Consider the following 72,089-nt stretch of genomic DNA (forward strand, 5'->3'; position numbering starts at 1 on the left):
ACCCCAGAACCACAAATAGATGATATATAAGACAAGTAGAACATAGAAACAGCAAAAGGCCACAAATTTCACCAGATGTAAGGGACAATCTCCCACTAAAGGACATGCATTTACAGCTGTAGATTTTTTTAGTTTTTCATTCCTCAATTTTATTTATTTTATACAATGAAAAAGTGGGAATAGGGTGTACCATTTTTTTGTAGTATGTCATCAGAGTAGTCTCACTCTATAATGCTACATTCCACTCACTTTTTCTTTCTGTCTGTGTCCGAGAATGAGAAAGAACGTAATTTTTGGCTCAACATTATGGTATTATCTTTTCAATCTATCATTATGAAATCACATTCTTTTTATTTATTTGATGGAATGGTTCAGATGAGAACATGCATTCATTCTGTTGTGTTTCATTTTCATAGTCATAGTGCTATGCTAGCATGTAGCGACTAAATGACGAGGCACAGTCGCTTACATGACACCTTATTTCCCACGCTCACTTGTCTTGTCATTTTGTCCATTTTTGGTATAAATTGAAACTCCATATCTCACCCCTCACGCCTTTTAAAATATCGTTTAAGACTTCATAAACTGAATTTTGTGTAAGCGTATCCACATTTGCAGTCAGTAAACCGTTTTTTATAAGTAGGTGACCCGGTTTCTTCCTTTAATGGAGCAGAAGACCCGTATGCTGCAATTTAATCATTAAGCCCCAGAAGCTTGTGTTTTTTGTTTTTTTATCGATCTGAATATTGCTTCTTCTTTTCTTTTTTTTTCTAGAGACCTAAATTTTGCTTGTGTGCATGGACAATTTGGGACATTATAGTACGTTTGTTTTCTATTTTTTAAAAACAGTTTTTCCTCTTTAAAAGTAAAAATAAAATAAAATATATTTGTTAAACATATTTTTTATTTTTATTTTCTTCTTAAAAATATTTTTTTAAATTATTTTAAAATATAATTTTTAAAAATTAAAAATGAAAACAAAAACAAACAAGTTCCGAACTTAGTTTATTCTCATACTAAATGACGACGGCCCAATATGTGTTGCGAAGGATTCTCAGCCCATAATTAATATGCAGTTCGTCGCTTTCTGATCCAAAAGGAAATAAGAAGCAACCCACTTGATTACGATAAAAACAAAAATGTAGAAAAATGAAGAAGATAAAAACCAAAACAAAAATTAAAGTTTGTAAGAAATATATATATATAAAAAACAACAAATTTATTTAAATAATACTATTTATAAAACAAATTCTAGAAATGAGGTTTTCTTAAAACATATTTCCTGTCTAGGGTAATTTTTGGCCAAGTCATTGCTTGTATCATACCTACATGGTCGATAGTAATTTTTTAATAATTTTTTAACAGTCTATCATTTCTGACTGTCTGATACAGCTTTATATACTAACACGTGGAAATTGATGAATAAAATAAAAAATAATAACAAAAAGAGTATCGATCCTATAAATGTGATAGTAGCCACGTGTCATTACAGAATTTGTATCGTCCCAGCAGCGACGATAGTAGTTTGAAATAAATGATTAGGGAGAAAAAGGAACATGTGTTCAAATCGTAACTGTGTCGACTTTAAAATATCGACTGAGCTATCGACTTGTTTGGTGTGACACTACTTGAAGTGTAGACATTTGGCTTCATCGAAACGGGTGTCGTGAAAGGGCTTCTTTTTCTCCGTCCTCTTTCCCTCCCTCCATTAATGCCAGCGTCAAAAAAGATTTTCATTGTTGGTGTGAAATTTTTCTGAACAAATTTTTAATTTTGCAGTATTTTTAAGGAAATTCAAAGGCAAATATAAAATTATGAAATAAATAAGTTTTCTTTTATTTGTAAGAAAAAAATAACAATTTTTACATGTTTTGAAATTTTATACAGGTGCCAGTGCTAAATAGTGCATTTTCATCGGTACTCTGAGGTTAATGAAGAATGAAAATTTTATATACATATATTTTATATTTTATTTAAGTCCTTAAATATTTATTTCGTAATATTATGTAAAAAAAATTGAAATTGTAATATCTTTGAAAATTGGATTTAGAAATAGATAAATGTTGTTGTATGTAAACTGGTAGTTTAGCATTAGATTTGGAATTTTGTTTATATATGTAGATTTAACTGAGTAAATTATGTTTAACATTGTGCTTAATGTCAGTAAAAATAGATGAAATATTTATTGTAATTATTAAATAAAATATATTAACGGTATAGGACTTTTATAAAATAGTAAAATGCATAATTACTTAAAAAAATACATGATAAAACATGAATTATTTATTAAAATTTGAAATAAACCTTATTATTGTTTAAATTAATTAAGAGGGTGATTAAAAGAAAAAAAATTAATGAAAAAATCTTTAAAATGTAGAATAATTTTTATTAAAAATAAACAAAATTTTAGGTAAACATACTTTTAAAAATAGTAACTAGTATATGAAAAAATGTTACAAGTAAATTAGAAATTATTAAATTTTTAATGATAAAAAATTAAAATAAAATTATTTTTATTTTGATATGAAGAAGGAATTTAAATGATAATTAAAATGAAATATATATATATATATATATATATATATATATATATATATTTCAATTGAAATAATCAATATGTAATATTGTATAAAAAAATAATTATTTAAATAATTTATTTTAGGATTCATAAAAATTAATAACTGAATTTTTTAAAAATAAAAACATATTACATTTTAAATATATAAGAATTATTTGGTTGTTGTAGAGTAAAATAACATTTATATTAGTAACTTTAAAAAAAAAAGATTTAATTACGTAAAATTATAATTATACATGTTTTTGAAAAATTTTATAACTTGACTTCTGTAATAATAAAAAATATAGTTAAAATAATTTATAAAATGTTATAGCTTTTTAGATTAATATTAACTTTGGTTAAGAAATAAATTTATGTTACCACATTAAAAAGAAATTATATTCAAGTAAGAACATGGTTAGGTTAGATTAATTAAACGGTAACAATTAATCAAAAAGTTATTAAAATTTATTTACGTAAGTTAATAAATATGTTACCACACATGAAATATTAAACTACTATAACTCTAATAAACTGTAACTCTAATATAAATTATCATAGGAATAATAAGGTTATATTGTGAATACTTAATTTTATCTGGGTTCCTCTCAAAAATAAATTTTAAAATAAAAAATTAAATATAATAATTTTTTTTAAGAGGTTAAGAAAATAGATAAAAAAACTAATTTAAAATTTAAATTTAAATTTTTAATTTTTAAATGTAAAATCAGATTTAGAAATGGTCAAAGTAGTTAGTAGATTTTTAGGAAAATGGATAAAAAAGAAAAAAAAATTGATTACTGGTTATCGAAAAATAAGGGAGCCTTTATTAGGATCTAGGGTTTTAGAAAATGCATATAAATAGGAAGCTTAGGTCTTCAGAGGAGAGGACTTTTAGGTAAACACCTTTTATTTTCTTTATGGAGATACTTTGAGAGCACAGAGAGAAAAAAAAAAAAAAGAGAGAGAATTTAAGAGAGAAAGCTCAGGAAATGAAGAGAAAGAAGAGATTCAAGAGAGAGAGCTCGAGAAACAGAGAAAAGAGCTAAAAAGAAATCAACTGAGAGTTAAAGCATAGTCCTAAAGATCAATTGAAAAGAACAAATCAAAGGAGAGATTCAACCATGCAGGTAAAAAGAAAAACTTTTATCATGTAAGTGTTTTACATTTTATTCTTTGGTTTGTTTCTCATCCTCCCTATCTAATAAAGAATTTCCTCTTTGTTCATTTTCCATCCTCTCTTTTTCTAATAAGAATTTTTCTTCTTTGTTCATTTCTCATCCTCCCTATACATTCTTCTCTTCTTCTTCATAATCTAACATTTTTTTGCAAGTGTAGTAAATAAATAAATATATGAAATGAGAAAATTCAATAAAATTTTCTTTTTATAAATTCTAGTAATTTTTCTAACCCTAAATTACTTCTCCCTCAATCAAACCCCTAAAAATAAAATAAAAATAAAAATCCAAATCCATGAAAATTATTTGTTTTTCTAACTCTGAGTATTACCTTTTTTGCAAACCCTAAAAACAAACTATTTTTTTCTAACTCTAACTTCTTTTTTTTTTTTGCAAACCCTAAAAATAATATTTATTTTTCTAACCAAAATCATTCAATTTTTTTGCAAGGTCTAAAACAAACTATTTTTTCAACCCTAACAATTTTGTAAATTATAAAAATTTATTTTTTTAAATCTTAAAAATTCTTTCTTTTCATAAATTCTAAAACTCCTAATTTCTTTGCATATCCTAACCTAAAGAAAAACTTATTTCCTAAATTGAATAAGAGTTATTTACTCATTATTTTTGTTTGCTCTTGTATTTGTTTATTTATTCTGTATGTCTTTCGTTTGTTTCTTTTTTTTGTGTGCAAAAATCTCATATTTAAAGATATATCAATTTTGCATTATTATAAAAAAATGATTCTTTTGAATCCACGCAACGGCCAAGTAATTTTGATAGAGTGGAGGATCCACCTTCAACGTCACTTGGATCGTAAGGGTTTATTGAGTAGCCGTGTGCTAACTTGAACCCTGTGCAGGAGTAGGTTTACTTAAAAATGATAATAATAAAGAAAACTCAAGTTTTTTTCATAAAAAAAGAAAGAAAATCTTTGAAACTTATTCAAAACATAATTTTCAAAAAAGAACTACGTCGTAGCTTTGATTCCTACGTTACACACGGAGGATATGTAGGAGCGGAAACCTGACCTGTCAAGTCTAATTTTTTTTATTTTTTTTTCAGGTTCAAAATATTTTTAAAATTTTTTTAAACTAAGATTAATTTCTAGCACATTTTTTTTATAAAAATAAAAAAAACAAAAATTTTATTTTATTTTAAAAAATAGAAAATAAAAAATAAAAAATAAAGTGTTAAGATAAGTTTTTTTTACTATATATTTCTTTAATACAAAAAATGAAAAAAAAGAATAATATTTTTACAAATAACTCATTCCTTTAATTCAAATAATTTTTATTGTATTTCCTCATTTTAAAAAAAAAATAAAATCTCTCAAAAAATTTGTAAAAATTAGAAATAAATCTAATAATAATAATAATAAAAAATTTGAAAATATTAAAAAAATATTAATTAGTTTCTTTTAGAGTGAAATAAATGTTTTTAAAGTTAAAATAAAATTTTGCACAATTAATTAGAAGGTAACTGTTTTAACCAACAGACGTCGTAAGGTGCTAATACCTTCCTTACACGTAAATGACTCCCAAGCCCAAATTTGATTTCGAAGATTTTATTTTAATTAAAAGTTTTTTCTAATGTTTTCTTTAATAAACTTTGGTGGCGACTCCTTGTCATCGCCGTCCCGTCGTGACCCCGGTTGCGACATATATTATTATAAATTTAAACAAAAGTGTAATTATATAGCAAAATAAAATATCAGGCATGCATATATATATATATATATATATATATATAAAGTAATGTAAATAAAGTAATATTAGTGTTGTGTATTTAAATAATTGATAGATGAGTCAAACCAATTTATTGGTAATGTTAATAATATACTAACATTTTATTTCAAATTATCAGATGACTTTATCTTTTTCACAAGGTCTAATGATTAATCGTCAGAGGATCCATCATTATTGCATTTTCAAAGTATACATGTGTCTGAACACATTTGAGATGGTCGAGAGCATCCCGTGACGAAGGTTAGGAAGTGTCAATTTATACCAGCTGACCCAGACGTTGTTCCTGTAGAGATTTTACCATATTTGGAGTTGGCTAGTTTTGCTGGAGTGACGCAACTTGCCAACTTTCCATTAGATAGACATTTGACCACCGCATTGGTTGAGAGATGGAGGCCTGAAACACGCACGTTTCATATGCCGCCAAGAGAGTGCACCATACGCTTTAAGATATAACTAGGTCTTCAGGTTGATGGACTTCAGTATTTACAGCTACTGGCGTTAATTGGCCGCAGATAGTTGAGGATAGTTTAGGTGTTAGGCCACCACCAGAAGCTTTTGTGAGGAGCAGCTTAAAGCTTTGTTGGTTAGACCAACATTTCACTGATGTTGCTATGTATAATCAGAACGAGCTTCAACTGACAAGATTTGCTAGAGCGTATATTATGAGACTGGTTGGAGGATTCATGTTAGCAGATCATTCTAGCAATAGAGTTACAGTTTGATACTTGCCTTTACTTGGGGACTTCGCCATCGCAGGGTAATATAATTGGGGAGGAGCAGCTCTTAGTTTCTTATATAGAGAATTGTACATGGCAACAAGCGATGATAGAGTTGCCATCAGTGGTTTGACTCCATTGCTAGTTATGTGGGCCTGGGATGGGTTCCCATGTTTGTCTCCTCCCAGTCCTTCATATTTGCAGCATGATCTTCCATATGGTGCTAGGTAAGTATTTTTATCACTTCTCTACTTATATAAATTATGATATATAATTTAATAATTTGAAATTAATGTTGTTTACTTTGTTATTATTTAGGTAGTTAGTAAATTGGGTGCCCAGAAAAGCAAAAAAAGATGTTACATATTATAAATATAAACTTGATCGTCTTAAACGGGACAAGGTATTTATTAATTTCAAACACTTTAATAATTTTATTCAAAAAATTCTATTTATTTGAATTTAATGAATTTTGTGTTTCAATTATCAGATTGTGTGACAGCCTTATAGTCATGAGTTACTAGAATCATTGCTGCCCATATGCTTACAAGGGATGAACATCATTGGATTAACACATGTATGTGTTCCACCATATCTTGTGATTTTTCACTTGTTATAAAGTTTGCTCAAAGTTGCTCTTACTCTCCAGGGGCATCCACTTGTATGGTTTGGACATTTTACATGCAACTTAATTGATTTTGATTCCACCACAAAATAACTTTGATGTGTTTTCATTACAAAATGTTTAATAGTCATTTTTACCTCATCTTTAGACTCAAACACTTGCCCAACATATACAACATCACCCTCCCTCCATGCTTCATGTACATGAACATCTAAATTTTTCATTTCTTAATCAGCATGTTCTCAATTAATATAAGTATAATGCGGACTTGAATTCCAAAACAGAGTTTCAATCACGCCTGCATTACAACCAAATCCTCAAGTTTATATACTTTATTCATGAAATATATAAATTAAATTATATAATATATAATACATGTCATATTGGTATAATTATATGTTATTATTTCCTTTGAATTGTGTTGGGTATACATAAGTGTATGAATTTTCATATGTCAGAATATATATATATATATATATATATATATATATATATATATATATATATATATATATATATATATATATAAAGATTGTATGTTTGCTGAATTAGAAGCAGTGTGATGATGTTGTTGAATGTAAAGTGCAGTGTGAACTGAAGAATGATTATTAAGTGTGCTGTATGTAGAATAATTTAGAAAATATGGTTAAGACTTAGTATTATTTTTCTCTCGAGAGTAATTTAGAATTTAGGTGCAGCGTATCTTACTCAAGCGAGATCAATCTCACTTAAGCGAGATCAATCTCATTCAAGTGAGAGCAGATAGGGTTGCCTCAATTGTAATAGGTAGCTCTCTTCTCGCTCAAGCGAGAGGTGCTCGTTCAAGCGAGCTGTCGCAGGAGTAATAAGTAGCTCTCTGGATGCAATCTCACCCAAGCGAGAATGTTGTTTGCCTAGGTGAGATATAGCTCGCTCAAGCGAAGTATTGCTTGCTCAAGTGAGAATATAAAAAATTTGAGAGGTTTCACTGTCTAGTTTCCTGGCCCAGGCGAGGGTTGGCTCGCCCAAGCGAGAACACGTGGGCTGGAGGCTGGAGGGGTATTTAAGGGGACTCAATGTCTAGAAACTTCACTTTCTTATCAGACAACTTTTCTCTCTTATTTTTCTCTCTGTTCTTTCTCTTATTACTCTTAGAGAAAACTTTCCTGAAGCCAAATTTCTCTCTGATCAAAGCGAGATCTTCTATCTCATTGACATCTAGGTGAGTTCTTGAAGCTTAATTTTCAATCTTTACTTTGTTTCTTCACTTTCTTTCTTAAGTGACTTATACCCTGTTGTTTTGAGTAGATCTGAACTGTTTGAACCATATTCCATACTCAAATGCTTGATCTATTCCTTCGAGACTTACTAGGAGTTGATTTGAAGAAAATTCATTCTCGGTAAGGGAAACTTACTCTAATTGGCTTGATTTAATCAGCTAATATCGAAAGGTGTAAATATATATATGTATGAAAATGTCTTCGAACCAAAGATAGGTTGATGTATGAGCAAAATCATAGGATAAAACCCAGGGTAAATATGATTGAGATGTTTGATTATTGTTGATGAGTAGGATGAACCAGATGTGTTTGTGATGGAGTTTTCTACAGTATTATTCAGTGGTATAATATTTATAAGGCTGAGAAAATTGTCAAGAAGATGTTGTATATCATGCTGAGATCGATTGACAAATGTTATGGATAATACATTTTAATGTTGATTATGTGATGGTGATAAAATTGTATGGAAAAGTGGTGGATAGATGTACTGAATGGTAGGACAATGTGCTGAGTGGTAGGCAAAGATGCTGAGTAGTAGGTTCTTTCTGGAATCACTTGTGTTGTGATATCGGATGGAATTGAGTTGTTGTTGTTATGATTATTGTGATAGTTTATTAATGTTATTTTCATTGTCGTAATTTGTTGGCACTCAAAAAGTTAATAGAAAGAAGTGGTATTGCTGAGTAAACGTTGAGGAATTGTTGAATGATGAACTACATGGATAATTATATTCATTTATTTTTCTATAATTATGTTTGTTATTATATAAGTTCACCCTTGCTATTTTATGTGTGATGGGTGTGTCTAGCAATGGTCGTATTATGGTACGTGAGTAGATATGACAGGTTCTGTAGCTACTTCTCACGGTGGAAGGTCCGGCTAAGGAAAACATGAAGTCTAGAGTTTTGTGAAAATTGTAAATTTTATTTTATTAGTCTAGGTCTATTTAGAGGCTTTAAATTATTTAGTTACAATCGTTGATGATGTAAATGTAATTATTATTATTCAAAAAGATGTATTTTTAGCTTATCACAGAGCAATCTTTGTATATGTATAGACATATTTATGTAAATTATTGTGTTTTATGAAAATGCCTTGGAGCATTGTTATTCTGTTGAATGAAATATTGAAATGCAAATTAAAAAAAAGTGTAGGTCGTGACATTTTAGTGTTATCGAAGCAATAGTCTAGGCAAACCTTCGGGGTGAGGCTACTAGGCTTCGGATTTGGTATTCTGAATAAGGAGTTTTAGTTGTAAATTATAAGTCAAAGTTTTCTAATCGGCTGATTATGTGAGATAACAAGCTTGATCACCTCTATTCTTTAGCGTATAAACGTAAGAAATTTTGGCATATGAAGCTTGAGTGAGTTGTAGGAAAGTTATGTAATCTGATAATGTGCTAGTGAGTTGAATTGTGATGAAATACTGAATTAGTTGTGTATGTTAGCTATATGGTTAATGGATGTTAGTATTGTGCTGAATAAGTTGAATTGTCATGATATGTGTGAATTTCAGACCCTATTGTGTACTAAAATGGTATATGAGTCATGTTACTATGTATTGAATTATGCTAACTTGTATATATATTCTATGATTGGTAGATCAATTATATAACTGAATGATTGATTTTAAGGTAGAGTTGATTGTTAGCGTTCTAAAATAGTTTTGTTTGTATTAAGATGGCAGGCCCTCTGAGAATGCCTACACAAAATTCCTCCTCCACCTAACGTGAACCAGATGGCTCACGCTATGGAGGCTATAGTGGTAGCCGTAAGACAAAGTTTACATGTTGTTCAACAATAGTAAGCTGCGAATCAAGCAGTCGCTGCAGCTCAGGTAATAGCCCATCCTGCTGAATATCAAGGGTTATCTGAGTTTAGGAAGAGTGACCCTCCATAATTCACTGGAGTCGATGGACCAGATGCAACTGAGTTCTGGATTCGAGAAATAGAGAAGATTTTTCTCACCATGGGCTGTGCTGAGGAGAGTAAAGTTATGTATGTTGCGTATATGCTGATAGGAGATGCAGAAATGTGGTGGAAGGGAGCCGTGATATGCTGGAGTCCCGAGGAGAGGCTATTATATGAACTGTATTTAAGACTAGTTTTTTGAGAAAATTCTTTCTACCTCACGTCTATGTTGCAAAAAAGAGAGAATTTCTTAGTTTGATGCAAGGGAACTCATATGTGTATGAATATACAATTCAATTTGAGCGTTTATACCGATTTTATTCCCACTCAACTTCTGAGGAGTGAAGATGTCAAAGGTTTTTAGATGGACTAGAATAGACATTAAAAGGATCTTGATTCCACTTGGAATCATTGAATTTGCTGACTTGGTGGATCAAGCCACCATTATAGAAGGTCTTAATCAAGAGGATGTTGGTGGGATGGGAAAAGCTCAAAATAATAGGCAGACCAGTGGTTTCGGGGAAAATAAGGGTGTCAGGAGGGGCCCCTATAATAGATCGTATCATCAACAACAACCCCGAGCTTCTCACTTTGGGGGAGCGACGTCAGCTCCTCGGCCATTGAAAATTATCACTTTTACCTTTCAGCCGAGAGGGGTGAGTGCACCAGTTTTTAGACTCCCGACACCTTTGACAGTTAAATGCTTTAAGTGCGGAGGACCACATTTTCTAAGTCAGTGTCCGCAGGCTGAAAGTCAAGTTTGTTATGCATGTCAACAACCAGGACATATTGTTAATGATTGTTTTATTACTTAAGGTAAAGCAGCATCATCTTCAACTAGTGTTCTACATGTTATACGCGCTAGAATGGTCAGGACTTCACAAATGATAAGACCCAGAGGCACGAGTTTTTACTACTTCTGGGACGGAGGCAGCTTAGGCCAAGAACCTTGTTCAAGAAACGAGAGAAGTGGCAGGTACTTTTCTTTTTATACTCTTTGATTCTGGAGCCACGTACTCCTTCATTGTGGACGCATATGTGAAGAAACTAGAATTACCTGTGAATAATTTGAAATATGACTTGGTGGTGTCGACACCCACTCAGAGTTCAGTAATGACTTCGATAGTTTGTGTTGGTTGTCCTATAATGATTGAGGGAAGGGGTTATAAGGTAAATCTCATAAGTATTCCCATGACGGGTTTGGATGTAATTCTAGGCATAGATTGGTTGACTGTCAATCATGTCTTAATTGATTGTGCACAGCGATATTTGATTTTTTTCGAACAACAAAAATTAGCAAAAATGATTTCTACACACCAACTGGAAACCTCTATTGGTGAAGGAGCTTCCTGCTTTATTCTCCTAGCTATTATGGATGTGGAGCAGGAACAAAAACTTCAGCTAATACCAGTTGTACAAGACTTTTTTGAAATCTTTTTAGATGATGTTCTTGGAATACCTCTAGTCAGGGAAATAGAGTTTGGTATAGATTTAGTTTCTGGAGCTGAATTAGTGTCGATAGTACCTTACCGGATGGCGCCAAAGGAATTAATGGAGTTGAAAAATCATATTGAAGATTTGATGCAGAAAAAGATGATTAGGTCGAGTGTATCACCTTGGGGAGCACCAGTCCTTTTAGTGAAAAAGAAAGACGGAAGTTCTAGACTTTGTGTAGATTATCGTCAACTAAATAAGCTGACTATTAAGAATAAATACTTGTTACCGCGAATTAATGATTTAATGGATCAACTGAAAGGTGCTAAGATATTCTCCAAGATTGATTTAAAGTCTGGATATCATAAAATTCGAGTTAAGGATGAGGATATTCCAAAGACAACTTTCTGTACTCGGTATGGGCATTATGAGTATGAGGTGATGCCTTTTGGAGTTACTAATGCACCCGCAATATTTATGGACTACATGAATCGTATCTTTAGACCATTTCTAGATCGATTTGTGGTTGTGTTCATCAATGATATTCTCATTTATTCCAGTTCATGAAAGAGCATGGTGAACACTTAAGGATTATCTTAGGAATTTGAAAGAGAAATAATTGTATGCTAAGTTGTCCAAGTGTGAATTTTGGCTTGAGGAAGTGAAATTCCTTGGTCATGTAATCTCAGCTGAAGGGATTGCAGTTAACCCTTCAAAGATGGAGTCGGTGTTAAAATGGAAAAGGCTGAAGACAGCCACATAGATTCGTAACTTTGTGGGCTTAGCAGGTTACTACCGAAGGTTTATAGAGGGGTTTGCAAAGATTGCTTTACCTTTAACTCAATTAACTCACCGAGAGCAACCCTTCGTTTGGACAGAGGACTGTGAACAAAGCTTTAATGAGCTGAAACAAAGGTTGACATCTTCTTCAGTGTTAATTCTTCCCGATACCAATCGACCTTTTGATGTATATTGTGATGCATCGCATCGAGGTCTGGGATGCGTATTGATGCAAGATAAGAGAGTAGTATCATATGCATCACGCTAGTTAAGAATCCACAGTGGAATTACCCCACTCATGATCTTGAGTTAACTATAGTAGTTTTTGCTCTGAAGATTTGGCGGCACTATCTTTATGGAGCACAGTTTGATGTATTTAGTGATCATAAAAGCCTTAAGTATTTGTTTAATCAAAGAGAACTGAATATGAGGCAAATGCACTAGATGGAATCTCTTAAGGATATCATCTAGGCAAGGCTAATGTAATAACAGATACTTTGAACAGAAGTGTAATTCAGGTTTTTTCACTAAGAGTTAGTGAATCTCTTTTAATGGAGCAATTTCAAAACCTAAACTTACCTAGAAAGATCAGATGTGGCAAAATTATAGTGACCAATGAATTTCTACAAGAAATTAAGGATAAACAGTTGTAGGATCCTAGATTATGTCAAATTGTATTTCTTTTAAGCACAAATAGCAGAGTTGGTTTCAATCAAGGTGTTGATAGTATTTTTTGGTATCGTAATTGAGTCTGTATTCCTAGAAGCGCTGAGTTGAGAAGAAAAATTTTAGAAGAAGAACATAAAGGCAGCTTAAATCTTCATCCTGGAGTGACCGAGCATGAGAGGTGAGATAGCCAGATTGGTCAAGACTTATTTGACTTGTCAAAATACAAAAGTAGAACGCCGTTGTCCACCTGGAGAATTACAAACAATGGAGATTCTTGAATGGAAATGGGACTCTGTGACCATGGACTTTGTGTCCCATTTACTGAAAACTGTTAGGAATCATGATGCTATTTGGGTTGTAGTTGATCGATTGACTAAGTGTGCTCATTTCTTGCCAGTTAATATGACTTATACTATGGAAAAACTTGCTAAGTTGTATATTAGAGAAATGGTTAAGCTGCATGAAGTGCCTTCTAGCATAATCTGTGATAGGGACCCTTACTTTACTTCTCAATTCTGGCAGAGTTTTCAAGAAGCTTTGAGTACCCAGCTGAGGTTGAGTTCAGCATATCACCCCAGAGTGATGGCCAATTGGAGCGGACCATCCAAACTTTAGAGGACTTGCTATGAGCTTGTGTTCTTGATCAGAGGGGCAATTAGGAGAATATGCTTCCTCTGGTAGAATTTACCTATAATAATAGCTATCATTCAAGCATTGGCATGGCGCCTTTCGAAGCTTTATACGGTAGAAGATGTCAAACTCTAGTTTGTTGGTTTCAAGACGGAGTACATTTAATGGTTGGGCAAAAAATGCTTCAAAAAACTAAGGAGCAAGTTGAGCTGGTACACAAAAGATTAAAAGCAACTCAGAGTCGTCAAAAATCATATGCAGATCAGCGTCGAAGACCTTTGGAGTTTGAGGTGGGTGACCATGTGTTCTTGAAAGTATTAAGAACTACGAGTGTAGGACGAGCTTTGAAAGCAAAAAAATTAACACCAAAGTTTATTGGACCGTATCAGATATTATGTCGTAGAGGACCAATAGCATATGAGTTAGCATTACCACCTCAGCTAGCAGAATTACATAATGTCTTTCATGTGTCGGAAGTACATTCCGGATCTAACTCACGTGATAGAACCAGATACAGTGCAGATATGAGATGACTTGTTGATTACACTTTCAGCTGCACATGTTGAAGATAGTAGAATTAAAGAACTAAGGCAAATCAATTCGACTTGTGAAGGTCGTTTGGAATCCTGTTATTGGTAATGCGACGTGGGAGTTGGGGGATGGAATAAGAAAGTAGTACCCTCATCTTTTTCATGATAAGTGAAATTTTTTAGGACAAAAATTTATTTTCAAGGGAGAATTGTCATATTGGTATAATTATATGTTACTATTTCCTTTGAATTGTGTTGCGTATACCTAAGTGTATGAATTTTCATATGTCGAAATGTATATATAAAGGTTGTATGATTGCTAAATTAGAAGCAGTGTGATTATTGTGCTGTGTGATGATATTGTTGAATGCAAAGTGCAGTGTGAACCGAAGAATGATTATTAAGTATGCTGTATGTAGAATAATTTAGAAAAGATGGTTAAGGGTTAGTATTATTTCTCTCAGGAGAGAAATTTAGAATCTAGGAGTAGGGTATCTTGCTCAAGTGAGAGTAGATAGGGTTGTCTCAGCTGTAACCTCGCCCAGGCGAGAAGGAATCTCGCTCAAGTGAGAGGTGCTCGCTCAAGCAAAGTGTCGTAGGAGTAATATGTAGCTCTTTGGACGCAATCTCCTCTAAGTAAGAATGTTGTTTGCCTATGCGAGATATAGCTTGCTCAAGCAAAGTGTTGCTCGCTTAAGTGAGAATATCATAAATTTAAGAGATTTCACTTTCTGGTTTTCTCGCCTAAACAAGGGTTGACTCGCCCAAGCAAGAGTAGAACTCGCTTAAGCGAGAGTGCACGGGCTGGAGGGGTATTTAAGGAGACTCAGCGTCCAAAAACTTCATTTTTTTATCAGACATCTTTTCTCTCTCATTTTTCTCTCTGTTCTCTCTCCTATTACTCTTAGAGTAAACTTTCCTTAAGCCAAATTTCTCTCTGATCAAAGCGAGATCTTCTATCTCATTGAGATCTAAGTGAGTTCTTGAAGCTCAATTTTCAATCTTTACTTTGTTTCTTCTCTTTCTTTCTTAAATGACTTATACCTTGTCGTTTTGAGTAGATCTGAGATGTTTGAACCGTATTCCATACCCAAACGCTTGATCTATCCCTTCGAGACTTACTAGGAGTTGATTTGAAGAAAATTTACTCTAGGTAAGGGGAGCTTACTCTAATTGGCTTGATTTAGTCAGCTAATATCAAAAGGTGTAAATATATATATGTATAAAATGTCTTTGGACCAAAGATAGGTTGATGTATGAGCAAAACCATAAAATAAAACTCAAGGTAAATATAATTGAGATGTTTGATTATTGTTGATGAGTGGGATGAACCAGATGTGTTTGTGATGGAGTTTTCTACTATATTATTCGGTGGTATAATATTTATAAGGTTGAAAAAACTATCAAGAAGATGTTGTATATCATGTTGAGATCGATTGACAAATGTTATGGATAATACGTTTTAATGTTGATTATGTGATGGTGATAAAATTGTATGAAAAAGTGGTGGATAGATGTACTGAGTGGTAGGCCATATGCTGAGTGGTAGGCAAAGGTGCCGAGTAGTAGGTTCCTTCTGGAATCACTAGTGTTGTGATATTAGATGGAACTGAGTTGTTGTTGTTTTGATTATTGTGATGGTTTATTAATATTGTTATTTTCATTGTCGTAATTTGTTGGCACTCAAAAAGTTAATAGAAAGAAGTGGTATTGTTGAGTAAACGTTGAGGAATTGTTAAATGATGAACTACATGGATAATTAGATTCATTTATTTTTCTATAATTATATTTGTTATTATGTAAGCTCACCCTTGCTATTTTATGTGTGTGATGGGTGTGTCTAGCAATGATCGTACTGTAGTACGTGAGCAGATGTGACAGGTTTTGTAGCTACGTCTCACGGTGGAAGGTCCAACTAAGAAAAATATGAAGTCTAGAGTTTTGTGAAAATTGTAAATTTTATTTTATTAGTCTATGTCTGTTTAGAGGCTTTAGACTATTTAGTTACAGTTTTCGATGATGTAAATGTAATTATTATTATTTAAAAATATGTATTTTTAGCTCCTCGCAGAAAAATCTTTGTATATGTATAGACATATTTATGTAAATTATTGTGTTTTATGAAAATGCCGGTATTGAAATGCAAATTAAAAAAAAAAGGTCGTGACAATACGTTCATGTGATGCATTTTCATGACTATTTAATATCAATTAAGATCACCATCCACATTAGTATCTAATGAACTATTTGTTAACAATTTTCATTCATTTTTGTCGTCATCAACATCTTCATCCTGATATTCACTTTCTACATAATCATAAAATTTGCTATCATATAAACATACTTATAACACGTTAAATATCAATTTTTATCAAACGAAAAACATTATCATATATGATCCTAATTCAGACTCATCATTATCATAGATATTGTCACGTAAAAACATGATATTTAATTTCATACCTTCTGCCCGAATATAAGAACTTTCACCAGATGCAATACCTGCATATACTTCAATTACACTCCTCTGATTTTATTATAAAAAAGCACTTAACATACAATCGATATTCTCTTCATCACATATATCTATATTTGTATACTGTCTACCAATTAGATCTACTAAAAATCGTGAAATCAATCTATATATAACTTGATTAGTAGACAATTGCAATTTTTTATGAATCTTTTCTTTTAATATTCCAAAACTTATTTAACGTTCAATTTTAATTATTTTATTATTTCTTTCAAAAGTAACACCCTCGTTACTCGAGAATATTCGACCATTATAATATACTATTATCACAAAATCAGTCATACTGCATCAACAAATTAAATCAGTAAAATTTAAAAATTTTATTTTAACAAATTTGACATTATTTTTTTCACATATACAACATTCTCCTATTTTATATAAAACTAATTTATTTTTTAACTATATTAATTTCTTATTTTACGTAATTAACAATGATTTTTAATAACTACAATTTTTTAACATCATATTAAATTTATAATAAACTATTTTTATTTACAATACTGCATCAATCTATTTTCTTTTTGTTAACAAATTTAACGCAACAAAGTTTATGTTTAAAGTTAATTATCAAGATAAATTATAAAATAGATTTGTACATGCATTATTAAACTGTTTGAATGTCGTATGCATTAAAATTTAACGTAACTGTAACAGTTTATTTTTTTAACACTATATTAATTTATTTAAAAGACAAATACAAAATGTTGATAAATTTTTATAACACATTAATACCTTATATCGTATTTATATAGTTTACTTAAACATTTTATTTTCTATATTGTTAACATATTATTTTCATAATTTATTATGTTTATTAAATTCTTTTACATCATTTTTTAATTTGTTTCCATGAATTTGTAATTTTTAAATTATATCTACTAAATTTTAATGACTTTAACAGATTATTTATATTTTATTTTTATTATTTAAACAAATTTCCATCATATTAATGCAGTTTTATTTTAACAACTAATTAAAAAAAGTCAATTTCATATAAATAACTAACATAAAAAATAATAATTTTTTTTATAAATAAACTACATATAAATAAAATTCATAAAAAATAATTTTAAAACGCAAAACTATAATTTAACCTCATTGTGCAGTTTTCTTCCTTCCAGCTAAAAGAATTTCAACAACAATTGCAAAATTGTATATATATATATATATATATATATATATATAGCTTTTGAAATCGGACAAAAGAGCCAATTTAATGACCAGAAGTTATTGTCACGTGTCATGCCTCCAGATGTCACGCACTCTGCCATTCGACAGCTAAGCCGATGTTTGACCACCAATAATGTTATTATCCTTGACCAACTGATACTCTTTCAGAAGGTGACACGTGTCATTATCCAAATCGTTTCTTCTCTATAGCCCTTGTTTGGGCAATACGCCACCACATGTCAGCATATAAAGCTGTATCGGACGGTCAAAAAAATAGACTACTAAAAAATTATTAAAAAATTGCTATCGACCATGCAAATGCAATAGGGGTGACTTGGCTAAAAATTATCTGAGATAGGGAATATATTTTAAGAAAACTTCATTTCCAGAATTTGTTTTATAAATAGCATTATTTAAATAAATTTGTCATAAAAAACCATTTACCCTTTTTTTTCATTATAGCAGGGAACGTAGAATCCATGCAAAAATGAAATAGTTTTGTGCCGTGATATATGAAAATCTTGAATATGTTTAATAATTTTTCAATTTTCATAACAAATTAAAAAGAAAAGAATTGTAAAAAAAACAAATTACTCAGGACAAAAAAAAATCATACAAGTTAAAAATACACTATTTTTGTAGCGATTCAATATAGCCAATCAGAGCACTAAAAATTGTCCTTATTTTTGGAACAATTGGATTACAGTGTGGAAGTCAAATTCATTTTTGACCCTATCCATAAATTCTATGCGAAGCACTCTGAGTATTGGAGAAACCAGGGCAACGGACATGAGATTTTAAACCTATAACACGTTCATTTATGATCTATGACAACGACCAACATGAAATATAGAGTTACACTCTGCTCAAAATATATAATTTGAAGAAAAAATGAATTCTTCGTTAATATAAAAACATGCGTGCAAATTATCATGTAACTGAGGAGTTATTATGTACGTAAATCGTAATTGTTCCATAACATGATTCCACCAACAAACTATAACATGTGATTTGGAATAGAAACCCCTCAACAGAAAAGTTGAAGTTCAATGAATCCCATTAAAAGAATTCGATCGATAGCACCAAAAGTAGAATGCATGAAACTGAAATATCGAGCAGACACCTTTTCTAGGGGTAGACTCTAGCAGACATTTTATCATGTGTCTTACCTGTCTAAGAGTTAAATTCAACATAAAAAACAAGATCAACAAAATGAAAATGAAAGCTGGAAATCACACAATATTGGTAGAAATTTTATACGATAAATCATAAACGAGTTTGTTAGTGTGGTTTGAGCTTGTCGATCTATGACCCCCTAACCAACAAAAGTTAAATTGAAGCACCGCAGTATCCTCCATATATGGGATAGAATTGGTTCGTGAAGTTTTTATAAATATCTATGAATCCTACTTTTGACACATAAATCCATGATTTAGCTAAGTAATCATCACGAGCACCCATGGAACTTGGGAGACTCTTTCACATGGAGTGGTTGTATGACTTCTCCAATCAACTGTACGTTCAACTTTTAATTATCTTAATTAGCCGGTCCTGTTATTGACCTTAGTCGCTGCAAAATACAGAGACAGGTAATAGGTACAATACAGAAATGTAGTCGTCCTTTGGATGTAACATTAATCTGTTCGAGCTTGTCGCATCCGAACAAGAACCGGTTACCCTATGCTATGCACATCAAATTAAGAGCAAGCAAGCAACTATGCTTTGTTATTCTGCTCATGTGTTGTTTGTGCATAACGTATTAACTAAAAGCTTCTATGTCCACTCACTTCTAAACAGCAATTAATGTAAGCACATTAAGCCGCTAGTGCCTAGTTTATATGTTAATTATTTTTTATGTATTGTTGAAAGCTTTCTTAAATACTGTAGCTCATGTTGCTATAACTAATTCGGGAAAGTTAGTAATGTACTCTGATACATTATTTTTAACATATTTTTAATGATAATTTTTTTAAGATTATAAATGTGTGACAAATAAATATTAAATTAGAAGTGAAATCTATATAATTTTTATAATTTTTAATAAAATTTAATTAATAATTAAGAGTGTATTAAAAAAGTATGTTAAAGAATGTATTTTTAGACTAATTTAGGCCTTTTAATTATTTTTTGATGTACCACTCTATTTAGTTGAAGAGAAAGAAAATGAGAGGCGAGGAAAAAATAATTTATTGTAAAAATCAAATTTTCTTTTAAATAAAAAATATTTATTTTTTATTTTTTTACTCAAGTTTAAACAAAAAGTAAACTTACGGAGGGACACGAATGAATTAATTTGAAGTGGGGTCTGTGTGTTGGGTGGGTGAACGGAGAGAAAAGGAAAGGAAGGACTCCAAATCCGTTTGAAATTCCATCAATGCAGAGTGGCAGTGGTTCTGTACTGAAAGTGAACGTTGCGTTTCATGTCTACAGAAATTCTACACTGAATCATATTCATGCTATTCTATCTGCCTGATTTTGACACAGCACCAGCTCCTCAACTCATCTTCTCTGTGTAATTTTGCTAATCTATTGTACTCTTCTCTTCTGCAACAACTTCAACTTCCAAGTGCCGCACTCCAACTAATGACCACACTATAGGTAAAATTTACAGGCACGAAAAAAGGTTAAGACTGGATCAACTTCTTTCTTATGAATGATTATTTTATAATAAATTATGTCTAATTTATTCAATTCATATATTTTTACTGTGACTGCAAATTTTTAGACTTTTTAAATATATCTGTGAATTTTCGAACCTTTTTAGAGGACTAGGATTCTAAGAAGTTTAAGATAGTTACTTAACAATGATTGAAGAAGTTAATAACCGGTCAAAGCTTCTGATTTTACGTGTATTATAATTATAAATATGATTAGCATGAATTGCTTTTCATTGGGTTATTATTGACTGAATATTTTCCTCAAAAGTGAAGCATTTCGAAAAATCTGATGTATTATTTGTGGTTGTGGAAGTATACTAGAATGGACAAAAAAACGATTTGTTGGTAAGTGAAGTCCTGCTGATTACAGTAACTACAGAGATACACATAAATCAAACGAAGACCATATATTGTCTCAGAAAGAGAGGAACTGTATTCTTAGCTTTAAAATTCAGGCCCATAATTGACTTGGGTGTAATGTGTCATCCAGAGGTCCAAGAGATTCGCTTGTTATAAATTTTGACAGAACTAATATTAAAACAATTAATTTAAAACATGAGATAAAAAATGTGTACTTAGAAAATATATTTTAAAACGAATTAAAATTTTTATTATATTTAAATACTAAATTATAATTATTTTAAAGTAGAAATATAATTACATTTCATTTCTTTTAAAATCAATTATCACACTTTGAGAATAGTAAATCATTCCAATTACAAACACAAAAAAAAAAAAAAAAAGTTTGGACGAAAACTGTCTGTGTGGTATATGTGACATTGATATTATTAAAAATTAATTAAAAAAAATAGTGAGCCCCATACAGCATTTGCGACTTACCCTATTTTAATTAGACATTTCTTTTCAATTTGCATCAATTTGAAAATTTTAGGAATTACTTACACCATTTTTTATAAAATTAAAATATTATTTTTTAAAACTACTTTTTTTTTTTTTTTTTTTTTTGCTAAAGACAACCTTCACGTTTCTCTGTTTTTTTTTTTTTCATCAAATATATACATGAAGGAAATTTAATTATCTGCGAACAGCCGGAATTAATAATGACTAACAAACATATACTCATACAGTTTTCTTCACTTTTCCCCTACTAAGCCATGTTTTCAGTTTCTTGCTTGGTACGTCATTGTCTGACAAACTATGTCGTGCAAGGGTTAATGGGTGTAGAGTGTAGACTGTCCAAATTGTATTTTTCTATTTAGCCACCGCAAAATGCATGAATTTCAATTGGTTGAATATAGTAATTGTAGTGGAAAGTTGGTTCAATTTAATCTTATTTCCTCTTCCGTGATAGTTTTTTGGAAGTGGCCAAAAGTTAAGGAAGGTTTTGTATCATGTTAGCCCACGAATCAAACTAAAACCTCTTTGTTTAGCTAGTAAATCTTGTCCATTGAACTAATCCTTGTTATCTTGGCGCTTTGACATATTGTTTAAAGTAAAAATTATCGATTGTAAATAAATAAATTTAAGAGTAAAATTAAAGTTGAATTTTAGATTTTTTTTAAAAATTTTTTTAAGTGTATTTTTAATGTAACAATTCATATTTATATCGTAAAGCATAAACTTGAGTAGGAATAGTGCAACGATGAAATAGAAATAATATCAAATTGAACATAATTATCAAAATGTGCTAAATAAAATATGTAATTACAGGAACAAAACATAAAATGAACACAAATTAGAAACAAATTGTAGAAAAAAAAATAAACATACAACTTTAGCAATAAACAACAATAATTGTGCCTTTTGATAGCTGGTGTCTGATTCGGTGTAGAATTTCAACTTGTAGAAAGTTTCAGGTGCAGTGTTTAGGTGCAAAAAGTCGTCTCCCAAAATATGAAACTTTCTGGTATTTATAGACAGATGAATTACAATCGCTTCTTTTTTTTGCGGGCACTTCTCGGTAATCGCCTTTTGTGCGTGCTTCTTCTCAACCACTATCGCCTTCATGGTCATACCTTCTCCATGACTGCATGTTGCACACGATCGTTTCTTCGTCCTCACGATCTATGACCTTCAACTAGTGTTAACTGCTGATAGTGGCTTCGGACCTTGTAGTTTTTCGTCATGTTTCCTCCCCTCTTGGACTCCATTTTATATCTTAGCCTTAGAATTATAATTTTGAGGAAACCTGCCAAAAACTCTCATGAACTTAAAATAATTTCTCTGTCATTTTATTTTTGACCGGTTCTGAGGTAAATTTGTGGACTCATTTAGTCTTGTGAACTTAAAATATTTTTCCTGTCAGTTCTTATTCTTTGACTAGTTCTAAAAGGAATATGTGAGCTCATTCTTATCCCATGGACTTAGAATAACTTCTCTTGTCAATTCCTATTTTAACAATTTTTTGGTTATTTCTAGTATGAGATTTGAAAATTCTAAAAAACACTTCGAAAAATTATCTTTTTTTAACTAAGAATGAGCTTTCTCATGACCCTTTAAAACTACTCTAAATATAGTTTTTTTTTTTGTGAAGGATAAGACTCTCTTCGTAATCCTCCAAATCTCCTCAAAAAGTAGTTTCTCTTACAAGATTTTAGGACTTAAATATTTTTTTATAAGTCTATATCTTATCAAAGTGTGAGAACCTAAAGTTCTTTAATTTTAGTCAAAAAATATATTCATGCCGCTAGTCTTCAAAGTGTTTTTTCCTTAAAAAAAAACATAGTCTATTTCTTATTATGAAATTCTAGTAGGGATCTACGAATTACTTTGTCCATGATCATATAAATTTAATCAATTTGAGCTCTAAAGAGATATAAGTTTTTTTTCTAAAGATGCTTTGAATGTATACCTGGATTTAATTTTTTTTTTATCTCTTAAATTTCAATTAATGTTATTTTAATATATTTTTCTTAAATACAAAAGATAAATATCTAAATTTATTTATGAACGTATATCATATTAGTAAAGTAATGTTATAAAATATGAAAAATTAAAGAAAAGACTATAATTTTTAAGTAAATAATACAAATTTAACGATAAATAACTTTAAGACAATATGCAATCTAAATAATTAAGAATGATCTCTAGTTTTAACACAGATAATACAAATTTGACTATTAGTGATATAAAAAAATTAAAAGAAAAAATAGTAATAAGATAAAATATTTTTATTATAAGAGATTTATTCTTAGTTATTAATTTTAAAAAATTCAAGTTAAAATTAAAAAATTGCTCAAATACTTTAAATTTTTACATAATTTATTTTTTCTATTTTTTTTAAGTTTCCGTCATTATTATTTTCCTTGTAAAAGAAAATTATAAATTATTATAGTAAGTTGTGAAATATTATATACATGAACTTTAAAAATTTAAAAATATACTTTGATAATATACAAGACAATAATGTATACACATATTATTATAATAAAAATATTTAAATATGCTTATGAATGTAAGTCAAGTTAATTAAATTATGTTAATTTTTTAATGTTCTATAACAAGTTTAACCTAAATTTTGTTATAAATTTAAATTTAAAGGTGTCACGGATGGGGTTGAGCCAACATTTCAAGAGACGTCATATATCTTCATATCATATTTATAGCAGCTTTTAATTTTGTAAATTGTAAAATTCAGCATAGGAAATTAAATTGAAAAAAAAAATACTATAAAAACACATATTGGGAAGTTTTGTTTCAAATTTGATCATAAATTAAGACAAATTGTGTTAGGGTTAAAAGTATTACGTACCGGAGAAGGGCAGGAAAAACTTAAAGCTAAGCTATATGTTAGGCATAATAAAGAAACTGGAAAAAAAAAAAAAAGTTCATTCCATGATCTCAATAAATACTACAATTAATAGCCAAACTAAAGAATATTTTTAGGTCTACACCCCTAAAAGATTATTATTATTTTTTTAGGAAAAGATTAACAAAACATAATTGTTTTATAAAGTTATTTTTTGTGAAGTCTTTTAGCCATGCGGGCTCCTTCAATTTTTTTGATTGACCTAGCTTTAGGTCCATCAAATTGTTAGTTGATTTGAAACATAAAAATATCTAATAAAATATTTAATAGATTTATTATTTGATTCAAGCCTTTACTTTATTAATTTGAATTAGCTAATCTATTTTAAATCAAACTTGAAACTTGAAAAATCTAGCTGATTTAATCCCCTTGAAATTTTTTTAGAAAATATTTGATTTATACCTCTTAGTATTGTAATAATTCATTTTTATATGAATTTAAGTATTTACTTCTAATTAGAGTAATAACTTTTTAAATCTATTTATTATCTTTCTTAATGTGAAGTATTTTGTTTCATGCATCAATTATTTTATATTTAACTTTTTCTCCTATTAATTACTAATACCTAAATTTTTTAAATCAATTTAAAGTTTTTGAATTTTGTATACGATATTGATTAATAGACAAAAATAGTGTTTCAATCCATTCAATATATTTTCATAATTTTCTATTTTTTTATTTTTATTTAAGAAAATATAATAATCATTATTGATAAAAAAATTATTACATATTTCTAAAAAAATTTTTTTTGCTAATTTGGTGATGTTTTTAGTTCTATTCTTATTGAATAAATCATATAGCATCTTAATAAAAAATATTTTTTTTGAAAACTAGTTTGAAAGATATCTTTCTTTTCATTTTCTAAATCATATTAAGTTAGTAGTTTATGCCTTGAAAATAAAAAAAAAATATTAAAAATAAAATTTAAATTAAATAAAATATTTTAAAGATAATTTCATAAAATAAGTTAAAATTTAGTTATATATTTTTTTAATTTGAGACCAGAGAGAATAAATAATTTTATCGTTATTTGATAATGATGATTTTTTACATATGTTTTTATTTTGATTTATTCTCACGTTGGGTTTAAATTTAGTGATTATTTTAAACATTAACTGAAGTTTTATGAAAGGAGAAATTTGACTAATTGCTATTCTCTTTTTATAATGCTGATAAAAGCATGGTTGAAAACGAAACTGTTACCCACACACTACCGACAATTCATTAAGGTCCACATTATTGGGCGAAGTCATCGTTCGGTTTCGCAGTCCCCAACCTGTTCACAGCACGTGGACCCAATAAACACCCTTAAATCATATAGGAGTGTTATGCTAAAATATAAATAAAAAATAAAGTTATGCATGCATGAATTTAAAACAATATATATCCAATAAAATATAATGCGTATTTTTAGATATTACTTTTTATATTTACGAATATTCCCAGTATGATTTAGTTACTTTTAGACAGAAAAACATCAAATATAATGATACTATATTCGACTTACTACTTTGAATTAGATCTATTTAAATTTAATTTGATCTAATTAAAAGTAATTTATATTAATCTGGATAATCTAATTTTTATATTTTATTTTACATTAAACAAAAAGATGATAAATGATAATCTAATTTTTATAGGTTATTTTACATTAAACTAAAAGATGATAAATAAACTAACTTTATTAAATTCATTTAATAATCATGAAAAACATTAAATATTAACCTGGCTCCTTCTTTGTTACAATTTTTTAAAGATAATTGTTAATAAATATTAAGTGTTAATTATCATTTTTCAGTTAAATTTTTTATTAATTGTAGATTTTAAACTGTTCAATAGGATTTGTAACAGTTATCTTAATAATATTCAATTAGATTTGCTTATTTAATAATTTAATAACGCTCGTTAAGATTCAAATCCCCCACTCATCTCCTTATAAATACTCTTTGCGTCAAATTTTTTTTCTTCCTTAAAACAAGACATGGTTCCCTCTTAAAAAATTTTCACCTACCATAAAAAAATATAGAAACTAATGAAAAACATATAAAAAAACAATAAATAAAAAACTACTAACCTATGAGTGAGGGTTTTGTTACAGTATGTTTTTGTGAAGTAATTTTTTTCTATAAATGTTTTCAATAAGTTGATAAAAAAGAAGAAGTTAAAGATGTATTAAATATAAATAAAAGTAAAAGTAATTTTAGAAATCTAAAGAAAATTAATTAATATATGAAATATTTATTTTCACAGTCATGTTTTATTTAGATAAAATAATGTTTGAAAAGTTTTGAATTCGAATAGCAAGTAGTTTAGTATTGTTTAAGCGTGATTTTAGATTCAAATCTTTATGTATGTAAAAAATGTTTAGTGATAAGCTCACCTAGTATATAATCCGAGTCAGATCCAGATTAAATTCGATGAAAAAAAATATAATATTTAAAAGAATTTATATGAAATTTATTAGTAAACATTGTCATTAATAAGTTTATTTTAACTTATTTGAAGTTTATATTATCAAATTTAAGACAATTTTTTATATATTAATATTATTTTAAATAATGCTTCTTTAAATTGTTAACCAAAATATATTATAAATTGCTGCGGTAGATTTCAAAAATTGTTTTTCAAATAGAGAAATTCTTACACAAATATATCTTACCTAAGTTATTCATATTAAATTAAAAAATATTTAATTTTGTTATTTCTTTTTATTAATATACACGAGAAAATATTATTTATTAAATGACAGAAAGAAAAGGCAGCGATATTACTTTATTAATATAATTTTATTTACTGGAAGTTAAATTATGAATATAAACACTAAGTCTATGTTAATACTATATTATAAACATTGCGGATCCATGTTAATAGCGTGATAAATATAAACAAAATTATTAGCATGCAAAATTGATATGTCTAATATCGGTATATTAAATGTTCATATTGGTATTAGTTTATTAAATATTTGTATAACATATTTTTTTAAAATACAAATTATATCATATCAGTAAAAGTTATTTTAATATCAAACGGTTAATGTACGACATTTTTTAGGGATATAAAATTATATGTCGAGTTGATATCTTAGAATAAAAAAGAAGTCAATTTTAATTATTTAAGAAATACTTTAAATATATTTTAATTCAAACTTATTATAGATAATAGTAATAATAACGGCTAAGAAAAAACGGTCTATGTCGACTCATAACTTATTTGGGACAAGACAAACTTTTTAGGCTTGTAGACCGTGGCCTAGTATTATGTCCTTTCTACGTTGTTGTGGCCCTGCAAAACCTACCCATATCAGAGGAATAGTACTACTACTTGTTCATCATTGCCTACACACCGCCGCAAAATGATTGCACACGTGCTAGCTCTCCGTGCAGCGTTTCTATACAATGATTAGAAAAAAATTAGAGAAAAGAAAAACAAATGAACAAAAAATACAGTAAATTTTCTATATTTAAAATAATTTATTTTCAATAAAAAAGTATTTTCTTCCTATTAAATATCATTAAAAAATTTTAATGAGGTGTTAAATTTTTTTTAAAATTCCAATCCTATCATTAATAAATAATGAATATAAAATTGTTAACTTTGTGTGATTCATTTTTTATTTACACAATAAAAATAATTTAATAAAATTGTTGTACTGTTTAAATATATGTTTTTTTTAATCTTTGTAAAAAAATCTGAAATGATAATAAAAGAGTAGAAAATATCGCTAAAAATATTTATTATTGCACTTAAGTTTTACTGAAGGATGAACATGGCTCAACTATTTGACACAGGCGATTAACCTTAAATCAAACAAGCATTACTAATGTCCAATTAATTTCGTACCAAATCTTGCACCCAAAAGAATTCATAGGTACCTATTTCTCAAGTCGCAAAATTAATACTTAGATTAATGGTGGATTAGACAGTAAAAAGAATTGGAATTTGGGAGAGCCCTACCAGCTGGATACTGTGAAGTAACTGTGGAGTTGTTTTTGTTTTTAAATTTAATTAATTTTTTTTGATATTCTATCAATAAAAAAATTAAATTAATTTTTCTATTATAAATTTAAGTTGTTATTATTAAACGATTGCACTTTTAAAAATTATATTTTTTGTTTTATCATATAACCTTTTTTATGCTAAGGATTTAATTTTACTTTTATTTATAATATTAAATTTACTCATTTTAAATGTTGTTACACTACACCAAAGATATCTATTATTTTCAAATAAAATAAATTATAAAATTTTTATAATCTTACTTAATCCCAATTTTAATTTTGAATTTTCACATATCAAATTAATAAAACAACATGTTTTGATTTTAATAATTTATTTCAATGTTTTTATTTCATTTTACATGTCTTATTTCTTTAATTTATTCTTATTCACTATAATAAATTTATTATTAAAAATGTTTTTGATGAATATTTTTTTATAATTTAAAATACTGGTCCAATTTCTGGAAAAAAATTACTAATAACTAATATAAAAGTAATCCTAAAATATTATCTAATTAATTGATAATATATTAAAATTATAAATTTTTAGTTGATAATTTTTCACACGGATAATTAGTAGTTACACTGAACATTTTAAGTTTAATTATATTATTTTAATTATACAAATCAAGGGAAAAAAAACCCATGCGCAAACTCTTCAAATTTTCTCTCAAACATACTAAATCTAAAGTTAAATAACAAACATATATCCTTACAGAAGAGGAGGAAAATTGAGGAACAACGTGCCACACAACCCACCTAATTTTATTTCATCAGTTACTGTTTTAGCTTATTAATACTCTCTTTATTGTAATTCAAGTATCGTTTTAGTAAAATAATTATATTAAGTAACATTTTAAGATTTTAATAAAATTATTTTTATTTAATTTTTTCTGTGAACTAATAAATAAAATGATTTTTGAGTTTGTGTGAATGATTTTTTGATAGATACACAAATAAATAATAAGGTTATTTTAGTATGATTATTCTACGAATCAAGATATTTGTTATTTTCATTAATCTTTGTAAAACAACTTTAAACATTAATCAATTTTAAACAGAAAAAATATATACATTTTGCTTCTCATAGAGTGAGGATTATTTGTTTTCAATTTAGTTTATTAAAAGAAAATACTAATTTTCTTTCATCAAGAGTTTTGTTTTCAATAAACAAAAGTTTTTAAAATATGCTATATTTAAAATCTCAAATCATTACATATACATTTATTGCTATTTAAATTTGTTTTCTTTTTTTCTTTAAATTATTCCCTTTTTTCTTTGCTTGTAAGAATTTAAACAAGGACAAAAATCCTTATTCGGAGGCTATATATTTGGAACGAAAGAATCAGATAAAGTAGAATGAAATAAAATAAAATAATATAATTCAAGTTTTCAAAAATAAAATATATTTAAAGGATTTTGCTAACTTCAATACTTTAGACTGATTTTAAGTAGTTATAAATAATTTTTTTATAAAAAATATATATAATTATTGTATTAAAATTATTAAAGTACAATAAATATATTTTTTAAATAATTTTTTACTATTATTAACTTACTGTTATTAAAACTCATATTTAAATAACAATTTTATTCCATTTTATTTTATCTTTTTTTTCATGTACCATTAAATCATGTTATGTAGAAATAACCAGAAGATATTCCGAGATGTCATAAGAAAGAAAATAAATAGTTGAGTATGGGTAGCATAAATCATTTAATATTGTTCATTTTCGTAGGGTTACATACAATGCACACGCTCAGAAAAATCATTAGGAGGCAGAGGATAAAAGATGTGCAAAGCATGAATAGTGTAGGCCCTTGTGACTGTTCGCCATAAGCTGGATAGAAAGGTAAGCTGTTGTGACGTTTTCCATTTCAATGCTACAGTGCAGTGTTCGTCCATTCCCAAACCTCCTATATAAAAAAGACTTTCTTCCCTCCCACTTCCATTCTGCATTAACCAATAATTTTGTGTCCAAACATGTCCATGGCCATCTTTAACACTTTTGGAAACGTTGGTGTCTTTATTCTGTTATTATTATGGCTTCTCGTATCTGCTTTGTGTGTTTGGGGACGACCCGCCACTTTTGTGCAAGACTTTCGAATAACGTGGTCTGACTCTCATATAAGGCAAATTGATGAAGGCAATGCCATCCAACTCATTCTAGACCAAAACTCCGGTAAGGGATAACTTGTCAAACTCTTCTCTTTATTATGGATGCTTCTATGCCAAAGAGAGAAGAAACACACTCTGCTCTTTTACAGGCTGTGGTTTTGCTTCTAAAAGTAAGTACATGTTTGGCCGCGTTAGCATGAAGATCAAGCTCATACCCGGTGACTCTGCTGGGACTGTCACTGCATTTTATGTAAGTTTAAAGTTTATGTTTTAAAACATGTTCACAAATTTGTAAATTATTATTATTATTTTTCTTATTTTAATAAAATTTAAGAATAAATTTATATCATAAACTTGTACATTAACGTTGGTTATGTTTGAAGAAAAAAGGGGCTGAACAAAAACGAATTGGCATTTATTTAACAGTTGGTTTGTGGATTATGGTAGATGAACTCTGACACAGACACTGTACGGGATGAGCTGGATTTCGAGTTCTTGGGAAACCGCAGTGGTCAGCCTTACACAGTTCAGACAAACATCTATGCTCACGGAAAGGGTGATAGAGAGCAGAGAGTCAACCTTTGGTTTGACCCTGCTGCGGACTTTCACACATACACTATTTTATGGAATCATCACCATATTGTGTAAGATATATATACAATTACCGAGCTACTACTACTACTTCTAATAAAATTAAGTAATTGAGCACCATTTAAGAATTGGCAATTATGCATGCAGCTTCTACGTTGATGAGGTTCCAATTCGAGTGTACAAGAACAATGAAGGAAAGGGAATCCCGTACCCAACGATGCAACCAATGGGAGTGTATTCAACGTTGTGGGAAGCTGATGATTGGGCAACAAGAGGTGGGTTGGAGAAAATTGATTGGAGTAAGGCACCTTTCTATTCTTATTACAAGAACTTCGACATTGAAGGATGTCCAGTGCCAGGTCCTGCTAACTGTGCCTCTAACCCAAGTAATTGGTGGGAGGGGGCTGATTACCAAGCTCTTAATGCCATTCAAGCCCGAAGGTACAGGTGGGTTCGTCTCAACCACATCATCTATGATTACTGTAAAGATAAGTCTCGCTACCCAGTCACCCCTCCGGAGTGCCTCGCCGGCATTTAATTTAAAACCCAAAACTCATATCAGTTTCAATAATTCAATTACATGCCGATCGTAACCCAGAATCTGTGTATTATGTATATTTACTTTTCTTGAATTGATTCTAGTTTTCCCCATGTGAAATACATGTAATAAGTTGTTACTTGTTAGCGGTATAACCACTTGCAAAATAAAATGTAAAAAATTAAGAGAAAGATAAATAACTATGTCATCATACCACGTGGATAAACTGAAATTTACACTTTTGGGGAGAGGAGAAGGGCGATGTGTTTATCTAGCTTGCATATTATTGATGAGGGGTGTATTCTTGGGATAGCAAATCTCATTTTTTGTACTATTAAGACTTCCTGTGTTTCGCTATAAGCAAGGACAATGAGTGGTTGCTGGTTGGTCTATAACATTAACATGCTGTCAAACATCACGAACAAATATTTTTCTAACAACTATTTTCGCTATTACATATCCGATTGGTAAATATTATCCATGCCGGATTTCTCATGGCAGACCAGCGTGATACTTCTCATAAAAGTTAGCATGTTTGATATATACTTCTCCAACTATATTTGCCTCAATTGAATTTGATTATTTTTTATTATCAATACAACATGCCCTTTAGCAACAGTGTCAGCTATCAAGACAAACATGAATACTTTATATTATCATAACGATGTACTTCCACAAATGGGTAACATGTTTCAAATACAATTACGAGAAATTGATACTCTAAGAAAATCTTAGATACATTGGGAACGGCTGTACCACATGTTTTGTCTACCCTTAATCTCGTATAGAATAACAAATAACCAATCTAGGACACAAGGCATCAATCCCCCCACCACCCGTGCTACGTGCACTGTATTCTTCTTTTTGTTTTGTGAATATATGTCAAGGCTACCCAACATTTGAAATCATAAAAAGGGCAACATGATGCTATAAAACTCTCGCCACAGTAAAGTCCTAGGAAAGGTCAAATTCATTATATATTTATTGTGGGTAGTCGTATCTTGTATTTTACAATGAAAAATGTTTGAAGAGTCTACGTCTAAAGAGATATATAAATAATAGAGAAAAGTAATCAATATTATGATGTGATAACAAAAGAGAAATAGAGATGAATAATGATAGTTGTTAAATATATAAGTATTGATACTGTTTGAATGTTTTATGAATTAAAGTTATTAACAATATAGATTGATTCTATTACTCTAACCTCTGACCTTTCTAGTCTCACCATAACAACTTCATCCGCCGTGACAAGTTTCTCCTTCTCATGTCTGAAATCATGATAAAACAGAAAGTCTTGAACTTCATCTTGGCAGAATTTGCTAATATTACTCTAATTTCTCAAACTCTCACGAGATATTTCAACCCTTATATGCAATACATAGATAAATTCAACACCCTGGAGCAGTTGCTCTTGCTCCAACTTCTAGACCAAAATATGACAAGCACCTCAAAAGTTTTACTGGCTTCATTAAAAAAAAATTAACTACGAGTTTCATTGGTTGCATATTCCCTTTTTTTAATAACGACCCAAATGGTTGAAACGAATTCTTGAGTCATCCCTGTTGCGGAAGAAAAAGAATGGAGAATGTTGATTTTGGAATAATCTAATTTGTGTGTAGAGTCACGCGGGCTCATTTTAATTCCAAATTAAACTGATGCATTAGTTTTAATCAAATCTTTATTATTTGTGTTATCATTTCTCACACCCCCAGGCCTCAGCACAACTATTTGAGTACGAACAAATCTTCATGAAATCTTGTGCATTTCGCTATTGATCAATCAATTTAGGGTGAAATTTTAGTTTTCACTAAAACTTTCACGTGCAAAATTCATAAGATCCATTCATACAGTAGTTAGATACTAACTACCCGCCTTAAAAGGAAACAAACAAAAAGCAAAGCTAACAACTAAACTAACACCCTCCCTAAACTTGGTAGGTGCAAGTCTTGTAACCCCAACTCGCCGATAAAGTCTTCAAAGGATGTTGAGTGCTAGGGTTTTGTGAAAGCATATGCTAATTGAGCTTGCGAGGATATAGGTAGGAGGTGGATTAAACCAGCCTTGATTTTCTCTCTTATTACGTGGCAGCCAATTTTTATATTTTCGGTTCTTTCATGAAAAACTAGATTGTGAACTAAATGAATGGCTGAAGTATTGTCACAATATACAATTGTTGGTTTCTGAATTTGTACTTTAAGGTCTTGAAACAAGTAGTTTATCCATTACATCTCACAAGTTAAGCTTGCAGGGCTCTATATTCTACTTCAGTTGATGATTTAGATACAATGGCTTATTTCTTTAATTTCGAGAGATAAGGGATTTTCAAAACAAATGCAAAAACTAGTTATGAATTTCCTAGTTTATGTACAGCATGCCCAATCAGAATCTGCAAAGGTTGAGGGTTTTAATTCTGATGATGCAAAGAAAATTGTCTTGAGATGGATACCTTTTGAGATACTTGAGCACACAAATTGCAGTTACGAACTGAGAAAGTTGTTGAACAACATAGGATATATATGGCCTTGTTACAGTGAGATAAAGTAATATTCCAACTAGTCTTCTATAGGATGCTATATCAGTTAGGGGTTTTCCTTTATTGGATTGAACTTTTGTTAAAGGATTAAAGGGAGTTTTAATAGGTTCAGTAGTCAATTTGCCATTGTCTATAAGAAGTTGGAGTGTATACTTCCTTTGGTTTAGATGAATACTTTTTTTTTTTTAATCTTGCTACCTATAAGCCTAGAAAAAAATTATCTCAGAGAGCTTAAGTCCCTAATCCTGAAAGCTTGATCAAGGTGCTATTTCACCCTTTTGATTTCTGCCACGTTATTTCACCTCATTATCAACATAAACTAATAATGTTGTGAAAGATGATCTTATGCTTTTAACAAACAAGGCTTTATCTCCATGAGATTGCTAATATTGAAGTGATATGTAAGCTTTGATCAAGGTTGCATGTCATTCTCTGCTTGTTTTATTTTCTGCTTGTTTTCCTTAACTCATAGAGAGATTTGTGCAATTTACACACTTTAGTTGAACATTCAGAATTGTTAAACAAGGTTGTGCTTCTTGCTGTTGTTGTGCGTGAACTGACTTTCCATTTAATTTTTTTTAATTGTAATCAAAATATTTCCTTAATTTACTGATGATTTAAGATATTTTACATAATTAATGAATAAGTCGATATAAAATCTTTATCAAATAAATGTCAAAAATATAAAAATAAGTAATAAAAATATTCTAAAATATGGACTTATCAATAATCATTAACTAAGGTAAAAAAATATTTATAACCAAAATATGAAGGTATAGAGTATGGACTTCAAATGTCAACATGCAAAACTTGAAACATAATTACTATTAGAAAATGACAACTTTCTCTATTTTGACATATGGCAAACATCACAAGGGAATTCATTATTGCAATGAAAATTTCACATAGATTAGTTTATAAACAAAATTAGAAATGTGTCCTATCTTAAGGTGCCAAAGAAAACATCTTTGTTAAAATCAGTCTTAGCATGATGAACATTGGTTGAGGAATTCTTGATTTTTTCCAAAGGCAAGTCTAAGACAAAGATGCCTTGTTGTTTCCTAGCTGAACTAATCATCCTCTTATAATTGTTTTGCAAAATGAAATAAGAAGTATCACAAAGAACTAAGTGACACTGAAACTACTCTAAGAGCTTAGTGACATAAACCAAATTCATATAAAATTTTGGAATGAACAAAACATCATGTACAATTAAAGTTCCTGTCAGAGAAACAGTACCAAAAATATTAGTTAATGTTAAGAGTCTAGTAGTATATAGTTTTTTAGTTAATTTTAATATTTTTTTCTTCTTCTTTAACTTCTTAAATTTCATTTTTTCTTCTAAATTTATTAGAATTATAGTTTTTACTTTTTTCTTACCTTACTACTGTTTTGGGTGAAAATTGTTGAAGTTTGGATATTGATTGCAGGTTATTCAATGCCAAGGCACAGACCTATGTGTGCCAAGGCGCCACCCAAGTGTGACAATATACTCTCGGGTCATCTTGTGCCAAGGCGCAAGTTTGTATGCACTAAGGCACTTATCACAATTAGCTAATGAAGTTGCAGGACTTTCAGCGCTAAAGTGCAGACGTTTGTGCGTCAAGGCACAAACTTACTGACGTGCACAATAATACATATTGTAGAATATAAAAGAGATTGGAGACACATTGTAAGGGAAGGTAGGGTTTTTTACGAGAGAGAGCCAAGGAGCAACTCTTTGAGGGCAAGAAGACTGGACCTATAGTCTTTGGAGAGAAAGATTGGAGAAGATTCATATACTCATTTTCTTCTCAAGAATATGGCTAAGGGGACTTTTCCTTCTTTTGTTGTGTTTTTTATTTCTATGATGGATTGTTAAACATTTTGTAGTTTGGGTTGATGGATCCCTTTGGGATTGTGATGTAATTAGATTCTTGACTCTAGTTTAAGCTTCTTTTGATGTTAACTTGTAAATCCATTTTTAATGCTTGGTATGAACTAGCTAATCATGCTTTGTTTTTATGAACCTTCTTGACATTAGAAAATGGAATGAGTGTTTGTGCTTCTTGATTTACTTGCCTCATCATTTAATTTTCTAGGAATAGAAATTATTGGGTGTGTGATCTTTTGGTTCCCTTGTACTCTAAAACCTTTTATACTCATACATTGGAATTAAGGAATTAATCTTTGTGTATGAGTTTAAGAGAATTTGTATACCACGAACTTGGATATGAATTAATTTAGTGGAAATTTTTCTTAACATCTTAAGAAGAGCTTGAACTAGTAAAAGAGTTTAATTTATTACATGAACAATGGGTGAAGTCTAATCCTAACTATCTTGTCATTGAATTTTCTCATTTTATTTCATATTTTGTTGTTATTTACTTGCAAAGTGAATTAAATTAATTTATATTTTAGAGTCCCCTTCAATCCTAACTGCATTCAATTAGTTTAATTTAGTGAATCAATACGTGTTTGTATCAATCTCTGTGGGAACTGATGACAACCACAAACCGTGTCGCCGAATTAAACGATCTTGAATTGGATTTCACACAATAAAAATAAAATTATTAAGGTACAAATAGGAATTGAAATAAGAAGAAAATTAATAAAAAAAGTGAAAATAGAATAGAGATGGAAAATGACGTCACAATCGCAAGATTGATACGCCAAGAAACGATCACCACAAGAGTCTTGGCCTCTTAATAAGATCAAAGAAAATTGGCTCACTTAAGAACCTAGAGTCACACGCTCTCACAAGAGTATTCAATCTCAAATTGTATTCAAAACTAATTAAAAGTGTGTTTACAAGAGCTTATATATGCCTAATGCTTATAAACTAATACTAACGCAAACCCTAATGGGCTTCTTGTACCAACAAACCTAAATTCAAATAAACTAAATAAAATAACAAGATTTTATCCTAAATAATAACTCAAAATAAGTAATGACTAATATTAAAATAAATAAACTAAACATAATAATTAAATTCTAATAAAACTCCTTAGAGTTCAAATCCTCTAAGCATATGTAATTGATTATCTTGAGCTTTTCTAACTCTAAATTGAGCTCCCTTTCAAATAAGACAACAACAATCTTTTCTAAGTCTCCATTTATTCTTTTTGCCCTTACCCTTGTCATTGGTCCTTGAAGCTCTTCTAATGCCTTCAAGTCTTTGTCTTCAATGGGTCTTCCTTGATTCTCATTAATCCCTCCTTCTTCAAGAGAATTTGCCCTCAAATTTGACTATTTATTATCTACATCAAAGAGAGATAAATCAGATACATTAAAAGTAGCATTAACACCATATTCACCTGGTAAGTCCACTTTGTATGCATTATCCCTAATCTTCTCTAAGACTTAGAATGGTCCATCCCCTCTTGGCTGAAGCTTTGACTTTCTTTGTATAGGAAACCTCTTCTTACACATGTATACCCAAACCCAATCTCCGGGTTCAAATACCACTCTCTTCCTTCCCTTGTTGGCATATTTTGCTTGTTGTTCCACTTTCTTTTCAATTTGAGCCTTCACCTTTTCATGCAACTTTTTAACAAATTCAGCCTTGACATTGCCATCCTTATGTACTAAAGACGTAACATTAGGAAGTAGCAACAAATCAAGCGGAGTGAGCGGATTAAATCCATAAACAACCTCAAAGGGTGAATGCAGGGTAGTTGAATGAAATGTCCTATTATATGCAAATTCAATATAAGACAAGCATTCATCTCATGATTTGAGATTTTTTTTTACCATAGTCTTGAGGAAAGTAGTTAATGTACGATTTACCACCTCTGTTTGTCCATCTGTTTGTGGGTGACATGTGATAGAGAATAAAAGTTTGGTTCCAAGTTTTTGCCACAAGGTTCTCCAGAAGTGACTTAGAAACTTCGAATCTCTATCTGAAACAATGCTCCTTGGCAAACCATGCAACCTTACAACATCTTTGAAGTATAGGTCCGCAATATGTGTGGCATCATCTACTTTCCTACATGGAATAAAATGAGTCATCTTTGAAAATCGGTCCACAACCACAAATATGGAGTCCTTGCCATTCTTTGTCCTTGGCAAAACTACAATGAAGTCCATAGAAACATCAATCCAAGGGTAATCTAGAACAGGTAATGGAGTATAAAGGCCATGAGGATTTACCTTGGATTTAGCCCTCTTTCACACAACACACCTTTCACAAAATTTATAAACATAATGTTTCATTTTAGGCCAAAAGAAGTGTTCTTGCAATATCATTAAAGTTTTAGGTACACCAAAGTGTCTCATCAAACCACCCTCATGGGCTTCTCTCACAAGCTAGTCACGAATTGAGCATTTAGGCACACACAATTTATTCCCCTTAAACAAATATCCATCATGCTTGTAAAACCCATCATGAGCTCCCTTTTCACAAGATGCATATAATTTAGCAAAGTCAGCATCATGCACATATAGTTCCTTTACATGTTCAAATCCAAGCAATTTTGTATCAAGCATAGAAAGCAACACATAACGCCTAGATAATGCATCAGCCACTACATTCATTTTACCTTATGCTTAATAATATAAGGAAATTGTTTTAGGAACTCTACCTACTTAGCATGCCTTTTATTTAATTTCCCTTGACCCTTAAGATATTTCAATGATTCATGGTCACTATGGATCACAAATTCTTTAGATAAAAGATAATGTTGCCATGTTTGGAGTGCCCTAATCAAAGCATAGAGTTCTTTATCATAAGTAGGATACTTCAAGCATGCTCTATTAAGCTTTTTACTAAAGTAAGCAATGGGATGTCCCTCTTGCGTCAAAACAGCCCTATCCTAACATTAGATGCATCACACTCCAATTCAAAAGATTTAGCAAAATTAGGGAGTGCAAGTATCGGTGCATGCATAAGCTTATTTTTCAAAGTATTAAAGGCTTCCTGTTGCTCCCTTTCCCATTTAAAACCCACATTTTTCTTAACAACTTCATTTACGGGTGCGGCAATGGTACTAAAATTTCTCACAAAGCGCCTATAAAAGCTTGCTAACCCATGAAAGCTCCTCACTTCACTCACAGTCCTAGGGGTTGGCCAATCTTTAATGGCTTTAACCTTTTCTTCATCCACATGCACACATTTAGAATTAACAACAAAGCCAAGAAAAATTACATGATCTTTGCAAAATGTGCATTTTTCAATGTTTGCATACAATTGTTAATGTCTTAAAACCTCCAACACACACCTCAAATGCAACATATGTTCATCAAAAGATTTGTTGTAAATTAAGATATCATCAAAGTAAACAACAACAAATTTTCCTAAGAAGTTCCTAAGCACATGATTCATTAAGCGCATAAAGGTGCTAGGTGCATTAGTCAACCCAAATGGCATAACCAACCATTCATACAAGTCATATTTAGTCTTAAAAGTTGTTTTCCATTCATCCCCTTCCCTTATTCTTATTTGATGATATCCACTCTTAAGATCAATCTTAGAAAAATAACAAGCACCAAACAATTCATCAAGTAAATCATCCAAACGGGGTATGGGGTGTCTATACTTTACAGTAATATTATTAATGGCACGACAATCAATACACATCCTCCAGCTTCTATCTTTCTTGGGTACCAAAATGACTAATACAACACAAGGGCTCAGGCTTTCCTTCACCCATCCTTTCTCTAACAATCCTTCTACTTGTTTTTTAATCTCTTGAATTTCTTGAGGATTGCTTCTGTATGCAGGTCGATTGGGTAAGGTTGCCCCTGGAATCAAGTCAATTTGATGTTCTATCCCTCTAATTGGAGGTAGGCCGTGAGACACTTTTTTAGGGAAGACATCTTCAAATTCCTGCAAAAGAGAAGAAACACCACTAGGCAAAGTATTATTAGCAAAATAATTAATATAATCACTATGAGGACTTTCTTTACATAAAAGTAGATACATAGGCCGAGAGGCCAATAACGCTTTTCTCACTTCTTTTTTTTTACAAATAAATTTTCTCTCATTTCATGTTGATTTTTTTCTTCACTTTTTTTTTCACTCTCATATTTTTCATTTGGAAGTGTCCTCACTTGTTCTCCTTTCTTTTTAAGTTTCCCCTCAAGCTCACTCTTTTTCTTTTCATTTTTTCTCTCTTGCTCTTTTCTCAACCTCATGACTATTTGATTCTCACACACTTGACTAGGAGTCATGGGCACTAGAGTGATTGTGCACCCTTTATGTATAAATGTGAACTTGTTGGAATGACCATCATGAATAGCTTTCTTGTCAAACTGCCAAGGTCTTCCTAAGAGTATATGACTTGCTTTCATAGGCACTACATCACACAAGACTTCATCTTTATACTTGCCAATAGAAAAAGTAATTAAAACTTGCTTATTAACAACCCAACTCCCCTTCATCACTCAACTATTGTAGCTTATAAGGCTTGGGGTGAGGAGTAGTAGTAAGGTTCAATTTCTCAATAAGTCGAATACTAGTCACATTAGTACAACTACCACCATCAACAATAAGAGAACAAACCTTTCCAAGTACCAAACATCTTGAATGAAAAATATTTTCTCTTTGTGTGGTATCATCCTCCTTAGCTAAACTACCCAAGAGACACCTTACCATAAGCAAATCTCCCTCGTGGCATAAAGCTTCAAACTCACTATCCTCTTCACTTGAAGCGTGTGATGATTGAGATGAACTAGCACTTGAGATCTCACCATTCTCTCTCAAAATCATGGTTTTCTTGTTCGGACATTGTGATACAATATGACCCTTTCCAAGGCACTTGAAGCATTTAATTTCCCTATGTTGAGAAATAGAAGAAACAGAAGCATTAGTAGGATTACAAGAAGTTTTAGGTGAAGGTTTACCACTTTGGACAGTCATGTCCTTAGTTAATGTTCCCTCCTTCTTCACTCCTTCCTTCCATCCTTTTGAGTTATAGGAGGAGATATTCTTCCTTAAAGTACCATTTCTCTTTAGTTATGCTTCTACTTTAATAGCTTGGTGAACCAAATATTCAAGTTCTACATAGGGATGAAGTTCCACTATGTCACGGATGTCATGGTTCAACCCATTTAAGAAATAAGCCATTGTTGCTTCTTTTTCTTCAAATACGTTAGCTCGTATCATGACAACTTCCATTTCTTTATAATAGTAATCAACACTTTTACCACTTTGCCTCAAACCTTGAAGCTTTGTATGAAGCTCTCTATTGTAGTATGTAGGAACAAATCTCCTACGCATTAGGTTCTTCATTTCAATCCATGTATCTATAGGCTCCTCATCATATCTCCTTCGGTCCCTTTGAATTTAATCTAACCACACCAAAGCATAGTCATGAAATTCTAGGGAGGCCACCTTTACTTTCTTTTCTTCACTATAATCATGGCATGAGAATATTTGCTCTATCTTCAATTCCCACTCTAAGTATGCTTCAACATCATTCCTTCCATGAAAACTAGGAATCTTTATTTTAACTCCACCAATTTTCTCATTTTATCTTATTCTTACATCTTCTCTTCTCTTTCTTTGATTCCTCCTCTCTCTATTATCTCTCCACCTATCATACCTCCTTTCTTCATCATCTCTCCTATTTTTTCTTTTTTCTCTTGAAGAACTACTAGAGTTTCCATGGGCATGTGGGGAACGATCACGTGACCACCTTTTTGCATTATTTGCCAATGCCTCTTGAACATTCCTTATTGCTTCATTTTGCCTCTCAAACATGCTTTCAAATCTTTGACCAAGTCTTTCAATTTGTGAGGCAGGAGTGCTCTCTCTACTTGATCCTCCTTTTTGAGACATTCTACAAAACAATAAAAGTTAATGCAAAAAGAAAAGGTTCTCTCCACTCGCTAAGTGTTTTCACTCAGTAGATATTCACTCGTGTTTCACTCTAAATTGGCTTTTGTGTAAGGATTTCTCTCTTGCCTTTTTTCCCTCAAGTGTTCTCAAGAGTTCTTAAGAAAGTCAACCTCCAATCCACACAATTAACCAAAACCAAGAGACGATCAATCAATGAGAATCAAGTGAAGCCAACAAAAGAAAACTCTAAACAAAACTAAGAAAGCTAACAAGACAATAGAAAAAAAAAGACTAAATAAGAAATAAGCACACTCAAAAATAGATTGCAAATAAGACAAAATTGGATAATTTAAAGAAGATTATGTAACATTAAACAACTACTATTTTTTTTTTTTGTATGGAATCAAGCAAAATAAGTGAAAGATTGGAAGAAATATATCAAAAACACACTTTTGTATGTTGCAATTTTTTTTTGTAGTATATTTTTTTTTCAATGAGCAACGTGCGATGAACAGTACTTTTCAATCCAATTCTAACCAAAGCTCTTGATACCAATTGATGAAATACATCCAGTCCACCGGTTAACATGATATTGTCTGCTTTGGGGGTTAACCCCTCACAATTTTGTTTCTCCCAGATATGACACACTAGGAAAAAGCCTCATGCTAGAAGGAAGGACTCCACAACTATTTAAAGACTGATAAGTCACTCTCCCCAACCAATGTGGGACTCATCATCCCCTCCCTCTTCGAGAGAGTCCGCCACGGACGCACTGATAAGGCACATAAGCCGCCACAGATACGCCAATAAGGTCCACCGGCTCCGGCCCAGGCTCTGATACCAATTGATGATAACCACAAATTGTGTTGTCGAATTAAACGATCTTGAATTGAATTTCACACAATAAAAACAAAATTATTAGGGCACAAATAGGAATTGAAATAAGAAGAAAATTAATAAAAAAAAGTGAAAATAGAATAGAGATGGAAAATGGCGTCACAATCGCAAGATTGATAAGTCAAGGAACGATCGCCACAAGAGTCTTAACCTCTTGATAAAATCAAAGAAAATTGGCTCACTTAAAAACTTAGAGTCACACGCTCTCACAAGAGTATTCAATCTCAAATTGTATTCAAAATTAATTAAAAGTGTGTTTACAAGAGCTTATATATGTCTAATGCTTGTAAACTAATACTAACGCAAACCCTAATGGGCTTCTTGTACCAACAAACCTAAATTCAAATAAACTAAATAAAATAACAAGATTTTATCCTAAATAATAACTCAAAATAAGTAATAACTAATATTAAAATAAATAAACTAAACATAATAATTAAATCCTAATAAAACTCGTTAGAGTTCAAAACCTCTAAGTATATGTAATTGATTATCTTGAGCTTTTCCAACTATAAATTGAGCTCTCTTTCAAATAAGACAACAACAATTTTTTCTAAGTCTCCATTTATTCTTTTTGCCCTTGCCCTTGTCATTGGTCCTTGAAGCTCTTCTAATGCCTTCAAGTCTTTGTCTTCAATGGGCCTTTCTTGATTCTCATCAGGAACGATACTTTACTTTCATTATATTACTTATACGATTCAGTACACTTGCTGAGGCGTTGTCAGTTAATACTTAACTTCTATTAGGCAAAGTAATAATAATGTTAGGAATAGTTTTGTAAAATAAGAAACTACCTAATTAAAAGGTTGTGTGGTTACTGGCACTTGTATCCAAGAATCATTGTTTATTACATTTACCTGAGGATGAAGAAATACCATTCAAAATTGGAGTCTTGTAGAGAGCAAATTTGTAACATGATGCTTAGTTTGCTTTGACTGCTCTAACAACTCAAAAGTCTTTGATATTGCTTTTGGCTAATTTTAACTTTAGAGTTTGTATTCTCTTTTAGACTTGATTCCTCCAAAGTGCAATCCAAAAGAAATGTGCTAGCAAAATTGACAGTTCTTAGAGTTTTAGATTGATAGCCCTATAGAAAACCATGCTTAAAGTAGCATATTTCACATTATGATTAGTTTTCTTATAATTTGTGCAAAACTTGTTATTTTTCCTTCTATTGTTCTTACCTTTTCCTTGATTTTTTTCTAGCATTATTGTTGTTCTTTGCCAAAAGGTCTACATTAAATTATCTTTCTTATTGAATAACCATTGAAAACACTCAAGTGATATTGTGCATTGAGAAAATTACTCATTTAACCTTTTAAGGAAGCGTATAACATAGTCTTGCTCCCTATGAGTGATTATAGATTAAATAGCTCCACAAAAATAAGGTATAAAATACTTACAATGTGGAATAAGTCTCTGATTCTCTAAGTCCTCCCATAAACTCTCCTAAGTTTGGTAAAATACTTAGTAACATTTGAATCTCTTTATTATAATTCATAAGTTTATTCTTAAATATCAGAAATTCAAAATATATCCTTAGGCACAAAACAATCTTTCAAATCTTTCCACGCATTTGAAGCAAGTTGTATCCAAAGAATAGATTTAAGGATTGATTCTTCCACTTAATGTCTTATCCAAGAAAGAACCATGTTATTACATCTTTTTCATGGACAAAACAAGAAACCTCTGCAATATCCATTGATAAAATTGAGCTTATTTTTTTGTATTTAAGTAAAGTGTTTGAAGCTCAAATGTGATAATTCTTGCCACTTAAGAGCAGTGAGACCAAGACAAAAGTTGAGTTCTCATTTGGATGCAAGTAAAAATGGTTTAAAGGATTTATGTTGTAATCAAAATAAAATGGCAAAGACATAATTGCAAAAAGAAAAGTAAAGAACAACAGAAAAAGAAAGAAGTAGAAAGCCCATCATACCATCTTGATGAATTCACACAAAGAAATCACATTCTTAAAAAAAAAAAAATTAAAAAATATTTTTTAAAATAAAACAACTAAAACTTATATCTTAAAAAAAATTAAAACAATACAACAACTAACTCTTTCGTAAAGGAGATAGATACTTAAATATCTGCCTTATAAGGAAACAAATAAAAAGTAAAGCCAACAACTAAACTAATACAAAGTGTTCTCACAAAATTAATTTTACAATTAATATTTATTTATTTCTTTCCTTTTCTTTGATATCTATGTTCTTTCTTAAAGAATAAACTTCCAATTTTTTTTATATATATTTTGTCTCAAATGTTAACCATTAATCTGCAAAATCTTTTCATACAAAATATTACTCTTTTTTTTTTTTTTGGTGATAGGAAAGAAATACCAGCTTTAATTTAAATACAGAAGAAAATTGTTACTTTCAACCTATTAATTTTTAAAAAAATTCAAACTGTAGCTGCCAGATTTTTTTTTAATCTGTTTATTAGAGCACACTTATGTTAACCTGACTTTAAGCATTAAAAATATATAGCATTTATTACAATTTTTATCTTTAAGATGATAAATACTTTCTTTTTTAATAAAAAATATTATTTATTAATTGTTTATCCTAAGATTCAAGTTAACATATTTCACTAAAGAATCGTACATACAAGAAAATAAATCAGCAAAACAGTATCACCCTTCACGACTATAACGTGATAGCGGAATTTAGTGCCTTACATTATCTTCCAAATTTGATAAAGATGTATTTTTATTAAATAAAGCAGAAAATGAATAAAAGATATTCATGTGATGTTGGGGAGGGGAGAACAGTGACAGAGCTAAGCTGAGGAAAATGTTCGCATTACCAGCAGAACAAGAAAAAGAGACAAGACAAGAGAACATGTAAACGACCCCAAGCCGAAAAGGGCAGGCACAGAAGCATCCTTTCTGCTACAGAACAAACGCAACTAACTACAGAGACCAAGATTCTCTTTTTCACCGTTCACGAGAACCGGCATGGCATTCTCTCAAGTCTCAAACTCAAAAGAGATTCGTCTTTCCTTTCAAAAATATTTATATATTCATGTATTAACATTCTCTCATTCCTCGCAAAAGATAATTTCAACTTTTTTATTACACATCAGAACTGATAACTGCTCTCTTTTGCATGTTTAATGGTGATTTTCTAAGTCATCCGCCATAAAAAAACGAATGTGCAAATTTTGCTATTAGGGAGGGAATGGCTCCCTCCTCTTGCTGGGTTTTTTATTGTCTTAGAATATTAACATTATGATTGGATTAGTTCTTTTAACGTAGAGGTGTACCTTGTAGGTTGATTCGAGTAAATGAAAATTATTTGAGATTCTTAATTAAAATAATTTTAAAAAAAAGCAATATAAGGTCTTGTATTGGTTAAAAAACATGGTAAAGTCCTTAAATTTATTTACCATTTTCCTATTCTAATTTATTTTAAACTTGTGATAGCATTTGAGTTAAATTTTTCATTGTTTTTCTTTTGATTTTTTAAGTTTCTAACTCTCCCTTAATCAGGTCCAACAACAATCCCTTCAACAATAGATTTAAGAAAGCTAGGGAAAAAATTACAATATTTGCTAAATGTAAACTTATTTTCTTCTTAACCAGAGATGTAACTCCATTCTTTTACGATAATTATTTTACCTTCCATCTTTTTTAGTTTCAGCCGGCGCCAATCTTCTTATGCCTTTTTTTAAAAATAAAAAATAACATATTGAGGTTACAAAATACTTAATATAAATTTCAATTACATTATTATTTTGCTTAAAAAATTACTGAAAAAATTTTAAAAGCAACAAATTTTCCCCAAAAAGATTGTTTACTAAACATGGACTTAATTTTTAGGAGAATTATGCCTCATATGATATCTTCCCTAATCTTTATTAGAATTAGGACGTTGTGACTATACATAGGTGTTCACTCACCGCATCTGCATTTCCTGTTCTTCCTTAGGTCTAACAATTGGGTCTCCAAAAAGGTGAAAAATAATCCTAATTCTCCCCATTGTTTATTTACCAATGTTCATTGCACCCACAATTACCGAACTAGCATTAACATTTTTCGAGTTGTTTATTTATTATCTCCTATTGTTTGTTAATTGTATGTTGTTGATATCTGGTTGCGCTACAGAGTGAATTTAAAAAAGAACTAAAGTTGCTAGCAGAGCTTGATGCATTTGGGAGCCAAGATGAAATGATGAGACAGAGTGGGGCTATGTGTACATTGATAACTGAATCATTGACACGGTTGATGAAACGAAATTCTCAGTTGTTGTACATCGAAAAGAGATATAAGAGCGAGTTAAAAAAGCAATTTATGATAGGCATGCAATGCAAGACATTGATTAGCTGTTACTAAACCGAGAGACAGCTCATGCACAAACATGTCAGATATCACCACAAAAAAAGAATTCATATTTTAGGCAATTCTTATATACTGGATCCCTTTTCCATGTTTTAGATAACAATAACATCCAAACAAGAACAAAAGGAATAACAGATTCCTTTAACCCTTTAGAGCTCCTAAAACTAATAATCTCTGATCACCTCTTTCCCTGTGGTCCCACATACCATTTCCTCTCTCTACCGATTATGCAGAGGATTAGCTCCTGATGGCACGCCTCTCTTCTCTTCAAACTCTCCTTTGCTATTGCTAGAGAAATTGTTACGTGGGCTCGTAGACTTTGTCAAATTGAACAAACCACCAGCTATAACAAGAAACCCTGAATTGCAGAATATCAGTAGAACCAGCAGCACACAAAGAGCACCCATGTCACCGCTTGTTTGCATAACACAATTTGAACCACACTTGCTCAGAATTATGCAGCTACAAGTACTTGTGCCCCTTAACAGATCCAACCCAACAACTGATTATAGCAATGGAAAGAAAAGAAACTGTAAAGGGGAGACTAATTGGGAAGGGCAGTGAACATGCATAGCATCATCACAAGAAACTATTTGTATGCTAGAGGAGAGCCGTGGTTGAAGTGAGAAGAAGGAAGTTAACAAAGGATAAGATGGTATTTGAATTGTGTTTGCTATGAGTTATGAAAAAGAATGGGAAAAAGAGTAGGAAATGTACCCACTTCGTGATAACAGTCAAATGGTACTCGAGTGAACGAAGCCCCAAATGCCAATGCCCAATATCTTATATCAATAATGCTAGTGATGGGCATCTTGGAAGTTCGCCAGAGAGAGCTTGTCCAGCATCACAACAATTTTGATACTTTCTATTTGTTTTCTTCTTCTTTTTCAAGGGAGGACACTATGATGTCTTATAATATGATCACTCGCACCTGCTTTTGTAACCACTTGGTTTTTCTATTTGTTTAATAGTAAGTAACATACAAACAATACCTCCCAAAACAAAGTAATGTCCTAACAGCATTTGTTGAATAGGTCCCGGGAAAACTGTTTTTTTGTTACCAGTGCAACTCCTAAATAATTGAACATTAATCATTGCTTATTCAATGCATGAAATCTAGCGATTTTATTTTATTTTTTCCTTCTTTAGTTTCTGTTTTTCAATGTTTATGCAATGGACACATGTTATTCAGGGATTTTTATCTCTCCAGAAATTACATCATAATAATACTAATTATTTTGTCAGATCATGTTAGAGATTCCTCGCGTATTCTAGAAGTAGAGCAGAGCCTCAATGCTCAAAAAATATTCAGAAATGAACCCATTGAGCGATCACCAAACAGGCCCAAATTAAGGGTAAACAACGCTTGAGTGGGACCAAAGATAAGGGGCCTAGTCTTAGTCGTGGTCGTGGTCGTGGTCGTGGTCCTTCAAATTGGGCTTATTGGTTATCATAATTTTGACAAGGGACAGAAACCTTGCATCACCGTCATTTGGAGAAGAAATTGACTAGATTTTGTTTTCGACGTGTGTGTGATTTTCCGAGGTTTATCAATAGCTTCCCATTGGACCATAATTTATTTTACTGATTTCTACTTTTTTAAGTCCTAAATAAAAATTGAATATATAAAAAGAAAAAAGACAAGACAGATTGATGTAGCAGGGCATGTGGGGTTCCAATATCCATTGGAATAATCTAATGGGCCCAACCATGAATATTTGCCGAATACAACAAACTCGAATCAAGAGTACCAAAGAAATGAAATTTGAAAATAGAGATAATGAGTGGTCCTTTCATTATTGATTATAGGATCTGTCCAAATTAGGAGTTTTGGGCCACCCTCGTGTGATTGTTTGGGCTGTCTTCTCTTAAATTGAATTAAAATAAAATACAAAAAACAAATAAGAAGAATGGTTTCACCACTCCACAAAAATATGGACATGGCATATGGGGTGTCGTGTGAATTTGATGACCTAGCCTCCAAGGCACAGGGTAATGAATCCAGCTATGGCCACTAATTGATGATTCAATTTTCTGTTTCTACTTCATTTTTTAATCATTGAATATTCATCTAACAAATTGGAAAGGCAATAATAGTACTGGTTCTCGTGCTACTTTATATCTTCAATTATTCTCTTCTCGAGAGTTTTGGGCCACAGAGGCTATGACAAAGAAACAAAATATCGTTTGCTTAATAATCAGAGGTTCACAACATATGTAGCTTGTTCTATTTTAAATTATCAACTGATTTTTATATATTTTTAAAGTTTAAATTCAGAAAATTCAAAAACATAAATAAATTTCTAAAAAAAATTCAGAACAAATGCTTAATTATAATTTATAATTACATGTTAGTTATTTTGAATTTAAAAAAACATTTTGTCATAATAATTAATACAACCAGAAACTTTTTAAAATTATATGCATGACTTTAAATGATAAATAATTGAAAAAGAAGAAAGTATAATTCTATTTTCACGGTGGAAAGCAAGAAGAGGGAGGGGAATTGACAAAATAGCACGCTTGATGTTGTGACAATAAAACAAAAAATTAATTTTTGGCCGAAGTAGGTTTTGAGGCCTCCAATTGAAAACCCAACACGTTGTTACTCTTTATACTATTTTCTTGGCTACAATAATTTATTCTTTATTGTTTTAGTGGGACACGTAAGTACTGTATTTTGTTTTTTCTGGCTTAAATGGTCATTACTGGTGGGTAGTGCATTGAATTTATTTCTAAATTGCAGGGACCACAACTATGTATGCATATACGAATGTATAAATGATGGAATATTAGAATTGACTATCCAACGGCTTTAATTTTAATATATTAACGGTGTAAATTTTTTTATATGATTAATTATTTTAAGATGTAACAATTTATAATATTTTCAATATGTGATTAATGACGCACAATAAAAATTTATGTGTGGCTTTTTTTACAAAATATTATAGAATTTAATTTATTAAAATGTTCTGACTCTACTGGATGTTAAAATATGTTTTTTATTTTTTTTATTTTTTTTCTTTGAAGATTTAACGATTTTTTTTTTATTATTTCATAAAATATATCAACAATTTGTGTTATTTTTTAAAAAAAATTCTTATACAAGCCTAAAAAAATATTATTTAATGAAGTATGAGACTCTTGTTTTTAAAAGAATTACAATATTTAAAATATGTTTAAATATTTATTTTTAAAAAATGTATTTTTCGTTTTCCTCGTCTGGGACATGTCCTTCTTCAGTGAGTCCGAAAGATCGGAACCCGATTTCGCAGTTGTGAAAGTCGTGCTGCCGTGACCTCTGCGTCAAAACCACTGTGAGGATGTCTTTTTTTTTGGGGGGACAGTAATCTTCTTTTTGCTTTTTTTTTTTTTTAATTATATTTCATTATTTACAAAAGTGTGCCACACCTTTTATTCCTAAGCTGGGATGTTCATCCAGAAAATAACGTTGTTTCTTCGAGAAAGGTCCTCTTTCATTGAGTGAGAAGGATTGGATTGGAAGGCATTCTTACTTGTTCAATTACAGCATGTTTCAGTTTATTTCCCCTTATATTTTTCATTTTGTTTTACCTAACATCTAATTTGTAAACATATTTTGCAGAAAGAAAAACATCTTTTGGGGTCAACCAAAAACTATTCTGATAACAATAAATTGGCAATGAATGTACAGAATCTGGAATCGTTTGAAATCTAAATTGGACTATTGGCCCATTATTGAATTTATCCACAACCCGCTTAGCTATGTTATGTTTTTGTTCCTTAAAAGGGTGACTGACAATCGAACAACAACAAAAAAAGAGAGTGAGGGATTTGGATCTTCATGTGAACTAAGTTTTATTTTTTCTTAAAGTAAATATTTAAATTGTTCTTCTGTTAATTTTAGCAAAATGGTGGGTAATGCATTGTTTCATTCATTTGAACGTAGAGCGTTATGAATACTGTTCTTCAAGTGTATCTACACTGCTAGAATTTTTCAAGAAAACACATAATTAATATATATATATATATATATATATATATAGATTTTTTATTTAATTTATATTTAACAAGTTATAATTTATTATTTTACTAGCTGTTATATGTAAGTTAAATGAAATGTTTAAATTAGATATAAGAGTTTTTAAACTTCCACTCATGTAAGAAAATTCTTCTTTATATATATATATATATTGATCTAGAATTTTTTAATTAAAATATAAAATTAATATATTAATATTATTATTATTTTAAATATTTTTTACTAATATTTTATGTATTGTTAAATATACATTAAAAACTATTTTATATATAATTTTTTGTAATATATGTCTTATAATGTATAATAAAAAGTTATGTATGATAAATTTTTATTAAAAATAATAAAATTTCATACAATTCAATACACTACTAATTCAAATGTTATAAATTTTAATAAAAAATTACTTATTTATTTATTAACATGTATTCTCATGCATACATTAAAGAATCTGTTCTATACACTGTAAAGCATTGCATTAATTCAGCTGATGACTTGAATGTTTTCAATTAGATATTAAATGTATTGAAACTAACTAGAGATGATCATGATATGTACACGCAAAATAACGTCTGATGATATTAAAAATATTATTTTATTGAGATAAAAATTTAATTTTACTTAAAAATAATATTAATTTTTTAAAAAATACATACTTAGGATACGGTTGATTTCTCTTTCAGAAAGAGTTTTCAATTTTTATACTATATTTAGAAAAAAAAAATTCTTTTAAAAATGAGAAACAGCCGTACCCTTAATTTTTCTTACTATTAATATATTTAGATGCTCTTTCGTATATCTCTTATGTGTGAAAGAGAGAATTACACAAAAATAAATTTAAATCTTATATAAATTATAGAAAAATGTAATTATAGTTATTTTTGTATTTGTTTTTATGAAATGATAATAAGAAACTTTTTAAATCTATTGACTGTTAGATTTAATAATAGATGGGCAGTTTTAATCGATTGAATAATATATTGTTTAATGGAATTCCTTTTACAGGGTTGACAAAGTACGTATGCAACGAAGACATGTGTCTTCAGCTTAAGTTTGGGACTTGGCAAGCAAAGGCATTACGTGTGCGCACCCGTAGTAAACAAACAAAATCTTCATAAAATCCACTTTTCAAAAGTTGGGTTCGAATAACACATCACGGACTTTTTGCAATTTTTTTTTTTTTTTGGGCAGAGGCTTCTTTGATTCTGCGCCCACGCATCACGCATGATCTATACACCCCTTTTTAGGTCTTTTTAAGTTCCAAAATACCTATACTTGGTTTTATGTACTATGCATGGTGCGTTTTTACTTCCTTTCCTTTTCATTAATTATATATAAATAAATTACTCAACCCCTTAATCACGCCGGGGTTTAAACCAGGGATAAAAGACCTAGTACAGGTGGTCAGGTCAGGTATGTCCAAGAACAAAGAGATTCGTCAAATTAAATGAGACAAGTAATAAGCTTGAATTTTACATAGCTTTCACACCGATGGGTCATCGATCAACATTCTAGAAAATATAAAGAATAAAATGTATGCAGTTGGAGTTGAACGAGGGCATTGGAGGGGGGCCTCATAGGAAGGTGATGGCGATGGGTTAAAATGGTGATGAAAGTGATGATGAGGAGGCAGATTAGCAGTTTCCAGGAAAGTGTCCTCTTTTCCCGGAAAGTCCCTCTCATGATATTTATTGGTCCACACCACAGCATTATGAATGAAGTGTGGAATTCAATACACTAATATATTATCTAAAATGAAACCTACCCGTATTATCTCAAATAAAGTTTTCTATTTGTAAAATGTGTATAGGGACAGTTGGTGAGAAAAAACGAGGAAGGTATTGCAGAGTATGAATAGTGGGAGAGGAGTAATGAGAATAGCGTGTGAAGGGAAATAGGAAGAGGGGTTAAGATTTAGTGAGAAATAAAGGAAGTTAAGATTGAGAGAGAGTGTCGTTACCATTGGGGCATCACGTGGAGTGTGACCCACCAGTCCCCTTAAAGGCAAAGCATCTCACGAGACGGCACCGTATACACATAAATCCACTCTCTTATTTCAAAGTGAACCATCCATTCCTTTCTTTCTACTCCCATGTCTCTCTCATTCCATCCCTCTTTAAGCAACTCATTTCCAGACACAAACACGTGAGCTAACTTCCCTATCCACACCTTCCACCTTCCCCACTCATCTTTTCCACCATCATTCATATTTTCTTTTTCAAATTACTCATTCTTTTTCCTAACTCGTGTTCGTTAATATAATACATACGGAATATAATCAAAATTTAAATTGTTTTTTTTTAATTTAAAAAACAGTTTTTCTTTTGCAGAATCTTAAACATTAAAGAAAAAAATAGGAGTACATAATAAATTATAATATGAATATGCACAAATATAAACGAATGTAATTGTTTTAATTCATATAAATATTATTCAACTGTCGTTGTTTTAAGTATCTGTACGTTTAATATGTCCATTGTTTTACTTTTCTTTTGTTACTGTGCCGGTTTTTCTTCATTGACTCTGGTATTTTTCCCCGGTCCATTAAGATACTAGTCTTTTTATTTCTTTATTTTCAATCTTTAACTGGATTTTCTTACCAGTATAGCCATAAGATGAACTTTTGAGCTAGACGGTGATTTACTGAAGTCTTCTCCAGAATAAGCCTTACACTATAATTTACAAATTAAGTTTGACCCGATGCCGTAGTCAACTATCGGTATGACCAACCAGGTTTTACTTGAGACAATTCTGTTTGACTGAATTATAAATAAAAGATAGTAATTACTGATATTTTCTCTCCTGGGGGTAGAACAATGTTAATTTTCTGTTGTCATTCAATAAATGGTACTACGTATAATTAAACTCATCACCCGGAAAGATGTTGTAAAATTGTTTTCAATTCTTTTAAGGGAACTCGACGTATGATATATATATTGTCTTAAGGTTGAGTACTTTTAAAAATTAATAAGAATTCAATTTTAATAAAAAATATATTATTTATTTTAATAATTTAAATATAATAAATTTATTTTTTTAATAAAAAGTATTACTTTTTTTAAAATTTAAGTTAACAACAATATATATATATATATATATATATATATATATGAATAGAATCTATTCACACTATGTAAATTTTTAAACTTATACTAAATATTAATTGTATAAATCAATAATTTAACAATTAAAAAATTATTTTATATATATATATATATATTTATATTTTATTATTTTAGTCAAACAACTTTTTAACTATTAAATTATTAATTTATATAGTTAGAATACGGTGTAGTTACATCCTATCCCACTGTGCTTATGTATCATAGTGCTTTACCTTGTCCAAAAAGTTATGTAAGAAGTAAACTTGTTATAAATTACTTGACTCCGTATAAAATAATAATTTCAACCGGTGTATTAAGAACTACTGAAAGAAGTGTAAAGACATCTTCAACATCAAATCCAAAAAACAAAAACAAAAACAAAAAAGAAAGACATCTTACACAGGAAAAAGAGATGCACATTAACTTGCGGCCATGGAATGGAGAACAAAATCAGATTAGCCCCCACAATCGGCCAGGTATCTTTTGATTTTTCGATGCAAGGGGAATAAATGGCTGTTCACAACATTAACATTATCTACCTTTCTATATACAGGCTTACCATGAAAAATTTATAAATGAACAAAAAAGGAAAATCTAATTCCTTTGTAGACGGATGCGTTCTATAATGATTTATATAAACATACAATAGAGGAAGGAAAAGCAAAAAGTAAATTTAATCAACAGTTACTATTTTCAACAGTATTAGCTAATTACAAGGTTTCCCCTAGCTAGACGTATCCCTCAACCAAAAAAATACAATGGTTGTGGGGAACAATACTCTTGTTCTGTTACCTCTTCGCCCTGAAAAGTGAAAACCTAACGATAATTATAATCAACATGCTGCAGAAGGATTGGCGAAGGGATTGTAGAAGTGAGTCTTGGGAGCCATGGAGAAGGGGCTCTTATTAGAACCGCTATCATTGACGCCACCTAGCCTCTCGCAAGAGGGGCACATGGTGAGTGTAGCCGCAGGCATAGGCATGTACAACGGTTGTGATAGTTTCAGTGCCTTCAGCTCTTGCAGCTCCTTCTTCAGCCTCCTATTCTCGTCCGTCAACGTTTCACAGCACTTTTTTAAGAACTCGCAGTCCACCTCCGTCTGCTTCAGCTTCGTTCTGCAACAGCCAAACCAAAATCTTAATCTCACCTATACCGCCAACATATGTTATTATGACCTCAATCTGTCAAATCCGTAAGACTCCAGAACTACAAGTTCATTAAGGAAAAGCCTTTCTAATTAGACGACAATAGACATGGGAAAATATGAATAGCGAATGATTGTAGGTGTTAATTAATTATATTGTTTAACTTTTAAAACTATAACTTTGTTATGTCACACGAACGAATATTATTAATTTGTGCTTGATGATTATATATATGCGTGAACACGTAATAAATTTTTTTATCCAGTGAACATATTGATTTCCTTGGCTCTCTGGTGCGGTTTGATATTTTAGAGGTGCTGATTTTTAACCAAAAGATTACGTACCTGGCTCTCCGATTCTGGAACCACACTTCAACTTGTCTAGGCCGTAGATTTAACTGCCTTGCTAAAGCTTGCTTCTGTTTCTGTAAATCCAGTCCAAGACAATAATATTAATAAAATAGTTGTTAAAATTCGTGAATAATAGCATGTTAAGAAACAATTAAATTTTAAAAAATAATCGTTTTCTTTTAAATAAAGTGAATGAAACATGCATTAAATCTTGTTAATTAAATAAGTAGAGGAGAGAAAATAATTATAAATATAATTACAGGATTGAGAGTGCTATGTTGTTTGAAGCTGTCCTCTAGCAGTGCGGATTGTTCTTTGGTAAGCCTGAGCTTCTTTCTGGCATTGGAGCCGTCTTCGTCTTCATCACTGACTCTTGAAGAGAGCCTCTCTTCGGCCTCTGCCTCTGCCTCTTCGCAGCTGAAATCCCTCTCCCTTTTAACCATCCTCCCACTTGAGAAAGAGGAAACAACGCTGTGAGGTGAAGTTTGTCTAGACAAGTCAAGAGGGTCCTCACAATAAACCTTGTTGTTTCTGGTCACTTGTTTGGCCAGGTAATTACTCTCACCGGAAAGACTCAACGTTAAAGATGGCTCATTCGAGGAATTATTATAAGGCTTTGTTGGCGTTGGCTTGAGACAAAGTTGATCATCAGCTTTGGTGGAAGGAGGAGATGAAACAGTGAGAGATAACCCTAGAACAAGCTGAAGGCCGGAGTTATTGTCGTCCTGATCTAGACCCATTTGAGAGACAGAGAGAGAGAGAGAGAGTGTGTGTTTTAGAGGCTGGAGTTATGTACGTATCTGCGTGAGATGGGAAATTAGATGGTGTGGTTTAAAGGCTCATGGGATTAGAAGGGTCTTAAGAAGAGGAGAGAGAGAGAGAAAGAAAGAGAGAGAGAGGCAGAGAATGAATGAGACCTTTTGTGGGGGCGTTGGGTGGGTGGGTGGGTGGCTATGATTATTATTAATCAAAGGGAGGAATGAGTAGCGAAACGAATCTTGATATTGCTAACCAAATAATGAAAGTCCCTTGTAATATCTCTTACATAGGTTGACCATTCAAGCCCAAGTACTGTTACGTCAATTATAATTATAATTATAATTATAACAGACAAACTTGGAAAATCCTCTCTCTCTCCAATACCTGGGATCCTACTGTTCTCACGGTAGTGCAAAGCAAAACACATCAAGCGGGTTGGCTTCACCACCAACAGGCGTACCTGATATAACTATATGTTAATATTACTATACCATACCCGTTTTACCAATATATATATATATATATGCTTCCTTGCGTATGTAGATAGCTTCACTTTACATTGTACCAATTATTGGCCCCCTTTAGTCCTGCTTTACTCGTGTCCCAGTAACTTTTTTCTCCCCGACGTTTATTCATTTTCTCATCGTTGCTCTTTCGTTATTTATTTTTCACATTAATCTGGCCCCTATCTCTCTCCCTGTCTTATACACACACACGGACACTTATTATTGTTAATGATAAATGATAAACTGTCCATGCATACGCATTAGCACTCATGCAAAGATTGCTGCGTAGGTTATTTCGAAAATAAATATTACAAAAGCAAAAAATTAAGAGCATGATTGGAAATAGGTGTATAATATATGTGTGTCACAAAGTTTTGTAACTATAATAGACCCACATGAACTGTCTCCCACTTCATGCCTGGATGAACTAGTTAGAGATGGGTACCATGTCACTTTGCTTGCCAATCTTGCATACTCTATAATGAATTGGGAATGAGAGGGATAGTTGGGCGTTTTTTCTCTAGCTTATTATGAATGTGGAAGATTAGAAAGGGATGTGCACTACTTGTTTGTTTCCAATAGAAAATAAGATAAAAGAAAAGTAGGTACAAGACAGAAATGGAGTTTCAAAGAGTTATAATGGTGCCAGAATATGATTCATCAACAAGAATCCGGATCTTTGCTTAACTAGAAAGTTGATGTGGAGTGTTTGGGACCTACTTTTCTGTGTTAGTACTATAAGCACTTCCAATAATGCATTGTCGGCGATGCTGAGCAGAAGTTAGGTCACCCATAATTAATGATCGCAAACCCAAAATAATTAGTCAGCACTCGGCAGGAAATCACGGCGTTACCACCAGGTTTTATATATGGATGGATGAATACTTTTAAATTTTCTTATCTTTTTCGTTTACAAATTTATTTAAAAGTTTTGTTATATCTTTTTGTAATATTTTTAATTTTATATATAGTAAGTGTTAAATAAAAAATATGTACATTTATTATTTTTAAAAATATAAAAAATATTTAATACTTTCTTTATTTAGTATAATTTGTAAGCATATAAAACACGAGAATTTAGAATTATTTTTTTATAATTATTGTTACTATACGAAAAAGCTGCGGAGTATTTTTTTTTTTATATTTTAAGATAATACATTTTTATTTAATATTTAATTTATAAAGTAATACCAAAATTTATTGAGAGTACATCATGAATTACTTGTCCGCACGTCATCAATTGAATGACTAAATTAAATATTTAGTTAATAAATTATTCAATTTTTATTTTGATAAAATTTATTAAAATAAGCTAAAAACTATTATTAAAATTATAAATTATTTTTATATGCTAAGATACACTCTTTATGAAATCTGTCAAACGCCACTAAATTATTTAATCTATTATTTTTTATAGATATACATACTCATTTAATCTACTTTATAAAAAATTTACATTACACTCAACTAATCTTTAGTTCGAGTAGGTTAATAAGTTATTATTTTAATTTATTTTAAAATAGTTATAATTATAACTTATTAATATAATAATTTTAAAAAAGAAGTAAATATATGTTAACAAATTTCATGTACACACACCAAACATTGTTTAATGATAATAAACTCGTTCTCACTGAATGTTATATATGTATAAGAAATTCCAAGGGAAAATATCCTCTTTAAGCTACTCAAGCTTAAATGGGAATTGGATTTTAAAATTATAATTGGTACTTTTATTAAAATAAGAATAATCAATTAATTGAGTAGGATGTTCGATGGGAATAAACCCACGCATCTTTGTTTTTAACTTTAATTGGATGCATCATCATGGGTACATAAAAAGTTGCCGGGGGCAAATGATTATTTTGAAAATAAGAATGCAAGTTGTTTTTCTTTTCGGTACCTGAATCTAATTCCAATCTCCTCTTCGATTACAACAAGGTCAAAAAGAAGAGGGAAACAACCTTTTTCTTATTTTTTTTTTTTAAATGCAAGAAACACGACCTTTCAATTTTCAAACAGAAAATAATAGTAATTTCTGCGAGTGTAGGGCATTAGAAACTGTATCTTGGAAGCTTTTAAGAGCTGCTGATGATTTTTGAGGATGAACATATTTCGTTATGGGTAGGTATTTATGACGTCAGGTAAATATTTTAATAATTCTGAAAAATAAAACAAGAATAGCAGAGAAGGCTCCACAACCTACGACACTAGAACATCTTCGATGGGTTTGCTTAAAACAGAAACTCCATTGATTAAAGATATAATAAAAGCCACAAATCACAATATGTTAATCATTAAACAAGTAAGATGATCAGGTGTCATATACGAAATATTTAAGAACGGGATTAATGCAGAGCTTTTGTCAGCAAGTGGCTGAATACCAAAAGGAAAAGTAGACGAGTAACCGTTGCTTTTGTTTTGATTTGGGACCCAGCGCGAAGTAGATAGAATTTGACTTTGAAACAGTAAAGAAATTAAAATTGTAATTTGTAAGGTAAAAGGAAATGGTTTGATACACGAACACGAACATGAACATGAGGTGGGATATAATAATAATTAATTACATAGTATATATCGGGTATTATTCTCCCAATGAAGTTTCACTTTAATCACAATATTCATATGACCGATGCATCCGTGGTGTTGGCACTAATCAAATCACTAATTTAAGCAATCTGATTCCACATCACATCGACACAACAAAGTGACATAAAACCCAACAAAGCAATGGTGGTTCTAATGTCATCTCCACCCTTGTTATTGAAAAAGAAGAAGAAGAAATATAGATAAGAAAAAAACAGGTGGCGAGCAAAGATGGGGGGCACGAGGAGAGTGTACGGGTAAGAGACATAAGGGTCCACCAATGATTTGGTATGATGGGCATTTGATTCCGTGGGAGGTAGATGATTATGGAGCGTAGAAGTTGGGAGTGATAGATAGAGGGATGAGGTTATGAGAATTTGAGATAAGGTTTTCGTGATGTTTGTTTGTTCCTCCTGCCTTTAAGGCCAGCCGACCATGTTGCTTTCTCCCTGTTCCACCCTTTTCCATCTTCTTCTTTATTTATTATCAGATTAATTTTCTTTTCTTTTCTTTTCCTTCTTCAATATTTTGTCTCAGCTCAGCGTGCGTACCAAATCTCCTATTCAAGGAAACAATGGCTTACTCAGCGTCTGCACTACCCCTGCAGGGGTCCACTCAGTTGCCACACGTTATAGCCCCTAAATTATTTCATACTCATCTCTCTCTCGCCTCTTTCTCTAATTTGTATTTACTATTGCACCATCTTTTAATAAAACTCCTTTTTTCCAAGGGGTTGAATAAAAGTCCTTCTAGTTGATATATGATTAAGATTTCATTCAGACAAGTAAAAAAAGGTTGCGGAATTTATCTGAGATTATTCACTTGTCAACACAAAGGGTATGAATAAATTTATTAATTAAATTTTATTGTGGTATGGCTCTTTTTAAAATGTTACCTGTAAAAAAAATTATAATTTGGGAGGGCCTCGTAGAAAGAGTATTGGGGTTTAATTTTTAATAAACTACTCTTCATCTCCTCCTTTGAAAACTTTGAATGTTCATAAAAAATAAAATAAAAACTCTTTGAAGGAAAAAAATTAAATTTGAAAATTTTAAAAATATTGTACGGTTTTTATTTTTAATTTAAAAATTTATCCTGCTCTATTTTCTCCTTTCTCATCAAATTAATCAAAGGATAGACCCATAGTCTACCGTGTAAGTATTTGAAAATTAAATGAAATAGAATGTAATAAAAAACATAATTAAGATTTGTCCACAATCCTTAAACTAATGCATTTTAATTAGAAGCCTTGATATCATATATTATAAGAAAAGAGATTGCTTTATATTGGTATAATTCATATTTACGTTAACTTCATTCATCATTGTTTTCATCGAATAATTTAATTTTAAAATCTACGTACTATTAGATGAATTTTTTGTATCATATAAAATATATTTATAAAATTAATTTAGATAAGTTCAATTAAAAATCATTCAAACATAATTTTAAAAATAATTACTACAAAAAAACGATTTTTATTAATTATGTAGTGATCTATAATTAAATAATAATATAATTTTTTTATATGGTTGATGTGTTTTAATTATATTCCTAATTAAATTGTATTTTATTAGTTGGACTTCAATTCAAATTCAATTATTACAGTGGAACTATTTAACCTTGACTAATTCGTTAAGTTATCAAGTTGATTTTTAGAACCGTGATGGAGTTATATACACGCAAAAGAAGATTTCTCTAACATAATTTTACAGTTCCGCATATAAATATCTATCATGTACAAGTCATACTTGGATTCAAGTACGTATGTATAGGAGCCTATTTATTTCATGTATGAATGCGTATTTAAGTGCGCATATAAAGTACCTGATATAGTCGCTTGAAGGCTGAAGCGAAGCAGCGCTAGCTGTCTTTGGACGTGACTAAGGTGTTCGTGCTCCTTAAAAAGTGGATATAGAATATTACTCAAGTAAAAAGTGCAAGCATAAGTGGTCCTTATCTGAAAAACTAGTTGATAAAAGTCTATCTGATTATGCCTTTGCAAGTAGAACTGAGAATATTCGAAGAAAAGGACAGCATAAAAAAGGAGAAATTTTGAATGCTCCTAAGTTGCAAATTTCTTACGGAGCCCTAACTATTAAATGTAGTATGATACCTTTATAGTATTAAAAATTAATCTTAATAAGAAATAATAATCATGCAATGTTCGCAATGGAAATGATACAAATTTAATGTAAGGATTAATTAAACATAATGGCGATAGAGACTGCCCCTTGAAAAAGATAAGCATTAAAGCCGTGGAAATGTTAATTTTAGAAATACTAGAACTTTATATATATATATGGGCCCTATGCACGAAATATGGTTAATTGAATTGTCTGAGAAAAAAAATCCAAAAATGAAGAAGATTTTATTTATATTCAGAATAATACACATAACGCAGTAGACATTATATATAATGTTGAGCTAGTTGGATATCTGCAGTCGTGAGGAGGGAGCATCGAACAAACGCACCGACTATCATAAAGCATAAAGAATGTTTAGCTTGCCCCACTCCAACTCTCTTTTCCAAGACTTGCTGGAGTTTCACACTTAACCATCATACTTGCGTTTAAAAGTAGTGAAAGCAGAGAGAGCCATGTCACACCTCCACTATGGTGAAGCACTGTGAGTGTCACGATTCAAGAACTGAAAATTAAGGTGGTCCCACGGAGGGACACTTTGAGAGGTGGATATATTATAATGTAAACATAGTCCAAAAATTAAAAAGATTGACTTGGTTATGTAGATACTAGATAGGGTGGTGAGGTGAGGGGCAAAAACAGTTGGAATGCTTTGCCGGTTATATTGTGGCACAAAGTTAAGGCAACAGGGCCCCATTCGGCGCAAACGGTGCATCTAATAGGAGGCGCTTACCCATATGCAAATTAAGAAGATATATTTCTGGGCATAAATGGATTCTTGTCCTCGGATCAGATAGCAAAGTTTGGGGATGTGAGTATGAACATTTTAAGCACATGCATCATGATCATAAAATGATGCATTTAAGTTGTTTATTAAGTTTATATATATAATTAAATAATGATATTATATTATACTAGATTTCTTGCAATATTATGCACTGCATATATAATACTTGCACTAAATATATATTTAGATTATGTATTTGGGTAAAACTTTAAACTAATTAAGCTCTACATAAACATAAAATATTGATACAACACAAGTTTATTTCTATTATTAAACTTCACTATAAAAAACCAAACTGTATATATTTGGTTACATATAGATGGGTAACCCCCGCAATATTAAATAATGACTCCATTTTCTTCTTGCTTTGTTCAACAAAAGTGGGTCAGAACTCGGGATGAAGATTGAAGAGGATGATATATTTGAGACAAAAAAAATCTTCATCATTTCGGAGCAGACCCATGGGCGCCATGGCATTCAATTTCTATATATCTGAATTCTATTACACGTTGTACTGAAATTGTGGTGGATGGGAAGTTCAATAGCTTTATTTTAGCTAGGAAGGGGGTGCGTGTGTGAAAGACTGCGTAATAACTTATTTATATCGTATGAACTATATTACTTTTGTGTATTAATTGCGTGAAATAAAAGTTTATTGATATATTGTGGGTCGATGTGGAAGGGGCCAATCAGGTGGGAGCTGCAAACAATAAAACACAGGACTTTGTTTTAAACATTATCTTGAGATGAATTATAATATTTTTATAAATTTTTTATAATGATATTTTTAAAAAAATTATCATATTATTTATTTTATTTTTTAAATCATAACAAAAAGTTATAAAAAAGTATCATACAAGTAGTATTTTTAATTTTTTATGACTTCACTCAAGTGATAAAATATCTATTAAAAGGCGGAATAAAATTAATTTTGATTAATTAATAAATATGATTAGTATATATATTAGTTTAATTTTTTAATTTAAGGTATATTTTTATTAAAATGTATAAAAAATAATTTTTAATTGTAAAATAAATGATTTTATTTCTTTAAAGTAAAAAAATATATGAAATAAAAGCTATGTATAATGAATTTAAATTAAAATATGTTTACGAATACAATAAATTTTAAATTAATAATAAATAAATTTTCACTTTTATTTTATAATATTTTCTTATTTTAAGGGAGCTAAATAAAAAAAATAACGTCATAAATGATGAAGTGATGACCCTAATTCTACGCCATACCAATGATGGCAGTTGGGAACACACGGTTTGGACGGAGACTTGAGAAAAGTCTATCAAAAGGAGTTTAGTTTTGCTGTGATACAACTAAATAAGGACTACAATTTTAAAATTCATTTAATAATTAAGAGCCTAAACTTTATTTAAGTTACAAAGCAAGAACCTTAATAAATTTTTATTTTTTAACAGTTTATAAAAATATTTAATAAAATTGAGGTCCTTGATCAGTATAATAATAGTTTCAGCTGTTAATCAATGCATAATAAAAATTTTAGTTACAAAATTATACTTTACTCAATTACTGGTGTGAAGCTGAGAAAAGACTTGCCACCTGGAAGCAACTTTTTAAATATAAAATAATCTCTTTCTGGATTTCTATTTCGCCAACAGCAGCGGTCCAATGCCGTGTGATGTCTAACGTTCAAGTGATTTCTATTACACGTACGCGTGCAGGTAGTTAGAGTCTGCTGATTTAATTTCATTGTGTGTTTTTTGTCATGGTTTGATCATAAATTTTTTGAATGATTAACAAAATATAATTTATGCAGCCACTCCAGTAGTTGGCGCGCAGCATGATTTGTTGGTGACGACTAATAATATTTGACTGCGTGGGTATAGCTGGGCTCTTCTGCTTTAAATTTGACTATAGTTGTTGCATAATGCATCCAAATTCCTTCCTACTCTACGTACATATGTACAGCTGATCACATTTTTGGTCAAGAAGAAAAAGTAGGCAAGTCCCTTGACAACGACACACGACCCAGCAAAGAAACAAAATTATGATCAATTGACCATGTCAGAAGTTTTTTATATTACGATCCTAATTTCAGGTTTCATGGTTATATTTATTCGTTAAATGTAGTCTTTAGAGTTGTCAAGTTCAGCGGTTCATTTACATAATTTGAGGTTAATAATATTATACACGGCCATGTATAAATTGTCTCTTTTGTATCCGGAGCTAATGCGGAAGTTTTCATATAAGACGAAATCAAATATACATAAATAATAAGAATTTATTAAACTCAACCCTATTATTTATTAACCTCAACCATAGGGTTGAGTTTAAAGTTCCACCCATAAAAAATTTTTATGAAAAAAATTAATCGTTTATTTTCAACTTTAAGAATTGAGGTTAACAAAATTTAAATAATCATAATAATAATTATTATTATTATTAGATTTTATCGTTGAAATTCATTCCTAAATTCTAAAATGAGATGCATATTTAATTTGGCAATAGCCCTTGAGTCAGATATTTGAAACCGCATTTGTTTAAGTTATGTTAGAATGTTCTGTTTATAAGGGGAAGAGAGAAGTAAGTGTAGTTTAATCTTTGTGTAAAAGTTATTTAATTAAGAGAAAAAAAAATTTAAAATCTTTCAAAAGTTAGTTCTTTTAGTTTCCAAACTTTGTGAGTTTTTTTTTTCCTCTTACTCAGTAATTTTTTACTATTAGATTTTTAATTTTTTAAAAAATATATTAGTTTTTAAAGTGAAATTTTTTATAAAAAATAAAATAGTAATTTTAAAATTTAAAAGATAATAATATTATTTATATTATTAAATTTTTATCGCCATCATTTCTTAAGAAATTTAAGTTTCTTTTTCCTTTCTATTCCTTTCCTCTCTTTTCTTCTTCGGACTTTTTTTTTTCTTTCCCAAATATTCAAACAAAATCTTAAATTATAATTGTCATATTTCGTGATTTTTAAGTGACATCGCATGATCTATATAAATCATAAACTCCTACCTTCATAGTAAAAGGAGGGGAGCAAATTCTAACCATATTATTGGACTTATGGCTAACAATGCATATTCCACATTTTATTGAAAAAATAGAGACAAATTTAATGTTTAAACTTTATGCATGTTCCTCTGAATGACTCAAATGTCTAAGGACTTCATTAAGATTCCTAATTAAGGTAAAATAGTGAATCAATCTCAATTGATTGATTCACTTGTTCAGTGGTTTGTCTATACTTGCTAATTGTGGAGTCTGATATAGAAATGGCCAAAGATAAATTTAAAAGTGATGGGGGAGTTAAAAAAATTAACCACTAATAAAAATAAAATTATAAAGCAGGGGTAAGTATGTGAATATAATTTGTTTTTTAATAAAAAAAAAATAAATATAGCCCTTATAGAGAGAAAAAGATAAAAATAAAAAGAAACACAAGCATGGCTAAAATTTTGCAGTTACAGTGCTAAGCACACTCTTCATTTACCGGATAGAACGGAATCTCAGTTCTTTTGAGGTTCTCTCAAGCTCGATATTTCAAAGCTCATAAAAATTATACCATAAAACTCCACTTACACCTTAAAGTTGCCATGCTATGTTCATACCCCTTAATTAATATCTTCAAGCTTTTCTCAATTTGGAGGGGAATGGGGTATAGAGTTTGTAAAGAGTAGAAAATTATTGGAGTTGTATGGCTTTAAGTGTGTAATTGGATGATTTGAGAATTTTTAATAATACCAAGTGTATTTTGGAGGTTCCAACAACGACCAAGACTATGAACTTCAAAGAGCAAGAGAAATTTTATTTATACTTAGAAAATGTAATTATATAGTTATTTTGTACTAACTCTGACAACCTACAAAGCTACAGACATGTGTATTATATCAAATTATCTCTTTATCAACTAAGAAAAATGTTAACTAACTCTTTACATCATAATTCAATTTTATTAGAGGTGATATTTTGAGATTTGTTGTGGAGGGCACATCATCGTGTGCCAAGTGCACGGTAAAAGGTTTGATAATGCTCTTAGTTTCTATTATTTCTTGAGATTCCATCTAATAAGAGTCAGAGCAGTTTAATGAACTTTTATGGGTATCTAATGAATAGCCAGAGTTTAGAAAATTCTTTAGAAGGGGTGTAAAGGTAAAAAGTTTGATGGTCATTGTTTGGTGGGTGGTGAAACCAAAATGACTTATGTTGGTGATTCAAAGATATACCTTTTGATGAAAGTAGAAAACCGGCAAAATAGGAAAAAATTATGTTTATGAGAATAAAATCTCAAGCGTATCTTTTAAGGAACTCAAGAAATAAATAAAAAAAATTAGCGACCGTGATCTATACAAATATAGAGGTAGGGCATAATTGTGGTCTAAAACATATAAAAATCTCTTTTTTAAAAAGGAAAAATTGATTTGTATCTCTAGATAAATGACAAGGAAGTCAGTACTAATTTGTTTTAAGTTTTCAAAAATGATTTTGTAATTTATAATTTTACCTTTTTGTAGAAATTATTGCTTCCACCTTTTGAAAAAATATTATAACATTTTTTAAGCTTTCATCTTTCGTAAAACTTACATAATAAGTATTAAAATGGTAAAATATCTTTAATTAAAAATACTTTTTCTTAAAAAAATTAAACTGCCCTTATTCCTTAATCACGTGTATGGAAGGAATTTAATTTGATGTTTTGATTTCAATTTTAAATTTTGAACTTTGGGATTTATTCAAATAAACTTTTTGTGTCATTTTTTTTCTTCTTCGAAAAAATTGCGTCATTGAATATATCTTTATACGTACGATTTATGCACTTATGACTAGAGCATCTACTTTGGTTTTTCTTATAAAACAAACTTGCATCACCGAATTATTTTTACACGAATGATTTATGTAATTACACTTAAAGTTTTTTTTTTGTAATCACAAATATTTTAAAAAATATTTACATCATAATATTATATATATATATATATATATATATAAAAGTATCTTCTTATATTAGTGTAAGTTTAAAAATTCTTATATTTAATTTACATCTAATAATCTGTAAATTAATAAATTATAATCTGTTAAATATAAATTAAATAAAAAACTTAGATTAGTATAAAAAAATTTATACTTACACCGACCAATATAAGAATATCATATCTTATATATATTTCAAACTCAAAACTTTGTTAAAAGAATACTAAATGTGTACTATTTGAATTAACAGCTCATTGATAGCCAGAGCATCTAATTATTTTCTTTTCATATTAGGCGTTATGTTCATAGTAATCAAGAGCGTTAGTAATATAAGAGAAATAGGATTTGAAGAGCATATATTAGAAACATTGAATATGATGTTTGCGGATGATCAAGGGTGATTATGTGCCATTAATGGGATGCAAATTGTACAAAATGACATTAAATTCGAATTCCAATAGAATAAAGGTAGTTGGAATCCTCATGACGGTGCATGCTATCATCGATTTCTTTAATTATGTTTGGATACTAAGGGGAGCCAACAATTTCGCATGTCAAATAGCATAAACATCTACGATGTCCTGATTCCGAAGCAAATACAAATGTAAAAACGGGTTGACTACTATTATCAGTATATCTTAAATGAAAGAGAGGATATATGTAGATTCTGAATAAGAAGGTTTAATTTTATTTAACTTGGTAGTGCATGCACTGGGTTCGCTGGTTTCTAGAAATTATACGCAATTGCGATCCACTTGTTGGACCTTATAGATCATCAGAATGATATTTTAACTAGTTATATAGTGTATTACGGAGGATTTTAATATGCAACCCGTGAAACATGAAGATTAATTTACAAGAGGATCCTAAGTTTATACGAAAATTATGACAAAAGGTATATCTACTTAAATTCTGTGTTTGGAGGAACAAAAACTAGCAAGATATAGTGATCCGTGTCAAAATACAGTGAGTAGCTTGAACTTTTATCGGAGTTTAAAGGAAAGTCATAGTTGCAAACAATTTTTTCTTCTTTCATATCTTTGATCCAAATAGAGGGGAAAACGTAACTCAAATAAAGGTGACTATTATCACAAACACCAAGCTCCTTGGGAGGGTTTGATACACTATCAACAATTTGTCCACTCAGGCAATTTTGGAGGCGCAGTTAAATTACCACAAGAAACGGTTTATCATCCAAAACACGGTTCTCCCTGGCAATACAACCTTTCATTTTATTAGGTAGTTCGAACATAGACGAGTTATATATGAACATTCTCTTACTAGGCCTTCTGGTTTTAGGAAAGAAGATAAATAAAATAAGAATAAACCAAGGAAATAATGCTATTTGTTATGTATAAACATTCTAATTGTCACTCAGTGTGAGGAGTCAACGTTTCATTGATGTTTTTTTAACGTTCTCAAGCATTAAGGATTTAAGTGGGGGCTGATGAACAACAATTTTGGAGGCTAATGTCATGTATTGCAGACAAATATATTATAGACTATATAAATTAACAAATTAAATATTTTTGGATTGGTCTTCAATGGATCTTTCAATGCACGGTGAACATGTTTTTTTACAAACAATTTAAATGTATGTTTGGTTTTATTTATTTTGAAGTAATAAGTATTTATATTTTTGTTATTTCATGAGAGAATTTTTGAAAAAATAAAAGATTATTCTTGTAAAGCATTTTTAAAATATGTACTACAATATTATTTTTGAGTCAACATTAAAGAATAAATTTTTAGTACTCCTATAATATACACTCTTGTGATAGTGGGTTTATTTTAATTTGTCAGTTATTTTTTGTCAACAATTTGTCAGTTTAATAACAATGAAATTGTTTTATAGGTCAAAAGAAGTCCAAACTTTCCCCATTGCTGACTTGTTCCCTGAGGCATATTGCACTAACAGGCTCCTTCAATCGAATGGGCCTTGCGGAACAATCATTTTTGGGCTCAGCTATTTTACTTCTGTTGATGCTTGGGCCTACCTGTTGAAAACAACCATCATCATTAATTCATTATTACTATTAAAATAACGAGTGGCCTTCAGGTTACAATGAAGAAGAATGGTTCCTGCAGATGCAATAGCATATTAAAGTGTAGGCACCTGATTATTAGGAATGGACAATGGTCAGTAGTCAATGGGGATTATATTAATGTTTGAATCATAGATGGGTAGCAACCGGCTCCCACGTATCAAGAAATATGGTTAGTCCACAGTAGAAAGTAAGCTCTCTTATTCTCACAAATGTCACTTTTGGAATGTACAAAAAGTGATATAACAATTCTCCAATGGTTAAGCTATGCTCATATTTCAAAATAAACTGTAAAAACGGTTAAAGTTTTAACTCCACTTAATTCTTATATAATTTTATTTTTTTAAATTCCTATAGTTAGTAGATTTATTTTGACTTTAAATACTAATATAAAGAAAATAGTGGATAAAGTTCAAAATTATAGGTGAGTTAACTAATTTATTTTAAAAAACAATTAATAATTAATATATCATTTTTATAATATTTATTAAATTATTTTATTTAAATAAATTAAAATTTATATTTTAAATATAAAAATTGATTTTAAAATAAAAAAATATTTATTCAATATATTTAAATTTTATCATAAAATAATATTAAATATAATTATATTAAAAAAATTATAAAATTAAATTAAATTAAAATTTTATATTTATTTATTTTTTTAATTAAATTTATATTAATATATTAATAATTTATAATTTTAATTAAAAATTAATAATAAATATTTTTAACTAAATAATAAAATATTATATTTTATAAAATATTATTTAATAATTATTTTAGTAAATTTAATAAATTCAAGTACGTTTTTATATTTTTTAATGATTTTTAATAAATATGAATTTATTATATTTTAAGTTTATATATAGAATAGTTGCTTTTGATATAAATATAAATATATAGAATCATAAATAATTACTTTTAATAAATTTTACATAGAAAAATAGATATAAATTTACTTAAAAATTTATAATTATAATATACATTAGAGATTTAATAATTAGTAAATATTTATATAAATTAATAAATAAAAGTATAAATAAAAAGTTAAATTATTATTTAATTTATTAATTTATTTGTAACATATAAATATATATTTTAATATATTGTATTAGTAATATTTTTTTATATTACATTAATGCTATAGTATATTTAATTTTATGTATATTTTGTTGGTTTAAAATAATAAATTATTAAAGTAAATAAAATCAAATATTTTATAATTATTTTATTTTTATTATTATTATTATTATTATTATTATTATTATTAATATTATTATTATTATATACATATATATATATATATATATATATATATAGTAATGAGTTTAAAATTTTATATTAAATTTTATCACAAATTTTCTATTAAGATAAAATTGTAGAAATATAAGTTATTTTAATTTAAATATAAATTTTATTAAATTAAGATGAGCTAAAAGTTAAATTTGTAAACATTCATTAATTTTTATGATACTCACATGTTATTTTTTTACATTCACTATTCTTTGTCTATAATTTTCATTATAACGATATTTATTTATTTATTTTAATATAATAATTTTTATTTAGCTAATTTAATAAATTTTGTTCACATTATTTTTATTTTTAATTTTATTTATTAAATATAAGATATTTTTATATAAATAAAATATGATCCTCAAGAAAAAAATAACTAAAATCTAAATAATTTTATAAAAATAAATCAAGAAAATTAATAATATAAAAATGTTATAATATAAAAAAATTTATAGTTAATATTCAACTTATATTTTAAAAAATTATTTATAAAATTATATAAAAAATTGTTACAATTATTTAATAATTATTAATAATACAAATACAAATAAAAAAATATAAAGTAATTTAATAATAAATAATTATATTGTCATGAATATTATTTAATAATAACAATCATTATAAATATTTAATATTATACAAAAAATTTATTTTTCTTTATCTTTTTTAAACAATTTTATTAGTGTACAAATTTATAATAAAAAATATTATATAAAATAAAAAATTTTAATAGATACTTTAATAGTTACTGCAATCCATATAAAATTTGTTTAAATCTAGATTCTTTAAGAATAAATAAAATTTTTTTACCCATAAGGCTCTAAACCTAACCATAGTCTATAGAGCATTTTGGCCCATGTAACTTTTAATTTGTTGGATTTTCTTATCCACGTAGTTTTTTTTTTTTTTTTTTTTTATCTACATGAGTTAGAGTTAGCACAAATAAACTTTTTGACAGTATTACTTCAAAATTCAATTTGAGTAACTTCTAGCAAAAATGCTATTAGATGACCTTAGTATATATAGAGAGTAATAAGTTAAAATAGGTTACCATGTTACTAAAATAATATTCTTACTCCTAATCTCAAGTTGTCAACTAGTCATGATTATGGGTGTTTGATATCTAGGTGTACTTAAGCATGCAAGAAGAAGATTTACCTACATGTAATTAGGAAAATATTAGAAGATATATGACAAATTTGTGATAGCATCTAGAGAAAAGGTTTCCTACGAATAGCTAGTGAGGGGAACACGTGTACTTACCTTACTGCCAAGTTGCAAGTTATATAAATGAGTCTCTAACCCTTCTAACACTACAAAAAATGCGCCATTTAGCGTTGATTCATTAGCAGCGGTTGATAATAATTACCATAAAATATGTAGAAAATAACATTTAGCGGCAATTTTAATAATTGCTGCAAAAAATACGGGACTTAGTGACAGTTTT

The 72,089-nt window shown here is 29.9% G+C and overlaps 2 protein-coding genes across 3 annotated transcripts; one reads left to right on the forward strand and one right to left on the reverse strand.

Annotated features, from left to right (window-relative positions):
- The first annotated feature begins 30,151 nt into the window (after positions 1-30,151).
- LOC113868615 (probable xyloglucan endotransglucosylase/hydrolase protein 6) lies at positions 30,152-31,461 on the forward strand. The gene is made up of 4 exons (XM_027504362.1): positions 30,152-30,350; positions 30,436-30,536; positions 30,734-30,930; positions 31,025-31,461. The coding sequence occupies exons 1-4, from the start codon at positions 30,152-30,154 to the stop codon at positions 31,413-31,415; spliced, it is 888 nt and encodes a 295-aa protein (XP_027360163.1). The 3' UTR covers positions 31,416-31,461.
- Positions 31,462-54,472: 23,011 nt separating this feature from the next.
- LOC113868530 (homeobox-leucine zipper protein HAT22-like) lies at positions 54,473-56,534 on the reverse strand. Of its 2 annotated transcripts, XM_027504182.1 has the most exons (4): positions 56,247-56,490; positions 55,830-56,198; positions 55,564-55,643; positions 54,474-55,189 (listed from the first exon to the last, which is right to left on the reverse strand). In XM_027504182.1, exons 1-4 carry the CDS (start codon positions 56,307-56,309, stop codon positions 54,907-54,909), a joined length of 795 nt encoding a protein of 264 aa, XP_027359983.1. In that variant the 5' UTR covers positions 56,310-56,490; the 3' UTR covers positions 54,474-54,906. The 2 variants fall into 2 exon arrangements, with proteins under 2 accessions (XP_027359982.1, XP_027359983.1); XM_027504181.1 differs by having other exon boundaries at positions 54,473-55,189; positions 55,830-56,534.
- Between the last annotated feature and the right edge of the window lie 15,555 nt (positions 56,535-72,089).

The sequence above is a fragment of the Abrus precatorius genome, unplaced genomic scaffold (assembly GCF_003935025.1).
Source record: "Abrus precatorius isolate BTA unplaced genomic scaffold, Abrus_2018 Scaffold6, whole genome shotgun sequence".
NCBI classification, from domain to species: Eukaryota; Viridiplantae; Streptophyta; class Magnoliopsida; order Fabales; family Fabaceae; genus Abrus; species Abrus precatorius.

Coding starts and splice junctions, on each gene's coding strand:
- LOC113868615 (XM_027504362.1), top strand. CDS start 30,152: ATGTCCATGGCCATCTTTAACACTTTTGGAAACGTTGGTGTCTTTATT. Junction 30,537..30,733: donor GGACTGTCACTGCATTTTAT/GTAAGTTTAAAG, acceptor GGATTATGGTAG/ATGAACTCTGACACAGACAC. Junction 30,931..31,024: donor TGGAATCATCACCATATTGT/GTAAGATATATA, acceptor TTATGCATGCAG/CTTCTACGTTGATGAGGTTC.
- LOC113868530 (XM_027504181.1), bottom strand. CDS start 56,309: ATGGGTCTAGATCAGGACGACAATAACTCCGGCCTTCAGCTTGTTCTA. Junction 55,644..55,829: donor AACATAGCACTCTCAATCCT/GTAATTATATTT, acceptor CTGGATTTACAG/AAACAGAAGCAAGCTTTAGC. Junction 55,190..55,563: donor TTCCAGAATCGGAGAGCCAG/GTACGTAATCTT, acceptor TGGCTGTTGCAG/AACGAAGCTGAAGCAGACGG.